The sequence below is a fragment of the Coptis chinensis genome, chromosome 2 (genome assembly GCF_015680905.1).
Source record: "Coptis chinensis isolate HL-2020 chromosome 2, ASM1568090v1, whole genome shotgun sequence".
Lineage (NCBI taxonomy): Eukaryota > Viridiplantae > Streptophyta > Magnoliopsida > Ranunculales > Ranunculaceae > Coptis > Coptis chinensis.
In genome coordinates, this window is record NC_141457.1 from 47160339 (window position 1) to 47232427 (window position 72089).

Consider the following 72089-nt stretch of genomic DNA (forward strand, 5'->3'; position numbering starts at 1 on the left):
ACAAGTGAAATAACATTAGCGAAGTTTGCCTCTTTTTGCAACTTAGTTTTGACTCAAGTTATTACTACTATATTTAGGTTTATCATTGTGGATATATCTTTGTTTATTCCTTCATTTTGTGTCGTGCTTGCTATATTTAAGTTCATCGTGGAGTAAACTTAAATAAATAATGAATAATATTTTTACGGAAGCAACTATCTTATATGTTTGTGAGTTTCGGATGAATCTAAACATAGTGGCAAAGAACTGGTTGTTAGAGTTAGACACAAGAATATGTCTTGTTAGTATATTTTACTAATTTCAGATGTCACTGATAGGACACTTGGTTCCTCTTTCATTAATTAAGGATAAATTATAGGGAAGGGGCTGTTGGATACGTTTAGTCCCTTTATATAAAAAGCTTTTAGTACTTATATCTAATACCTGTTGCTCTTTTCCTTTTACCATCAGATCTTACCACACTTCTCGTTGCCCTTACTATTGTTAGTTTCAAGTTTCCTTGAGTAGCTGACTTGGTTATATGAGTATTTTGTATTGGCTTAGTAATTCGGTTCTTGACCTGGTGCTATTTGTGTATACAAGTTTCATTGTTTAATTCTATAATGATGAACCTAACTTATCTTTTTTTGGATAACCATACCAATGTGATTTATGTCCTTACTCAAAAAGTTTTGGAGTAGTAATTTGTGTAGTTGCACTTTATTTCTTAAGCGCAGATATAATTAGTGTAATAGTTGCACTCTTTCAAGTAATGTTGGTCTTTCAACTTCGGTGTACATTCTACTTACTTAAAACCATAGTAACACAACCCTCTCTTTTATCTCTGCAGCTTTTAAAACCTAGTTTACAAGGTCTCATTTTTGTTTCAGAGGTTGAGGTAGGAGGAGCAACACCAAAGAGGAGAACAGTTAGGAAGTTTGATCCAGGAGTGAATATGGACCAGCTTTTGGATATGGGTACTAATGAATTGGTTAAGCTTTTTCACTGCCGCGTGCTCATCATTATGTTTATTTGAGGTTTGAAGAGGAAACCCATGGCTCTTATTAAGAAGGTTAGCATGGCTGTAAGTTTTCTTATTCTTATTCTTATTAGTATACTTATTACTTGGATAATAAGTATGGTTTTATGTTTTTATCATGGTTAGATAGCATGGTTTTATGTTTTTATCGTTGGATTATATGAGGCGAGTAACTGCTTCTAAGTTTCATTGCTTGTTTGCCTTGACATTTTGTACTAATCAAGTGTCATTTTGTTTCATTTTTTCCCTTTATTTTTTAGGCTCACAACGATTATCCCTGTTCCATTTTTTAAAACCATTTTGTTTCTTATTCTGTTTTTGATCCTTGCAATTGTAATATGCAATGCAAAACTAAGGTAGGTTCCAAAATCTGTCTTTTAACTATGCTACTTGTGAAGTGGATATAATTTTATGTTATTGAGTACTTAAGTTTGTTAACAAATGCTTGCAACCATTCTATGGTTTTAAATCCATATTTACATACAAATGACTTTGAATTGTTTTCCATTTATTAAGTAGTGGCAGTAGTGTATCTTATTTATTTGTCATTGTGTCTTAGACCAACATTACAACAATGTGGACAATACACTAGGCTTATGTTTGTTTTAATTGCATCACTTGCACTTCAGTAAGAATAATCAGCTCATGCATGTATTAAACATGTACCCCTTGGCCAGCAAGCTTGACGGTCGATATCGTCAATGGCATCATCTCAAGCATTTGGTCATTGTTGTAGGCTCTATCTTAAAAAGGTAGTTTATTCCTCGTGTTCTATGTTATTCAGGTTTGCCCACCATTTAAATCTTGAACCCCAACATACTTGACCAAGGTAGCAATATTATTTTTGAAGGATATGCACTGTTTTTGGTCGGTTTACAAGTACTATTTTTTGATTGTTTTTTCTTCAATTTCAAAGTCAAGATTATAGGATCAAGTCAATGGCTCTATTTGGCAAAAGCTCTAACTAAAGGAAGAAAAAAATATTCTTACAGAAACTTAGGCCACTTGACTGAATGATTCCATATGCTTATGTGGTAACTCAAAGTTAAAGATTATACTTGTAAAATACACTAATACTACTTATATCTATTCTTAGGTTTATAGCTCTTTTGCTATTAGTTATTAATATGACAACACAGCTTATGGTTTTTGTTTCCTTCATTTAATCAGGAGGCGTTAGATACTGTTCGACTTTGTAAAGATGATCAAGAGAGTACATTTGCTATGCTTGCTTCTGTACTATGGCTAGGAAACATTTCTGTTCAAGTAATTGACAATGAGAACCATGTGCTTGTTAGGTTTGTCAATATATTATCTGTGTATGGTAGAAATGAATCAAGGAAGGAAGTAGGAAAACTCATTGTGAGACTTTGTTTTTGTTTCAATGTAAATTGTGATTTGGATTGGAGGCTTTGTTTCTTTCTATGTAAATTGAGATTTGGATTGGTGGTTTTATTTTTTTATTTCAATTAAGTTTAATTGGTTATTGGTTTGTCTTGTTATTCATTTGTTGCTTGAGTTGTTGTGTAGATATTTATGTGAGATGGAATAATCAGATGTGGAAGAATTAGATTTGCAGGGTGGAGAAAATTTGACCCAGGATTTTTTTTATTTTTTTTTTTTTTTAGTGGCTACAGTTTACTAACGGATATTTCCGTTGCAAACAATAGTTAGTAAATAGCACATCCATTACTAACGGATATATCCGTTAGAAATGACAAATTTAATTGGGTCATCCACAGTTGGCTATCTGTTACAAAGAATTTCAGTAACGGATATAACTATTACTAAAATTATTATCAGTAACGGTTATATCCGTTACTAAATTTGGCCTAAGTGAGAGTGACGCTCCATAGCTAACGGATATAACTGTTAGTAAAAATATAAGTAACGGATATAACCGTTAGTAAACGCATTTTCTGGTGTAGTGGATGTGAATTTAATATTTTTTTTGTGACAATTTTTATAGAAACACCACAGAATGATCAACATAAATGGCTATTAGACTAATTTTAATAATTAACGGAAAATCGGAAAATAGAAGCAAACAAAATTAATTAAACCTCAAAGCACACAAGAGGGTGAGAATAATAGATATAGAATAAGTAATAAGAATATCTTAACAAATATAGTTCAGCATTTAAAATAATGTTAGTCTCTTTAGGTGCTGGAAATGAACTGGAAAAATGGAGCTCGATACGTTTTATAAGTCTAGGGTTAAAATTGTCTAAAGTGAAGTTTGGGGAGTAAGTAGTAAAACGTGACAAGTTCGAGGGTGAAAACTACCTTTTTGCCAAAAAAAAACAAATAAACATTTTTATTCAATGACACCCGTTTGTAGGACGGGTTCAAAAACTAGTTTAATAAACGATGGAATAACTTTTGCAATCTAAAGTTTTTTTTTAATCCTTTTTAAACTGATTTTTCATGTATGTATTATAACTTTTGCAATCTAAAGTTTTTTTTTTTTTTTTTTTATCCTTTTTAAACTGATTTTTCACGTATTATATATCGAGCCCGTTATATGAACTCCATCACTAAAAGTTGATTTATAAAATGAATTGAGGGCTAATTTTTGGTAAAGATAGTATTTGATCTCACAATGGAGATCTTCCTATGTTATATGAACTCCATCACTAAAAATGGATTTATAAGATGAATTGAGAGTTGATTTTTGGTAAAGATAGTATTTGATCTCACAATGGAGAATCTTCGTAAAAAAAACAGGCAAACGAAAATTTCTAACTTTGTAAAAAATTATAACATTGTAAGCAAATTTTGATACGTCTAGACATTTTCAAATGGATTGTTTTTTACTACCAAAAATCAGCCTTCTAATTTCTTTGGAGTTGGTGTATAAGTGGAGTTGGAGGATTATATTATCTTTCTATTCTCAAAAATAATGAGACTTCCGAACTCCGAACCAATAAAATTAGAATAGAACTGAACCCCGAAAATTGAAATTCAAACCAACTCTACATGACATCAGCCCTAGGAAACTCTAACGTGTGAAATCGAATCTTTTAATTCCTCCACCCTAAAACCCTAACCCCAACCGTGTCCCCCCAACTTGTTCTACTTGAAACAAAATCCAAACCGTCCATTCCTTAGCCACGTCATCGATCCGCGTCAACTCTTTAAACCAACGGCTTAGATACTCATATCAGAAAACACAACTAAAAGTCTAAAACTAAAACCCCTCTCTCTCTCTCTCTCCAATCTTCCCTCAAATTAATTTCCCTTTCCTCAAATTTGAAAAGATGGTGAAGATTAGTGAAGAAGAATTTGACAAGGAAATAAGGGCATTGAATGGGAAAATTAGTGAGAAAACACGTGAGGTTGTTGAAATTGACGATGATGATGATGACGAGGAGGAAGAAGAGAAAGAAGTAGAAGAAGAAGGTGGTGATGACGATGACGATGATGAATCTGATGATGGGGGTAGTGAAAGTGATGAGGATGAGGTAGTTCCGGCTGTTGGGGTACCTAATAATAATGTTTTACAACCTGTTGTTGTTGGTAATGATGATGGTGATGACGTGGAAGATGAGGATGATGAGTCGGATGATGGGGGGATTGATAGTGACGAGGAGGAAGTGGTTCCGGCTGTTAGGGAGGAGGTGGAGGAGGAAGTGGTTGGAGATGAGGAGGAAGAAGAGGATAGTGATGTTGATGATGTGGATGTTGATGTTGATGATGATGATGATGATGGGGATGATGATAGTGATGATGAGAGTGATGATGATGTTGAGGAGGAGGATGTGGCTGATGAGGAAGAAGACGAGGTATACTTGTTTATTTATTTTAATTGAAGTGTTAGATAATGTTTTTAGATCTGTTTTTGTTTTTGTTGCAAATTTTTCTGCTTTGGGGCTGTTTGTTTTACCGATTGATGTAAGTACAATGTATTTTCTGTATACTAGAGAACTTGAATTTAGGTCTAATAGTGAACTATACAGCTGGATCTGTTTTGCAATTTTGACCGAAAAGCTCTAAATATTTTAAGAGCACATATGTTAATAGGGTTTAGAGGCCTTCAGTTGGCAAAGTTACTCTAGGCTTGTTCGTCTAATGCTTGGATTTAGCCCTTTGTAAGTTTTGCGTCCAGTAGACTCTTGAGCTTAATTTAATACTGGTACCCAGCCCAGTTGGTTTCTAACTCTAACTCTTGACTATAAACTCTTGTACACTTGAAATTATTTCCTGTTTTACTACTACTAAGCAACTCTTTGTATTATATGAGTCAGTTACATACCTAGCTTTAACCTTGGGTTCTGCGTTTCAACTTCTGTTTTGCTTAGTCTGAGTGGGGTAAGTTCAAGGGATGAATTCTGACGTTCCACATAGCTCTATCAATTTCATGTCTGGTCACCATATGTCCATTTTGGGTTAATGAATATACTTGACACGACATTGATTAGAAGGTTGAAGTTTGCATGCTTTTGTTCATATTTATTGGTGTTGAGGTCTATCTGGTGTGTGGCTGAGTGGCTTTGACCGTTTTGCAGCACCTTTCACTGTATTTTGTGAGGTGGTGGGACAGATGACCAACTCTTGTGCCTTGCAATCATTAATAGCTTCAGTCTCATGAAGGCATGCTTTGTGAATTATTTTAATCTTAAACAGTGTCAAAATGCATAATAAAGATATCTTGTTTGCGTGGCTAGATTTATGTATGTTTCTTTAATTTGGATTGCCATAAATCTCTTGATTTGTGAAATAAGGTCAAGCAAATAGGAAATATGATTTTGGAATTTCGCAGCAAATATAGACATCTAAATTATGTGTTTTTGTGTGTGTGTGTTGGGGGGGGGGGGATACATTTTAAGGAAACACTTTCCTGTTATTTGAAATTAATTCAAGCCAATTGGAAGGAAAGTTTTCCACAAAGAAGCTCCTTTCCTTGTGGAAAATTTTCTCAAGAATTGCTTTAGTACTTTCGACAGTTGTACAGGGGTTAAGGGAATAATATACTCCCCTAAAGGTTTTGCAATTATTGCTATATATATCCTGGTTCATTATTATTGTTTTTTTTTATTAATTAAAGCTTGGTCATCTATTTTTTGGGTTCTTATGTCTATGTCCTGTTTGGTGCACTGTACATCATTTCCAAATCTAGATATTGCGTGTTTTAAAATTATAGTGGGGCCTACCTGTTTATATTGCAGTTGGTGACTGCGGATGAAAGTATGGGAACTGGGATAGTAGAACAGTATTCTGTAAGTAGAATTGTATTTGCTCTTCAGCTCTATTTTGAGTTTGCATGGAATACCTTATTATACCATGTTTCAGCTAGATTTGTAATGTATTCGCATTCCATCATGTGGTGTCATGTTGGTCCATGTTTGCGAAATTTGCATACTTGCAAATGTATGAACTGTCTGCTCTATTTCCTATTTTCTACAATATGATCAAAAGTTCCAAACTTATAAATACATATTCTTATATAGGGTTTGAGTTGGTTCAGGCCATATTTGGCTTTGGCTTTGGCTTTGGCTTTGGCTTTGGCTTTGGCTTATTCTTATTTGGTTTATCTTGAAGTTAGGCGCTTGAGCCCATCTCCAGACTTGTACCCGACCCAGTAGATATCTGCTGGGCTACTTCTAGTGTGCATTAGGCTAAAGTTACCACCATGATGTTTGTATTGATAAGATTTGGAGATATTTTTTCGCATTATTAGGTGTGCTTGATTTTGAAGTTCATTGTATTATTGACACGCCATGTTTAAAAAATCCATGTTGGACAAGTATGCACGTATCTGTGTCGATACAGACAGTTATATACCTCAAATCTTTATTTTTTGCAATACAAGCTGTTGTGCCAAATTGTCCATGTCTCTTAGCTTTTAGCAGTAACAGACCGTTAATATTCAAGCTTGGAACTGTAGGCGTGTATTCTGGAGGAATTGGAGAATAATCCGGTACCTAAGTTTATGAATGTGCATTAAGCAGGCCACAACAATCAGTAATAAAACATTTCTGCAAATTATTTGCGCTGCTAGGTCCAAAGCAGATTTTAATGGTCCAATCATTAGATACTCTTTTCATAGATACTTGTACCTTTTCATATTATATATGGCATATTGTTATTTCTCTGAGTGTTTTTCTGGATGAGTTCTAACAGTTCTTGATAGTGGTATGAGTTTTATGTTTGGTATCCTATGGGGTCTACTTTTGGGTTTATGGATCTTATTGACACGACATCAATTTGAGTTTCAAATTTGCACGCTTCTATTCTGTTCTGTTTTGTATTGTTTTTTAATTTCTTTTTTGCATTATTCATCATTCTTGTTGCTGGTAAGGTTTAAGTGATTTGTGGCTCTGATCGTCTTGCAGCAGCCTCTTACCTTTTCTTCTGAGTACCAACTCTCTGACCATCATTAATAGTTAGGAGTCACATCAAAACATGATCTGTAGGATATTTGCATCTTAACTGGATTCAAAATGGGTTTTTGAGATATCTCAGTTGCAGGTCTAAATTTATTTCTTCTCTAATTTGGAACTGTGAATCTTGTGATATGTAAACTTATGGAGATTGTGATACGAAATCCTGATTTGGAAACTATAGCGAATATAGTCAATTGAACTCCAAATTTTGGGAGTGAATAGATCTTAATTGAAAATATTTTGCAATCAAGAATTTCCTTGATGGGTATTCTTGGTCGAACTTTTGCACAAGAATTGTTTTCCGGCCATTTGGTATTAATTAAGGGCCTGCTTGATTGCAAGGAAAGTTTTTCCATGAAGAAGTTCCTTTCCTCATTTCCCTTAAAACTTTCCCATGAAAGTCGATAGTAGTCTGCAGCATGATATAAGGCTTAAGGGCACAATATGCTCTCCCCCAAGTATTTTTAAGTTTATTGCTGCATGTCATGATAGAATATAATCGAGCATCTCATTCATTAAAACCTGATTAGCTCTTTTTTGTTTACTGCTGGATGTTGTTGAAATGATTGTTTTTACATATTTCATTCGTATACAATGCTTCTGTTGTTGGCCCTTGATTTGTTCTGTCCTTGTTCCTGTTTTGTTGACAATAGGAGGATATGGGAACTGAGTATCTAGTCCGACCAGTTGCCCGTCCAGAAGAAGAAGAAGATGCTAGTGACTTTGAACCTGGTGCAGAAAATGGTGAGGATGAAGATATTGACGAGGAAGATGAGGATGACGATAATGCTGCAAAAGGTGAGGTTTCAGCAAAGAGGAAGAGGTCAAGTAAAGATGATTCAGACGACGATGACGGTGATGATGATGATCGACGCTCAAAGCGATAGGGGTGATGTTCTTGATGACCGACCATTGAAAGATAAGGTCAAAACTGTTTCAACCCAAACCAACCATCTCTGTAGAAAGCAAGATTTCAGTAGTATGTTTTTTTTTTTGTTTTTTCTGTTTCATGGAAGTCTCTTTATGTGAATGGATTGAGAAAGTTGGAAACATCACAGGTAGTCATGTGTTAGGCATTAATCTGGATTTTGTTGATGACATTAGCGCTTTAGGATTTCTATTTTTACAGCTGTTGTTACATTAATTTGACTAGTCAGGAAAGGAAACATTGTCAATGTTGTGTACTGGCTTTAAGATTCTTATATCACCTTGACAAATTCTTGTGCTTTTGTGGTTTTAAGTTGCTAGCTAGGTGATGAAAGAAGTTGATTGGATGATGATCCCTGTAGTTTGAGTCACGCTCTTGATCATTCAAAGAGACGACACATTCCTTGAGAACATTCTCATGTCAGCAAGGAGCTAGATTAGATTTTGGAGTGAATTTTTTTGTAGGAGGGGTCGCCTACATGCGTGGGAGGTGCACTCGAGGTTTGCTTCACACAATTGGATGTGTACATGGGCCCATCTTTTTGTATTTTTGTCTAGTGGACTGTAGTTTCAAAAGGCGTAATAACAGGAAAAATAAAAAGAACAGGTGTATTACTGTTAGATGAGCAAATAAAACTAACATTTCACTCGATCTGTAATAATGAAGAAGTTTGAAACAAAATCCATACATTTGAGATTTATCAGCAATTCAAGTAGAAAACTACGATCATCTATTATAGGGACAGACCCGAAAGAAGACGAAAATCTATCATGGCAATGGACCAGAATAAGTTTTATAATGTCATCCTTGATTTTCTTTGGATTAGAATAGTTGACCAGAGAGGGAAGTTGGCTCAATTTGACTATGATTGACTGGTCAATGTCATGTTTACTGTTGACCAGAGTCGACTAGGTTTAATCAAGTGAGCAGAGTGAACGATCTTGGCCCGGATGGGGTAAGGTGGCCCAAAACGTTATTTGGTTGGTTTCTGTTCTCATCTTCTCTTATTCATCTCTCTCCCTCTCCGCTCACGCACACTACTATGCAGTTTACTAGTAACTTTTGGTTCTAAAGGCCCATGGGCCAAAAGTTCGGATTAAGGTCCAGTATCCAGGCCCAAGTTATATGGATTATTTGCATTTTGCAAGCAGGAGAGTTCACTGTCGTTCATTTTCAGTAGGTGGGCATGGAGGAAGAAACGAGTCAAGCTCTACTTCAGGTACTCATTTCGTCCGTTTATAAATGTGTTTTGTTTTGTGATTCCTCTTTTTTTTCAGATAATGTGGATTGAATGTATTGGTTTAAAACTATTGTAGTTTATGGTAAATGAAGGACTTGTTCCTAGTGAAGAAGATGAGCTTAAAAGGAAAGAAGCTATTGACATACTCAGACAGGTTTCTATCTTTCGCCCATTTAATATCTTTTTTTTATTATTAGTGTTGCTGTTGTTTTTTTTAAGCTTAAATGTTTTCTGGCATTACATTTTCTGCTAATGTTGTTAAGTAGTATAAACAAGTTTATTCCTTTAGTGATTAAAATGTATATGTCTGTGTTGGTATAATAATAAGGTAAGGTTGGTTGAGTCAGAATGCCGTAATACTATTTTGGAGTTTAGAGCTTTTGTGTGTGGGCACCCACTCCTAGGCCTTGTGGTGGTCCTTTTTTCTTTTGTTTAGGTTCCAGACAGTTTTTGTGGGTGGTATCAAGGAGGTTTTAAGTGGTTGGTCTTGTGCCAATCTGTCTCCGGTGGGTAAAGTGTGTGGGACACACCATTTGAAGACAATGTGTCTACTTTTGACCGTCTAATATGTAATGTGGGTGCAGGTGTCTCATGAAACTAGGTAAAGGGGCTTATGTTTTGAGTTTTGACGATATCCTTTTAATTGTGCCTCTGTAATTTGTGTCTGTGGTTTTGTACTGTCACTTTCTCTGCCACTCTAATGAAATATCTTGTTTTATCGATAAAAAAAAAACAAAACACTTGAGTGGCCACCGAAGCTGAATGGGATAGTCGTCGACTCTTACCGAACCTTATATAGTGATAGGCACAGAGTAGAAGGGTTCACTTTAATGGAAATTTTATATTGTTTTCATCACTGAAAATTTTGTAAGTGCTGTTGGGTTATCTCATTGTGGTGTGGCCTTACATCTGTTTCCAAGTAAATTGAGTTTTCATGTATTCATAAGTCACATTGACACGGATACACGTTTCAGTGTTCGACACGGATATGGAGAGTCCGACGCTGCGACCTATATGAAATAGGACACGGGGGACACAACTAATTACAAAAGAAAAGTATTACTAATCTTTAGTTACACAACTAATTCTTGGGCTCAAGACCTTCCAAAGCGCCTCCTTACAAATATATGACTATGAAAGTGGCATGTTAATAGATTATTTTCTTAGCCTTTTAGGGTATAGATAAAACCCTAGTTCCCTTGTTTGAAATCATATGCACACGATGTCCGTGTGTCTGACACGGATATTTTTAAGAATATGAAGTGTCCATGTTACTTAGATGTGTTCCTTCTGGTCGTCTATATGCTGCTTAATAGCATTGCACAAATTTCTGACCGTGGGAGATAAGTTTGGAATACACATTCAAGAACAGCTTCTTCTCCTCATTTTCAACCTTTTAAAACCATTTATTTTCCATTTCTTGCTAAATTACCACCTAATGGAATGGAATTGAGATATAAATGGACTCGTTCATTTGTATAGAGTTAATAAGTGAAATCAATATGTTTCTTTGTGTCTGACTTAGAAACCAATAATTGCTTTGTCTACCATTTAATTTATCGTACCATGTCAGCTCTATTGTGCTAACCATTTTTCTTTCCATTTTAAATTAATTTGCAGATTGTATTGTCATGGATAAAAAGGGTTGCTTGGCAAAGAGGACTTCCAAAGGATCAAGTTGTGAATTCTTCTGCAGCAATATTAACCTATGGTTCATATTGTCTGGGAGTAAGTATCCACATACATACATGTGCTTTGAATTCGATGTCTTACATTAGTTTTTGGTTGTCTGGGGAAGCCTAAGACTAAAATGCTATTTACTGAGTGTGTTGAGTACTTGAAGTTAGACGTAAGCCTACAAGAGAGCATTTCAAAAGTGTTGCACTAGGGTTCATGGGACTTGGGACCATTTACTGTTGGAAAATGCTAGGATCCATTATCAAAACGTCACATCCAAACCATTTTTTCCAATCAGGATATGCAGCAGTTCATTTCGTTACAGTTATTTCACTTATTTGTTCTTCTAGTTTGCTGTAATACACCTGTAGGTTTAAGTGCTGAGTACGGAGTGTATTTTGGTGATACTAGAATCCGAACACCAGGCTTTTGTGCACTTTGCGCATTCTTTATCTTATATTTGACTGTGTTCCATCATTATGTACTAAACATAGAAGGCGAAAGGGAAAAAAATGACATTAACCAAGCTAAGGTGAAGATTGACTCGCTTTATTTACAACCATTTTCATTTACAATGGAGACACATGTAAGTTTGTATATCAAAAGGACCACGGTTTAATGCTTAACAGCTTCTACACACTTCACAGCACCCTTCATTTACCGGTAGTGCTGTGTTAACAACCACTTTTCTCTGGAAGCCTGAGCTATTGGAATGATATATAACAGTGTATATCAGTGGAACTGTGAGTTTAACATGGGCATGCACATGCTTAACAACACCTTGGGCGTTGGAACATGGTTCACAACACATTGTTACAGATCTTGGATCTACATCACAAACTCTTTTTTTTTGGGCATTGGGCATTGGGCATTGGGGAAAGATAGATTTTGTTCCTCTCTCAATTTAATGTCATTTGTCATAAACTTTGGTGGAACTATCGATATCTTAAACTTTGATCATCTTTTGCATTAACCAATATATGGCATTATATTGTCTTTTTCTTTACAATTTGTGTGATTTCATGTTTGTCTTTCTATGTTCATATTTGAACCTCGCGGTCCCCTCATTTTGATCTGTAACTTCAACATGAAAGATGGTCTTTCTCATTCTCTCTCTGATTCACCAAATAAAAATTAGCAAATAGAGATATCACCATATACAACTTCTCACCTGTCGATCATTTGAGATTTTTCAGAAAAAGAAATGCTGATATTTCGCGAATGTTGTCACTAGTCATCTTGAACTTGAAAAAACTATGACAATGTCTGTCCTTTTTCTGGGGTTTTGGATTTTGTTCCTAAGTAGCTTAAAACAGACATCTAACAAGCACACGAAGATTATGATGAATGCATATGTAATTTTGAATTTCGTCACCCTTTTGCGCATAGTCCCTATTTTAGTTGTTTTTGTTATATAAGAGTTCTTTTATTAAGCAAAATATGAATTCACACTTGTTGTTTCAGTTTGCATTTTCCAGGCTTTTGAATGTTTCAAAGTTTAAACTATATTAAATTGTCACTTAATGATGTGTTTTGGTTTTAGGGTGTGGTTAAGCTCTTTTAGTTTTATTGATGAAATTTGACACTGTATTCCTAAACTTTCATAGTACTTATTCTTGTGTCCCCAATTTTTTCAAAACTATTTAAACTATATTGTTTAGTCCACCTGGAAACATTTGTTTGAACGAAAAATTTTCTATGTTTTTTTTATTTTTTATTTAATTTTTTTACCACAAATTTCACCTTTTGTTTGATATGCTTTTCATGACTCAGAGTTTGGTGTATATAATTGTTTTTCGACATTATAATTCTGTATCAATGAGCCTCTTGCTATTCAAGTATGGAAGTACCTGTGTTGTTAGCCGCCTTCAAATTCCTAATTGATGCTTTCTTCTGTAGTTGATTGATAGTGTTGTTGCATTTTTTTTTTTGGCTATTTAGATCACAATGCTAACGGTTTGAACATTTTGTAGGCCCACGGGTCGGATTCGGATATTGATGCTTTATGTCTTGGTCCCTCCTTTGCCACCATGTCGGTAAGTCTATTTGCAGTTAAGTTTAGGCGATTCATCATTATTGCATAAAAATGAAGAAAAAGAGTTTTGTTTCCTGTTACAAAAGTGTGGCTGAAAATCTCATCAGCTGCTTCTGGCACTAATGTGGATTTTGTTTTGCTTGACTATTTGGTCGTTTTCAAATTTTCATTAACCTCCTAAGTAAAAAGAGTCCAGTATTACTAGTGAAGAGTTCTAGAGTATATTTGATAAGAACCAACCATTCACATCATTCCTTCTTGTTGCTGCGAAGAACCACCCATTAGTGACACTCTTGTTTTAGTTCATGAAGCTTGCTTGTTTTTGAGGATTCTAATAAATTATGCAGGAGGACTTTTTTATTGTCTTACGCAACGTGCTTCAAAACAGATCAGAAGTATCTGAGCTACATTGTGTTAAGGATGCAAAGGCTCCCTTGATGTGCTTTAAATTAAATGGGATCTCAATCGATCTCCCATATGCCCAACTTGACATACTTACGGTTCCTGATGTAAGTTTTTCAATTTATGTTCTAAATTAAATAGGTAATACTATCTGTCAGTGGCTCATCAATAACATATTTAGTTATTGACCATTCAGAATTTTATTCAATGTGGGCATCTTTTATTTTCTTTTGTCGTATCTTGCCCCCAAATCTTGCGAGTTGTGTCATTTCATTGTTTTAGTCCTCTACTGGAATTGGTTCTAGGTAGCATTCCATTTAATAGCATTTTTATGGATGTTAAAGTTTCACAATAACCATTCTACTATGCATTGATGCTGAAAATCTGACATGGATATGGTGTCGGCATATCATGCAATTCATCATAAAGATGGCACAGCCCATAGTATCTTATTGTTAAGATTAGGAAGTTCTTTTTTCGTGAGTAGGATTACGGTTTTGTGTATATCAATGGATATCTTAGAATTCTAACTGGAACCAAGACTTTTGTGTGTGTGTGTGTGTGGTTGGGGGATGCCTTAGGAGCAAGTACTTTTTTTTTTGAAGAAGTTATGGGTTAAGGCAGACCCAAACCTGTATTAAGTTAAAACCTTTTGTAGATACATCCTGTGGCATCTTCGTGCACTATTACAGACAGTTTTTCCTCAAGAGGACCTATATGACAGCTTAGATTTTCATCTTCAGGGGAACAAGATTTAGCAACAAAATCAGCTGCCCTATTGGCTTCTCTGTAAATGTGTGCGACCTCCAGTCTATTGAATTTTTGTTTATGCATCTTGATAGCCTGCAACACATTCAAACAATACCATGGTGCTGCCTCAGTCTCATTTACCATATTCACTGCTCTTTCAGAATCTGAGTTTATGTGCAAACACTGAAAGCCCATCCTTACTGTTGTCCTCATTCCTACTTCAATGCCTAGGAGTTCTAAGAATACAATAGACCTCTTCTTGCAGCCACCCTTATACAAAAGTATAAATCTTCCTTCTTCGTCCCTGAACACTCCACCATAACCTGCACGAAGATTTTGGAGTGTACCATCACAGTTTAACATAACAGTATGAGGAGGAGGTTTATGCCATTGCACTTGCTTTATTCCTATACTTTTGTAGTTCATGTCGATGCCCAAACTATCCATCATAAGCCTTGTTGCCCCTGTGTTATCAGCATTCTTGAGTTCCTGCTGTAAATAGAGCTTCATTTTTTTCATTATATCCTTTAGAACTTGAGAAGGCGAGTGGAATCTCTTCTTGAATATTCTGCTGTTTCTCTCGTTCCACAATGCCTAAATCACTGCACTAGCTACGGCCCTTATGATCTCAGAATCAGATGTATTCTTCCTTGTTCTTCTAAATATCCTGTACCACTCTTGATTTGAATCAAGTACATCTGCTTCCAATCCCATACTTCTCTTAGCTCCTGACCACACCTCCTTGGCATAAGGACAATTAAAAAAGAGATGATGCGAATTCTCTCTCAAATTTCTACAGAAACTACATTCAGATTGTTGGAGTATGTTCTTCTTAGGAGCAAGTACTTAATGTGCTTAATATTGGATCTCTTTTTTTCAGACATTCTCAATTGTGAAAGTAGACTGCTCTTCAGTTAGTGCTGGTTAATTCTTATAATTGGTGCAAAACTTTTTCTATTTATTTATTATGATCAATAGAATTCAATTTCATTCATTCGAGTTTGAAACTTTGAACCAATAAACATATTACATATCACATGATATGATCTTAGGTTGCAAGAAGCTACTAGATCATACCCATACAACTCAAAGTACAAGAGAGTCCCAATTGCACATAAAGTTATAGTAACCCACTCCCTGAAAGCTTGGACACGTGCTAGCCCAATCAAACAATGCTTCTTTGACCTCTCCCACTATCTTGTGAAGTTCCTTCTCCTTATGGTCGGACGAAGAAAGGAAAAGTGGAGCTGTCTCATCAATCATCTTTATACAATTATACGTGGACTGTTTATACTAATATATTCAACTCAAGTTCACTTGCTGTACGATTTTTTAGGTGTGTTTTATTGTAGTTGGGTTTCTTGTTATTCTTTCCCGAAGTAGTAAGCCTTGGTTTTCCATGATCATGCTAATAATAAGCTAGCATTGGATCTGTTGTTTTCATGTGAGCTCTCCATCCTCTGTCATCATCTCTTTTATTGTCTTGATTGTGTTTTCCATCAGATTCATTTGTTCCAGTATTTTCAGTAGTTAACACTGAATTTGCTATAGAGCAAGTGCCTTATTAGCACTGCTTATTTTCGTAGGAGCTACTGAAGTCTTATCTTTGGTATGGTCAGCTTTTACATTGATTGCCTTAGATGCATACACCATTAGCTTTACTATTAAATTCAAAGGCTTTAAATGCCTTTATCATTATTACCTGCTTCTTTGGCCCTCAGTTGCTGTTGCTTCTGTGGTCCTGTTATGCATTTCCCTACGTTAGTTTTGTCATCTGACCATCTGTCAATCTATTCTCCTGTACTTCTGTGACTTCCATACGCAGTTGCTAGGTTACAATTCTTAGGATTGGCTTCCACATTGATAACTTGCTGTACTTCTTTAAAGAGTTTCTGGGACAATCATGTTCTCACATTTGGTGCTGTCATAGTAGGCGTTGGTTTAACCTTGACTAGCAGCTAGTCAAGGCATTGATTATGGCATAACATCGTTTTAATGAGATGTTTAACTTTCCAAGAACAAAGGCATCAACTTAAAACTATTTTGCGGCTCAAGATTGTAGACATAAGATACCAGAACCCAATTTTCATTTTCTTGGTATTGCAGTAAATATGTAGGCTGTTGCTTGTGTTTGCATATGATATGATATATATATATATATATATATATATATATATATATATATATATATATATATATATATATATATATATATATCAATGACTGTTGTGGTTATTGTCATGTTGTTTATGAGTACTGACATGCTGAGAATATGTTACTGCAGAATATAGACATTCTTAACCCAATATCAAGGGGCATTGAAGAAACCAGTTGGAAAAATTTGTCTGGAGTGCGTGCTAATCTGCGTATCCTTCAACTTGTCCCAAATGTGGAGGTATTACATGTCTCTTTCTTTCTCAAATGCTTGTGCTAGCATCTTACGTCTGCCTTACATCTTTCCAGTGAGATAAAACTTGTATGTATTTGTTGTTTGGTTGTAGGCTGCATAACTTGACAGATTCGTTGATGTTCTAGACACGAATTGTTAAAGGAAATTGTTACAGACTGAGCTCATGCCATTTGCTGCTGGCATTTGTTAAAAATTGCCACTTAACCTTGTAAGCGTCCCTGGGGCAGCAAAGATTTACTAGTTTCCACAAGCTAACTTTTATTGATTAGTTAATGAGCATTGAGCAAGTAATGGGAAACTAGGTGCTGCATACATTGGCATGGTAATATAATCTCGTTTTAGTAATCTCAAGGTAATGGATGGACACTTCATTCACACAAAGCCACTGGGAATTGTTGACTTAGAGTTTTTCTTTTGATAAGTTCTTCTGAGTGCTTGGACAGTTGCATGTTCCTACAGAGAAATCAATGATAGTTTTGTTTATTTATTGTTAGATGTCTTATGTACAACCAAAGAAGGAAATAGACAGATTTGTTGAATAAACGTGTCATCATCACAATGTAAAAGCTATGTGATTATAATGACATCTCTCATTCTCAAAATGGAAAAAAAAAAACGTTTCTTGCCTATCATTAGTTCTCCCATTTAGCCCAGAAGGTCAATGGGGGTTCGTTGATCAGATGAGGCTTGCTGCTGATATGGGCGGTTACATGGTGTTATGTTTGAATATGGTCAATCCCATCTAAGGGAAAAATGAATTTTGGGAGTTGGATGATGTATATGCTACTTTCAGGGCCAAGACTGCTCTAGGCAGTAAGCTACTAAGCATACACCAAAGCAGAAACAGTTCTGGCGAGCCATTTTTAAATTTACATGGAAAGCCATTTTTAGTATATTAGTGGCGTTATTTCTACTATTCTACGTTTGGAGACTGTTATATTTGTCCAGGGATTCATCTCCCATTGGTCAAAGATCTGGGAGAAAAGGAGAGAGATTCTTTTTCGTTGTTACACATTCAGATGCGACTCTCTTATGGCAGGGGCATCGTTTTTGTCTTAGATTGCTGTTGTATATTTGTTGCTGTTTGTTTTGGCCCTTTTGGGTCGCTTGTTGCTCCTTTTTAATGTAGGATATCTCACCCTACTAGTTTTGCCCTTTCTTTCTGATTATATAATGTAATCAACCTTTTACAGATAAAAAAAAGGGACGCCACCACCGTAGGAGAAAATCCAGGATTTGCATTGGTGCACTCTAGAGTTTGAAACCTAAGACGATTTGGGGGCGATATGTAGAGAAAATGCAAATGAAACTTCATAGTGCAGAAGGATTTGATCCATCTTGTCCTGAAAGATATGAGATGAATTTGATACCAATTATCATTTGTCATAAACGATCCCAATTCCCATCCCGCACCTTTAACTGTTGTAAATTATAATGGGAGGTTATCTTGAAGTAGACTGCAAGCTTGCAGGAATCGTAATATAGAATGCTCAACTGAACGTCTGCATATTTACCAATGTTTTCTAATAGGTTGAATTTCTAGACAAGATTTGATGTCTGTCGGGGATTTTGTGTCTGTCTAATGTGTGTGGGCATGATTTCTTACTGAAAATTGGCTGGGAATTCTCTTACAATCTCTTATAAATATTCCAACGGAGAGCCTGAGAACTCCCTTATTTATTTTCGTTTATTATTTTCCTATGTTTTGCATTTGTAGTTTATTTTGTATTATTCTTGACTTCCTGGTGTTATTTTGTCAATTGTTTGCAGAAATTCCAGTCATTGTTACGATGCCTCAGATTTTGGGCACAAAGGCGAGGAATATATTGCAGTGTAGGGTGAAGTTCTTCCTGTTAAAGACGATCCTTTTATTTTCATGTTAGTTTCCCTAAACAATTCTTCATATTGGTGTGATAGCTTCTGAAGACATTCTTGTGATCTTTCGCAGGTTGTTGGGTTTTTTGGAGGAATCCACATTGCAGTTCTCACAGCATATGTTTGTCAGAGACACCCTAATGCCAGCGTTAGTTCTCTTATGTCAATATTTTTCGAGACATTTGCACTCTGGCCGTGGCCCACACCAGTGTTGCTGGTGGAAGAGATGCTGCCAGTCAGTGGAGAAGTTGCTGAAATAGGTTCCTTAATGCCCATAGAGTTGCCCTGTAGTCCACATGAGTTCTGCCACTCTAATATTACAAAGAGCACATTCCAGAGGATCAGGGCAGAGTTTCTTCGTGGACATGCTCATACTGAGGTAATTTCTTTTTTCTTTTCGGCTGCTGTTCCTTGTGATCTTTAAGTAGTTTCGGTGTGTTTGAGTCCAGAACATGGTACCACCTTCTCTCCCAATGTTTGCACATGCATAAATAAGAATAATTTCAGTATCAGGTTCACATTCTTGCCTATGGATGAATAGTATCCAGATAACTTAGGTTTCTTCAGTTTGCTTGCTTAGGATTCTTTATTATCTGGGGCTCTCTTTAGTAGTTGAAAGTTTAAATCCCAGGTTGCAATTGAAGCATAATGGGTTATGAGGTGAGGCATAAGCTTTTATTTTTATTTTATTTAAAGAGTAATTTTCTAAACAAAAAGTAAAAAGTTTAATACCGTGCAATAATACAAAAGACGAAAAAGGAGTGAAAAGAAAATTTTGAGAAATATAATAAACCCATCTCAACAATAGTTTTCACCACACCTTGAGTTGTTCTACATATTAAAGTAAGCTGTGTTCCTGTGGGCCCTATTTGTGGCGTCAGTGTCAATTCTTAGGAGTATAAGGACAATTGAAGCAATTATAAAATCTATGTGCGCTAGACAGTTGACATTTAATGAAGTTCGTCATTTAAATTTGCAGCTTGTGGTACTATTTTAGTGTCTTGTTCAACATGTTTCGTTATTGTTATGTTGTGTTCCCTTTGTTGAGATGTATAAACCCACATTAGGAACTTAAAGCTTTCCATCATATATGAACATATTCCTGGGTCCGTTTCCACTCATCGCTATTGTTTTGGTGAAAAAGCTCATTTACTCCACGTCACCTGATAAAACTAATTCATGTGTTTGGCTTAAGGTACGCAACACATGAGGGGGAGTGTATATAATCCCACATTGGGAATTGAAGCCTTGCGTGATATAATATATGTTCCTGGGCCGCTCCGCTCATATCACCATTTGGTTTTGAGTTGGGTGCTCCAATGTTAGGATGCTCTTCATTGGGCAGTCTATACGACATTTTGTGACCTCGTATCTGTATTTTTAGATATTTATTTTTGTGTTGGTTTCCTGCAGATCGCTGGATAGTGTTGGACTGTTGGTAGAGATTATTTGGCATTTTTATAATGAAGAATAATATCCTAGATCTGATTATTTGTTTAAGAACTGTTATGGGAGTTGGCTTATACATATGGTTACGATTGACCACTATAAAAAACAGTAAGAAAGTAAACAGAATAAAAGTTGGAGTTCTCCAAACATGTATAAGACAGCAATCTAGCCATCTATATTGAAACTAAGACACAGCAACTAGTTTGGTAGCCTGACCCCACTAGCCGTCCATATGGAAACTAATACATTCCAACTAGTTTGGTGCCCCTGAGCCCAGTAGGTCAGTTATGATTCTGATTCTGATTCACTCCTAGTGACAAATTAAGGATACAAGCGAAAGATTTAAATCTAACATCACTTCGTCCAATTAGTAACCAAGTTTCTCAAAATATTTCTCAAAAGCATGCCTAAGCCCATCGCCTTGCGTCTAAGTCCGTGGAGTGCCTAGTGTTGCCTGGGTTCTTGCCTAGCTCATAGACTCAACTCAAACGCGTAGCCAGCGCCAGCCCCGCACCTTTAACTGCATAGGCAAGATTTCTTTGAGCCTGGGAAGTAGAAAGCCACAGCCCACATACTATTTTTCAACCTGATGAAGAATAGATATTTTGGGTTTGATTTAATACTCTTAGAATATTTTCTTAAGGACCTAATTTATCGCTGCTAGTTATAGTAATGTAATAAACCTGTAAAAACTTGTGATTGGAAAACTCCCACATTATTTAATGCTGCCAGGTAGCTTAGTTGGTAAAGTTTGTAGCAGTTGATTCCATAGACCTGTGTTGAAAATGCACCAGCACCTAATAAATCTTAGAGAGAAGCCGGAGTCACGTGTTCGAAAAAACCATAGGTTTCAGGAGGGGATTTTGAGTTTATGTCTCAGACTGATGCTTGTTGATGACTAAAAGTAGAACTTCTTAACTCAAGAAAAATTAAATGATTATAGTTTTTAGGATTTTAATTAGGAAAAAAGAAACAATGGAAACCTGAGATTCAGGAGAGAAAACCTTTCTCTCACAAACATAAATTTTATAAAAAATCCACCAAATATGGTCAAATGCCTACAACTCAATTTATAGCCAAAGGAACAATGAATTCAGAAACTGGCCTTCGAATTCGAATTTAGAAACTAAATTACCTAATTTTTGGAATTAAAAATAAACCTAAAAAGAATCCAATGGTAAAAACATCAAAAGAGCAATCAAACAATATTCTAAAAATCCCTATTAATACATAAACCAATATGGACTAGAACCAAGGGTTTAGATCCCTAGAATGCATCAGTTAGGGACTTAGGGGCTATAGAGAATAAACATTATGTGAGCTAGGAGTACTAGATCAGATCCTCATATTGAGGAATATCTCATGGTATATGGGATCTCATAGTATAAGAAATTCATTGTAAATTTTGTCCTTTGTGTTTGTCTGATGAAGAGTCGGTCAGTCATACCCTAATTCACTGTCCTTTCTCTTTGGAGGTGTGGTGTCATTTTCTTCAACAATCACAAATGGTTTGGGTTGTTCCCCTATCCGTGAAGGAGTTATTAGAGGCATAGGTCTTGATGGTTCATTCTTCCCAAGGTTGTAAGTTATGGAATATTACTCCCTTCACAATCATGTGGGGCTTTTAGTTGGAGTGGAGTCGGAGGCATTTCGAGGATACATTAACACTCAGTGGAGGAGGTGATTATTTTGATAAAGTCTCATCTTCCTTTGGTCAAAGAGATGGGAGGAATGGCATGACACTCCTTTCGGAGATTTTTGTTTAGATGGGAATCTTTGTTAGGCAGTGATTAGCGAGATCTAATTGTTTCATGTTTGTTCTTTGTTTCAGTTTGTTGTTGTTGTAATCTTATGTTCGGATATATCATCATATCGCTCTGTATTCCCTGTTTGTGTAATATAATATATCTCTATCTTTACCGATCAAAGGAAAAAGAAAAAGTATTCCAGTTCTATGGTAACAGTACCTATTAATATATGAGATCTACAAGGTTGGAAATTATCTCAACTATTTTTCTTACACATTCTCTCTCAATATTTTTCCTTCTTTTCATTTTCATTTCCTGCTTATTACTTTTATTCCATTCATCATCTAAAACTGAAATCAAACGGGGGCCTTATATTGGATTGTCTCATGGGGAGTGGGGAGATGGATGGTGCTATCTATCCTTGATTTTATGTCTATCACACTAGTGCACCACTATTTGGTGAAGTTCCTGTTTTGGTGAGACTTTTTTTTTTTAAAAAAAAAAAAAAAAAAAAAAAAGTTTTAATTATGCATTGCGAGATGAAACTATTTGGAAGATGAATTGTAGTAACAATATTTGAGTGTATCACAGGATATCCTACGACCAGATTTTGAATGGAGTAGTCTATTTGACACTTTCCCTTACTCAAAGAAGTATAGGCGTTTTGTTCGAATTTTGCTCGCTGCTTCAAACCAGGGTGAGTTGGGAAACTGGGTGGGTTGGGTGAAATCACGTTTTCGCTGTCTGCTTCTCAAGGTAATCATTTTCTTTGTACATGCTTTTGTTTCGAGTTTTGATGTTAGAATATTATAGCTTGTCGTCGAAAGAAATAGGTATTTAGCTGTACGTTGATTTTAATGGAAAATTAAATGGCTTTCCACCTTTAGGAGTTTAAGAGTCGATGTAACTTTGTGGGAGGTCCTAACAGTCCTATCACATACATGAATGGCATGGAGGGGGCATGGCTGAACTCAAAGATAGTTCATGTTTTATCTTATTTCTCTTTCACAGGATGAGCAACCACTTACTGTTTACTAATATGAACTTCTCCTTGGTTCTTAAAGACATGGCTGTGTTTGGTTCACTGAATTCCTGAAAGTTTTACTTAATTTGGTCGGTTTGGTGTTGATTGAAAATTGAACGTAGGAATCTCCTTTCTATGTTTGTTAGTCATTTTGAAAGCAACTTCCATACCAATTTAAAGAAGTGACTATCCTAAATGCTTACTTTTAGAGTAGTTATCCCAATAGGGAGTCCGAGTACAAGTGCTCCAGAAAGATTGATGTAGGAATGCCATTTTTTTTAAACCAGTAAATAGATGTTTTATTGATATAATATTGTAGAAACATAGAAAAGGTAGGATGAGGTATCCTTATGGTAGAAACAGTGAAAAAGAAACTTAGCAACAAATGTCCAAAAGTTCTGAAACACAAAGGCCTCAAGTCAAAATGTCTTACCATCTACACACGAAATGCTCAAGAGGAATTCTACTAGTTCTCTCAGGAACTTTGGCCCAGAAGAATAAGAGGCCTTTAATGGATATGATCACTTCCTCCAAAGAATCCACAACCCCCTCAAAAATCCTTCAGTGAGAACACCATTTTGAGATTGAGAAAGAAGAAAGAAAGAAAGAGATGAGGATAAGTAGAGGAAAGAGGAAGAAAATCTGGACTTTCTTTGGAATCCAGATTTCATAAACTAAATAGTTCTGTAAAACTAATGCTAATTTTTTCACTCATTCCTCCAATCAGAAACTGCGCTTTTGGAAGAAATATACAGACAACCTGAAAACGGGCGCTCCGAAAATATTTTTCTGTATGTTTCGTTATTTTGTTATTGTGCATAATACTTGCTGAGGCCTGAAGTGTAGTTTTCACGTCATTGCAGCTTGAAGAAGTACAAGGACTTTGTGACCCCAATCCAACAGTATATGTTGATCCAGACTTGGGAATACCCAACACAGTGTTCTACTGGGGCTTACAGCCCGGCCGCACTAATTTTAGAGATGCCGGACTTGTGGAAGAGTACTTCATGAAGCACATAACTAATGGTTATCAAGGCTCCATTGCTACACTTGAACTCTCTATTGTGGACTCTGCTCAACTGCCTAAGGATACTCACTTTGACTCTGTAAATGGGAATGCATCAAAAGGGTACTGGAGGATGTTTGACTGCAATCAGCATAGGATTCCCATTTACTCCGATTACCTACCAGATTATGTTGTTGGATATATGGCCATAAATGGAGATTCTGAACACCCGACTGTTACGTGATGATCGTGTATCTTTTTTTCTTAGGTAGTTTTCATAGAAGTTAGTTTTGGATGGTGTCGTGGTTGTGGGGAGTCCAAGGAGGCTGGTGAGTTCAGCAAGAATTGTTATAGGAAATTTTGTGGGTAGAAGTCTGCAACTCTTCCTCTCACGCCCTCTCTCAACAGAGGAAAAAGAGAAAAAGAAAACAATAGAAAGAAAATACAAATGGAAAAGCATACAAACAAAAGGGAAAAGTGGACAAAGGGTCGTTCACAGAAAATTGAAGGGAACTATAAATTTTGCATCAATGACTTTTGTTTAGAAGCTTTTGGTCAGTTAGTTCAGGTGTCATACAATAAATGTAATATTCTATTTTCTTTTTGTGCTGAAACTAATGTTGTATTAGAATGTAAACGTCTACATGTCATATCGCCCAACATGTTATGGTCATATGGAGAATTCAACATACAATACAGCTTTACACAACATTAATTTTCAGTTCTTTTTGGATGGTATCGTCTTCTGCGAATGCTGGCGGAAATTTGGTAGTTTTGATTGCTAAAAGGAAAGATAGAGTTTACATTCTTAAAGGAGAATTATACACTGAGCCATTTCTGCCAGGGGTGATATGTTTCTGTATAGTCTTGCTGCAAGCATCCGATTAAGAAACATACGAGCTACATGTCTCCATTTTATTAGAACTTCACTTCCAGCAATGCACCAATTTCCATTATTTCTTTTAAGGCCTGTTTGATTCATTATTTTCTTATTGAAGACTTAAATGTTTCGGGATTGAATGATTGATCGACTAGAACTCTTGGAGTAAGCAGAAAGTTGGTAAAACGAGTGTTTCTTATCCCTCAGTAGCTCGTTAGTCACGTGTTTTGCTGCATGATCATGCAAAAGTAACATTTCAATTATGTTTCCACTATACAACTTGTACCCAATACCGTTTTCTATTCGAATAATTTGATCACTTGTATTGGGGAATATATACTTGAGAAAATTTTCCCACAGGACAAACTATTTGAAAAGTTCCCACCAAACCAGGAGTTTAGGCAGTTCCCTACCTTAACTAGTTTTCAAAACCTCTTCCCCTTTTTATCCTCTAGAATATTGGATAGCTATTCATGCATGAGAGGGACAAAGGAGATATCAAGTCACATGATCCAGGTTATCATTTGAATTTTCAAACACAAAATAGGCCGGCACCATTGAATTCATCGAAATTCTATAATGAATGCCAAAATACTAGGCGGCACTTCACACTAACGCTCACGCACTCTCTAGATGATAATGGGTTCCATGGAAAAGCACTCTGAACAACAACTTGTTCAGGAAGAATTCTCTCACCACGACCAAACAATTGCTCGAATCAACAATGGAAGTTTTGGTAGTTGCCCAGCTTCAATCATATCTGCTCAACACCAGTGGCAGCTTCGTTTTCTTCAGCAACCCGATGATTTCTACTTCAACCATCCCCAACCAGGACTACTTCAATCCAGAACTGCTATAAAAAATCTCATAAATGCCGCCTTCCTTGAAGAAGTCGCTATAATTGATAACGTTACAACTGCAGCTGCTATTGTTCTTCAACATATTTCATGGGGTTTTGTCCAGGGCAAGTATCATAGAGGAGACACCGTCTTCATGCTTCGATACACTTATGGCGCTGTCAAGAAATTGATTCATGCTTACATTTCTCGCATGGGGGGAAATGTCATCGAAGCTGCGGTACCATTTCCTGAGCAGTCAAATGAGCAAATTGTCATGGCATTTCGACAAGCTTTAGGTAAAGCGAAAGAGATTGGAAATAAAGTTATATTAGCTGTGATAGATCATATTTCGTCCATGCCAAGTGTCTTGTTACCTCTGAAGGAACTAGTTCGGATTTGTAGAGAGGAAATGGTTGAACAAGTGTTTGTAGATGGAGCTCATGCCATTGGTAGTGTACATGTTGATATGCAAGACATAGGAGCAGATTTTTATACTAGTAATCTCCACAAGTGGTTTTCTGTCCTCCTTCTGTGGCCTTTCTTTACTGCAAAAAAACGCCAACACTGTTAGAGTTGCACCATCTTGTTGTTTCTCATGAGTATGGTCATGGGCTGGGTGTAGAATCTTCTTGGGTTGGAACAAGAGACTACAGTGCCCAGCTTGTGATTCCTGAAGTTTTGGATTTCGTTAATAGGTTCGAAGGTGGTCTTGAAGGAGTTCAACGAAGAAATCACGATAAGGTTGTTGAGATTGGGGAGATGTTAAGCCAAGCTTGGGGAACAAAACTGGGGTCACCACCGGAAATGTGTGCCAGCATGATCATGGTTGGATTGCCCAGTAGTTTGGAGATTTCCACCGAGACAGACGCGTTTAACTTGAGGACACATTTGTGGGTTATGTTTGGAATTGAAGTTCATATATATTGGCAGGCAATTAAATGTGGAGTTCAGACTTCTGATGATTGCTCAACTGCATATGCTCGGATTTCTCATCACGTTTACAACACCAACCATGACTACTACAGGTTCAGGGATGCAATAATTCAGCTTTGCCAACAAGGGCGCACTTGCAGGATGCTTCCTCATATCAAGTGAAAGGGTGCACATCTGCATTTTAAAGCAATATAAGTATATCAAGTGAAAGGGTGCGTCCTATAAGTATATTGTTTATGGTAATATAGTAGAACGTACCTTGCTCGGTTATGAAGGACATCTTTTCCTGATCTTCTTCTGCAAGTGGTATTTGGTTGTACCCACTGTATGCGTCCATAAATGACAAAAGCTCATGTCCGCAAGTTTGATCTACCAGTATGTCGATCCTTGGTAGGGGGAAGCTGTCCTTTGGGCAGTGCTTATTGACGTTGGTGAAGTCTATGCAAAGTCGTACTTGACCGTTCTTCTTTGGAACGACTACTATGTTAGCTAGCCAGGTCGGGTATTCGACTTCTCTGATGAATCCAACATTTTTGAGCTTTTCTATCTCTTCATTGATAGCCTTTTGAAACTTGAGTGCTAATTTCCTAGGTCGTTGTTTAATATGCTTGGCAGTTGGATTTACATTTAACTTGTGGCAAGCGACCTGAGGGTCGATTCCTGGCATATCGATATACGACCAAGCAAAAACATCTTTATTGAGAGATAGAAACTTGACAAGTTGCTCCTTGAGCTTGGGGTCTAAATCAGCCCCTACATAGACAAATTTTGGGTCGTCAGTTGTGCCCAAATTGACTTTTTCTCATGGTTCTATTTGAGCTTGTTTTCCTTTGAGCTTGTCTGATGCAGTTGCTGGAGGGCTGGATGTTTGAGGATTTTGCCTCTTTGGGACGTCTTTGGCTTCAACGACCTGAGGCTTGGGTGAGGTCATTATGCTGACCTGATTGCATCGGTGAGCTTCCAGTTGGTTGCTTTTGAGCTCCATGATGCCTCTGGGACTGGGAAATCGCAGGACCTGGTGTAGGGTTGATGGAATAGCTTGGATCTTGTGAATCCAACGACGTCCTAGAATGGCGGTGTAGGACGACCTGACATCGATCACACTGAAGCGTGTTGAAGTTTTGACCATGTCTTCCTTCTCTCCAATGGAGACTGGTAGGATGACATCTCCAATGGCGTCTGTGCGATCTCCATTGAACCCGTAGAGCGGTGTGTTTGATTCTATCATCACCGAGTCTGGTAGGTGCATGTCCTTGTAAGTTTGGTAGAAAAGTATATCGCATGAGCTTCCTGGATCGATGAGGACTCTTTTGACTGTCCACCCATTGATTTTTACGTGCACTACCAAGGCATCATTGTGGGGTAGGCACACCTTGTCTAGGTCTTCTTCAGTAAATGAAATTGTTGTTGTTGTTTGTGGATTAGTGGGGTTGTTCATCTCAGCTTTGTGTGAGAGATGGTAGATCTCTTGAAGCGCCCCTACTCTTCTGCCCTTCTCCCGACCTGAGGTTTCGTCGTTTGAGGTGTCTGTAATCATGTTGATTACTTTGTCCTCATCGTGGGCGGAGGAGTGCTGTCTCCTGTTGTGCCTCGACCGACCTGGAGATTTAGATTATCGGGTTGATCTGTTCCTTCTTCTGTTTCTGTTGCTCGCAGGTCGTTCATTGTTGCGGCTCCTACTTCTGTGGCGTTTGGCATCCAGCTTGTGCCTCAGGTCGCTTTCTGGCAGGAACTCTTTTAATTTGCCTTCCTCCACTAAATCTTGGAGGTAGTGATTCAGGCTCCAACAATCATTGGTGTCGTGGTGGTGGAGTTTGTGGAAATGGTAGTATGGACGCTCTGGTATGGCGATTACCTTGTTGATGTTGCGTTTGAAGTATGTTGTTGTATATATCTTCTTCAGGATCTGACTCGACGTCCTGGAGAAGTTAGAGAATTCCCTCTTCGTGTAAGAAGGCTTGCTGGAGCTAGATCTCTTGTTGTTGTTGTTGTTGTTGTTGTTGTTGTTGTTGTTGTTGTTGTTGTTGTTGGTTGAATATTGCTTGCTTCCCTTAGGGTCTTGCTCGTTGCTAACTGCGAGGACCTCTTTGCCTTTGCGCTGGGCCATCCATTCTTCGTACTTGATATACTTGTCGACTCTGTGATACAGGTTGGCTGAGGTTTCTGGTTTGTTGCGCATGAGGGACCCTGCTAGGTCGGAGTCGTCTAATAGGGTGTTTGTGAACGCAGAAATTGCAAAGCCATCACTGAGTCCTGATTCCAGCGAGAGGAGGTCCTTCTTGAAACGTCCTAGGAAGACGTGAATCGTTTCGCCATGAGCTTGCTTGAGCTGGAACAAAGAGTCTAGGTCGGCTCGCTTCTTTCTGTTGTGGACGAATTATGTCGCGAACGTCTCAGCCAGCTTGTCAAAGTTGCTGATCTAATCGGGAGGGAGTGTGTAAAACCAGTCTATTGCTCCTTCCTTCAAACTAGCTGGAAAAAGTTTGCACTTCAGATAGTCGTAGTCCGGATGGCTGTAGAGTGTAAGGATTTGATTGAAGCGAGCTACGTGCTCGCCTGGGCAGGAGGTACCGTCGTACAACGGGAACTTTGGCTAGATGAACTCTGAAGGAGGCTGCTTGTCTCTGATTTCTGTGGTGAATGGTGATGCCTTGTACGTTTCTAGCATCTTCTGAGCGATCTGGATCGCTCTGGCTCTTTCGTTTGACTTCTCTAATTTTTGGGCGAAGTCTTCTAAGCGTTGATTGGTGGTGTTGGTGAGGGCTGCAACGGCGTTGTGCTCCACTACTTTTGTCGTGCCGTTGTTAGCGTTGGAGGTGGCCTGGTCGCGCATCATCTGATTCTCTTGTTGTAAAGTGACGAAAGTGTCTTGTAGCGTCTTCATTTGTTCTGCCAACATCTAAAGAGAAGTATCCATGGTGGTTTTTACCAGCTTTGTGGGCTTGAGAAAAGAGTAAGTGTGTTTTTCTTAAGGAAACGAACCGGCAGATAGCGCTAATGTAGATGTTGTATTTACTGGACAATGACTTGATGATCTGGAGAATTGGGAATGGATGCACTCTTCTTAGGATAATAGTTGCCTACGTATCAAGTTTCTCGGGCTAAACTTGAATAAAGCCTTACGTAATTCATCTCTCTCTATTTATAGGCGTGTGAGTTGACTTTCCATATTTGCTTTGGACCGTTATGAAGTGTAGATCCACCTTATGTGCTATCTTGATGATTCGCCATTAATGTGTTGTTACAAAGTTAATGTTTCCTTGATTGTGGCATTGATTGAGCTCCGAGACTGCGCTAGTTGATATCCTTCCATAAATGGTTGTAACTGATGCTTTGGACAACCTGGGTGTTGGGTCGTTGGGTACGCTCTGATGGGTGTTGGACGACCTTGCTCGGTTATGAAAGAGGATGACCTGTTATGTGGACACGTGTACTGTAGTGTGGAACGGAGGGTACTTACAGTCATAAATTAATATTCACTGATGTGCCATAAAGATTCTAGTTTTTTTTTTTTTTTTTTTTTTTTTTTTTTTTATTATAGATAAAAGTAAGGCACTTCCGAAATTTAGGAAGAGCTTCCTACAAAGTTTACATCATCCACACATATCTGAATCAGAGATCTTGCCGTAGCAGGATTTAAACTAAAATAAGGAAGAGCTCGCCTACCCCTTCTAGCCAGAGCATGAGCAAAAAAATTAGAATCCTTGCGGATAAAGTGAAAAGTACATACATTCAACAGTGAAGTACAAGCATAAATATCATGTGCAACTGAGGTAGCTCCCCAAGATAAACTTGTTCCCCTGTGTTTGTAAATTTTCGGCTAAGTTTTTGCAGTTCGTCAAAATAGTGAGACATCGGATCTCCAATCGTCTAGTCATGTCTAGTCTTCCTCGAATAGCTTGTGCCTCTGCCTCTTCTGGGTCAAAGGCCGTGTCTTTACTGTGTCCTACACCAATACAGTAACCAAAGTTATTCCATAAGGAAAAACTTATTCCTACTTGGTTTGTGTTACAATCCCAAGAGGTATCTGTGGTGAGGTAGTGTCAATTGTTGTTTATTTGTGGCCACATGTATAAATGATTATTTTTGGAGAAAAGTTTTTCAGTGTTTGTAATGAAAGTTTTAGCTCTACGTATAATGCTGAAAACATTTGTATGTTTTTGGTTGAAAACAATGTCATTTCTACTAATCCAAATGGAAAACATAGTAGTGGCTAAATTACTTATAGTGTTTCTTAAAATGGTTTTATCGTGTAGGTTAGAACAAATAGTACTAATAATAGTACTAATTGAATCAGTTTGGTTCCAGTGGTCCGTTCTAATGGAAAGTTTAGAAGCATACCAAATATGTGGTAGCATATTGCAATGGAAAAGTGCATGAGAAGTAGATTCCACCTGGTTATTTTCAGGCAAGTTGCAGAGTTAATAGTCATATTCCTCAAGTTCTCCCTTGTGGGAAGACTGTTTGTGATAGCTTTCCAGAAGAACAACTTGACTCTTTCTGCTGTATCTGTATTCCATAACTGTTTCCAGAGGTGTGGATTTTGCTCGTTTTCATCTGTCTTTATGCTGAGGTATTTGTAGACAGATTTACGCTCAGTTCCCCATTTTGCTCCTTCATCCATCTGATGGTGTCTACATGTTCATTCTGACTGAGTGGTATTTTCAAAATTTCCCTCACAATGTTAGGAAGAAAGAAGCTATTCAAAATATTTGTTTTCCATGTGCGGTTTTCCGAATCTATTAGATCAGCTACTTTCTTGTAAGGGTTATTTGATGGCGGCGGACCAAAAGGTTTTTTGTTTGGCAAGGTAGGTGTCCAAGGATCCATCCATATGTCTATTTCATTTCCTGATCCAATGTGCCAGCATAACTGAGGGAGGATTTCATCTCTTGCCTTGATAATGCCTCTCCAAATCTTTGAGGCGCCCCTTGGACATTTAACTGAAAGGACTGGTTTTCCTCCTGCATATTTCTTTAGGAGACTTGAGGCCTATGGTTTGTCCAGTTCTTTTACTATTCGTCATAATAACTTTGCTTGTAAAGTGATATTGTGGTGCGAAGTAAGTCTGATTCGAAGTCCACCACAAGATTTAGGTTTACAAATCTTGTTCCAACATGTATAATGAATCTTATTTGTATTGTCTTTTGTTTTTCCCCAAAAGAAATTTGCATTCAAAGAGTAGTTTATCACAAGTCGAAATGGGTAATGAGAAGATAGACATGATGTACAAGGGCATAGCTGAAGTGACGGCTTTGATGAAGATAGACAAGATTCAAGTAGTTAGCCAGTTCATTTAGCAAGAGTTCGAGTTCTCAACCTCAATAAGGATCCGATTCTTGGGACTAGATTGCCATCAATTTGTTAGTTGATGCCATATTCACAGACAACAATGAAGACCTCAAGTTTTAAGACAATTACAGAGCAATTTCCATGCAATTTGAGGGCACGAGTTTTGCCCAAGATCAGTATCATCACCCTTGTTCAAATATATTAAACAAATGGTTATTCAACTCCCAGAAATGCAATCAAAACTCACCTTCTCAAAACTTACCTTGTTCATAGGTTTTTCTCGAGTTTATGACAATTTAGTACCACGTACTTTCACTTTTTTTCCTAAATGGTACCTGAACTTTATTTCTCGCATATTCGTACCACGAACTTTCAATTTGTTTAAATTTAGTACCTTAATCTCTTTTCCGTCCAATTTCACTAACGGTTTCGCTAACGGCATTATACTATTCACGTAAACAGTGTTTTTTTTTGTAATAATCTTTAGTCAATCTTTTAAAAAATACTATTCACATGAACAGTGTTTTTTTGGGAGATAATCTTTAACCAATCTTTTTTTTAAAAAAACACTAATCACGTGAACAGTGTTTTTACAACACTATTCACGTGAATCGTGTGTGTGTGTGTGTGTGTGTGTTTTTTTTTTTTTTTTTTTGAGATAATCTTTAACCAATCTTTTTTAAAAAATACTATTCGCGTGAACAGTGTTTTTTTTTATAAATAATCTCTAATCAATTTTTAAAAAAAAACACACACACACACACTATTCACGTGAACAGTGTTTTTTTTTTTGAAAAATTAATTTTTAAGATTGATTAAAGATTATTTAAAAAAAAAAAACACACACACACACTTTTCACGTGAATAGTGTTTTTAAAAAAAAGATTGGTTAAATATTATCTCAAAAAAAACATTGTCAACGTGAATAGTGCTGTAAAAACATTGTTCACATGAATAGTGTTTTTTAAAAAAGATTGATTAAAGATTATTACAAAAAAAAAATGTTCACGTGAATAGTGTAACGCCGTTAGTGAAATTGGACGGAATTGGACAGAAAAGAGACTGAGGTACTAAATTGAAAGTTTGTGGTACGAATAGGCGAGAAATAAAGTTCAGGTACCATTTAGGAAAAAAAAAAAGAAAGTACATGGTACTAAATTGTCATAAACTCTTTTTTCCCTGTTCCTATGTTGATACATCATAATTTGGTGTTCCCTTTGTGTCTCTTTGGTTTTGAACTCGAGTGAAACATCCCTAGAATGGAGTTACTAATTTGAGCTTCTATGCATCTCTTTAATTATGAAATGCATATTAATAATGTCAACCAATACCATAAACAATATAGTTATAGGGGGGATTTCCCGTCACTGAACAGATGACACGTGTGTGGGAAATAATCTAAGACTATAGATGTCCAGAATGAGATGAGGACCATCGGATCAGTTCTGTGAATAAGTGGTCTCGTGCTTAGCACAAGTGTTTAGTGGACATGTGTCAGGCACATAACTGATCGCCTTCAAACATAACAGTTACCCCAGTCGTTAGAAACTGATATAGACAGTTCCTGAACAGAAGGAAACTGAAGATTGTGATCTTTGATGATAAGTTAGGAATCGTGATAACATATCTTAGGAGTTACCTTTTAGATATAATTTTCCCATACACGATGGGACATTATGATCAACAAAGAAACTTACATCTCATAAGATATGGTCTAGATTCATACTTCCATAAGAAGAGGAATCCTAATAAAAAGGCAGAGTCCAAAGATGGAAGGGAACTCACAAGCGGTGAGGACAACCCTAACCCTAAGACTCTCGTCGCCCTTCCTATAAAAACCATAGAGATTCTCTCTTAGGAACTACGCAAAATAGGGTTTGATTCTCTAATAGAACAAAGGAGATACGTAGGCAGCCATCAGACGGTTCAACCCTGAACTCACCATCATCTCATCCCTTCTCTATTCAGCAAAGGATTCCAGATCACAAGGCACAGAGGAAGATCAGGAGATACTCGGAATTTCCCCTACAATAGTTATAGGACGCACAAATTTAAACCATCTACAACGTCCTACCATTCAGCTTGAAGAACGCAGGTGCGACCTACCAAAGACTGGTCACCAAAATATTCAAAGACTTGCTATGAGACACTATGGAAGTCTACATAGACGACATGGTGGTCAAAAGTGAAAAGGCGGGCAATCATATTTCCCACCTACAAGAAGCCTTTGAACAACTTCGCTAAAACAAGATGAAGCTCAACCCAACCAAATGCGTATTCGGAGTAGCATCAAAGAAATTCTTAGGTTACCTCGTTTCACAAAGACGCATTGAAGCAAACCCAGAATAGATACGAGCACTCCTTGAAATTTCAGAACCAACTACAAAGCAACAAATCCACAAGTTATCTGGCATGGTTTCAGCCCTCAACATGTTCATCTCAAGAGCATCTGACAAGTGCAGACCACTCCTGCAAATACTAAAAAAAGGAACAACTTTTACTTGGACAAACGAGTGCCATAAAGCCTTCAACGACCTGAAAGCTTATTTATCAACTCTACCCATCCTGTCCAAGCCAGAAGAAGGAGAAACACTGGAGCTGTACCTTGCAACTACCGACTTTGCAATCAGCTCAGTTCTCTTCCGCGAACATGATGGAGTCGAAAAGCCGGTCTACTTCACCAGCAAGACGTTGGCAGATTCAGAAAATCACTACTCTCCGATGGAGAAAACAATGCTTTCTTTACTCTACTCAGCTCGGAAGTTTCGACCTTACTTCCAATCTCATAGCATCAAGGTAATCACAGATATACCCATCAAACAGATATTGAGTTCCAATAATAAAACAGCACGCATGGCTAAATGGGCAGAAGAACTCGGAGAACATCACATCGAGTTCGTTCCTAGAACGTCTAGAAAAGGTCAGGTCGTTGCTGATTTCTTGGCAGATTTCCCCGTTGAAGATATCAACTGGGAGCCCGAGCCAGTCACTTCCCTCCATCAACAAGTCACCCCAGACACATGGCACCTCTACGTAGATGGAGCATGCAACAACAATGGCAGTGGAATGTGGGTTATGTTAACTTCACCAGAAGGAAGCCAACTATAAAAATCAATCAAGATCGATTTCGCAACGTCCAACAACGAAACGGAATACGAAGCATTGATCACAGGACTCCGCATGACACAACAGCTACAAGTCCCAAAGCTTAAGGCTTACAGCGATTCCTAGCTAATCGTCAAGCAGATCACCAAAGAATATGTCATAAATGGAGCAAACCTGGCAAAGTACGCTCAGGTCGTGAGTGACCTCATCAGATCGTTCAAAACGTTCTCATTGGAGCACATTCCCAGGGAAAATAACAGACATGCAGACAGTTTAGCTTTCTTAGCTTAAAAAACACAAGAGGTCTGCCCCACCACAATCTACATTGACATCCTGGAAAGACCCGCTTACCAGAAAGAAGGTGTTAACAGCCTCATTGATTTCCAACCCTCATCCGCAGAAGAGATCAGTCAATCATGGATAGGCCCATTTCTTAAGTTCATCTTACATGGCGAACTCCCATCAGAAACAAAGAATGCTCGTGCATTACAATTCTGAGCCCCAAGATACACAGTAATCAACGGACGATTGTTCTGCAAATCCGCAAGAGGTGTAGGAATCGTTATTCAGAATGCAAAATTTCTACAAACCACGAGAACCCACGCGCAGCGGAATCAATGGGGTTCTCACGATTTTGGATTAAGAAAAACATACCTTTGAAAATCAGTGTAGATAACTCTGAGAATCCAAGCTTTATGAAATCCTAAATCAACAATCAACTTCTTGATCTTCTGTTGTATTCCTTTAGAATAGATTGGACGTTGTGTGGACAATGATCTACCAATCCCCTTCTTTCTCTCAAGATCAGAAACGAATTCGGATCTACTTTTCTTGCCTCTTTTTTTGAACCGGTGAATAGTGAATTTTGGCGAGAGAAAGAGTATTCTATTTATAGGCTACAACAGGGACCATGAGGAGAAATTAGGGTTGGGCCTCCTGACGGGCTTGGGCTTCCCATGTTTGCCCCGAACACACGGCCCAAGTCCGTAAACAAATGGCTTATTCCACTAAAGGCCATTGTTGCACTACCGCCCTAATCCCAAATTACGTGTCAGCGTTTATGGGCTCCATATTATATGCTCGTTGATCTCCCCGCGTTTAAGATATCGAATGTTCGTTGATTAAGTCAAGTTACTGACAACTACATTAATCAACTTCTTATGTCCTTGAGTAGTACCACTCAACCTCATTGTCATATCGGAATAAATCCACCTGCAGGGTTTACATGACAATCTTTTTGAGCTCCTCAAGAGGACATCATCAACTGACTTCTTATGCGGGATTACGGGTTCCTTCTATAATCAACGAAGACACCTTACATACAATGTCATTACCCAATCCATCGAGTTTGTTGATTCACAAATGAATCTCACTCATTGATGATTTAAAGCAATGTACAATGCATGTAAGTGCCCGTTATTATATCCGGATTAGGAGGACAAGCATCCATAATAATGAGAGGTGTTTGTTCTCTTATATAGTCGAGATAAGGAAAAACAACCTCACTGGTGGTCTGCTCAATACACACAAAGTGTACTAGTGTAATCCTATAGTCAAGATAGACTAATACCAGATTATACTACAACCGTACCAATGGTTTGTCTAAATCCATCTAGGTTGTGAGCGATTACTTATACTTTATAAAGTGCCGATGATATGATCTTACGCGGTGTTCACACCATATCATCTACAACATAAAGTATTAGACACATGCATATAACTAATAACATATATAATATGCATAATATTTGCCCATATGATTCTCATTCAAAATATAAAGAATTAGAGTTAATACAAAAGTAATGCTTTTAGTATATAACCCTATCAAGAGGGACCCACCTAAAGTGCATAACTCCACGCGAAGGCCAGCTCATTTTCAACGAAATCCACAAAGGTGAATGCGGCAACTATGCAAGCGCACAATCTCTGGCACATAAAGCAATAGCCCAAAGATATTATTGGTCAGGCATGCATATAGAGGCAAAAAGGTACGTTCTTAAATGCCTCCAATGTCAAACATTTGGTCACAACCACCTAAGTCCAGCTAGGGAATTGATCAACGTAGCCAGCCCATGGCCTTTCAGTATGTGGGGGGCTAGACATCATGGGACCCTTCATCCCACAAAAGAAAACAGGTCTCAAATATGTCCTAGCAGCCATTGATTACTTCACCAAATGGGTTGAAGCAATCCCACTAGCCCAAGTCAAGGAAATCAATGTCATTAACTTCATATGGACCAATATCATCACAAGATTTGGTCTACTCCACACCCTTGTCATGGACAACGGAACCCAATTTGCGGGCACACAAGTCAAGACTTTTCTACAAAAATGGCGCATCACTCAAGTATTTTCTACACCTAGATATGCACAAAACAATGGCCAAGCAGAGGCCACAAACAAGGCAATCAAAGAAAACCTCAAGAAGAAGTTGGAAAGCAAGAAAAGCCAATGGCCAGAGCAGCTCGAGTATTCTATGGGCATACAGAACAATAGCCAGAGCCAGCACTAATAAGTCTCCATTCACACTTTGCTTCGGAGCAGAAGCAGTAATACCATCAGAACTCACACTCATAACCACACGTTCCGACATCGTCAAGTCAGGAGACAATGACACTATCTTGGCAAAAGAAGTTGATCTCCTAGAGGAACACAGAGAAACAACTGCAATATCCCTAGCTCGGTACCACCAAACAATCCAACAATCTTACAACAAGAAGGTCGTCCCAAGATCTGGAGACCTAGTCCTCAAAAAGACACTAGCTCCAGCCAAACTCAACCCAACATGGGAAGGCCCCTACATTGTTGAAAAAGTCGTTGGAAATGGCGTATACTGGATCAAAACTCAGCTCGGTGATATGCTTCCCCGACCTTGGAATACAACTCTTCTAAAGTGATTTTATCAATAAGTTTTTCTTTTGCGCTCTCCAAATACATTAGTCGATATAAGTAAAGTTTCATCAACATTTCAAGTACTGATGTCATTTTTGCATTACATAAGTACAATGCATCTCACTGTGCAACCCGACCTACGTCATCACAATGTCAAGTCGTACATCAAAGGCGGAGTCTACAAAGACTCAACAACAACCACGCAATGGTTATATTTCAATCAATTCAAACAAGGTCCCCCAAAAGGACCCTAAATCAACTTAACACTAACACCAGGGTTAAGTATGATTTAACTGTAATTGTCACTCAAAGGCCAATTATCGGACAAATACAATGTAGGGGACCCCCAAAAGGACCCTAAGTCAACTTACGATCTCACAAAAGGGTTAAGTTAGACTCAAATATAATGGCAACTCAAAGGCTAATTATATCAATCAGAAGTTCCCCCAAAAGGAACGAATCAGGGTGTACACCTAGGGACAAGACGAAGCCTAGGTACCAACTACGCAAATATATCAGGTCGTACACAAACACTTTACGACCTATAACAAATCAGACGACCTAGCAAAGTCAAGCACTTCATCAGTATGACTACGATGCAACACAGGTCGTCCAGCAACAAATCAAAAGCAACAGAGCAATCACATGCATGCTTCAAGCAAAATTCCAACAAGTAAGTAATTTAAGTATTGCTAATTACATACAATTTTGGTTAGATACACGAGGCCCCCAGGTTATCCCAAGAAAACGACCTCAGTATCCCCATCATAAAAATATAAAGTGTATCAGTATCAGTATCGACTCGAGCAAAAAGAGAATATTGTTCAAACACTTCAACCACATCACAAACATCAATCAAACAAGAAGAGGCTCAAATAACATATGTTACTTGATCAACATTCAAAGGCTCCAAGGGCCCACCCTCTTCACCCACCGAGCCACTAGCTAGATCAGCAACAACTTCAGAAACATCAGAGACAGCAACAACAGGAGGCACAACTGGAGGAACTGTTGGAGTAGAACCTAGGTCGATTGGCAGGTCAGATCGTCCAACAATATCTATGCCAGTATCTTCAACAAATACTGTTGCAGCCCCACTTTCAACTGCCATCTTCAAGAGCTCATACCTACGATCTAGCTCAAGATAATCATCTACTAGAACATAGGTATCTCCGCTCTCCACCAAATCAACTAGTTTATTATATTTGGGCCAAAATTTTGTTCAATAACGATTTCGCAACTTTTTGCACTTTCGGCAGCCCGTTCTTTGAACCTTCAACTTTGCAGAGTCAATAGAGGGTTGCAAGAGAGCTACTTTTCCACCCAACTCTTGCACCTGAGCCCTCAGCCCTGCAACCTCAACCCTCTCCACTTGCTACTCGGCCACCAGTCTGCTGCAGGTTTGCCTGCTGGCATCCAGCTCCTTCTTGTAATGATTAGAAATAAAAGCCATCTCCTTCAGCTTCCTGTACATTGCCAGAATCTAACAAACAAGAGAACAAATATAGATATCATATTGGATCAAAATCGACAGATCCTAAAAGAAGCAAGCTCAGAACGGAAGAACACTCACATAGCACAAAGACCGGTCCATCTCCAGCAAGTTCACTTCCAGACCCTTATTATCCAGCTTACGCCTATCCCCATCAAGCACAATACTATCCAGCAATGCCCCACCAACCAACTTGGACTTAAAGCTACAGTCACCATTCTCCACAAACTTCTTCAACCCACTAACAGGGTCTTTATACATAACCAGCCTATCCAGATCGAACAACACTTTTACTCTTCTTACTTGGGTCCATACTTCCTGACCCCTTGCACTGTTCAGCAACAGGCTCAGCCTCATCAACTTTCTTCTTTCCACGGGCCTCAGCTACCCCATCATCAGCAGCCAAATCAATCAGGTTCATCTTCTTCAGATGAACCCGACCTGAAAATGTACGACCCTCACCAGTATTAGGTCGTTCCTCAGACTCAGTTCGGGGCCTCTTAGCCCCCTTCGACTCAACCACTTCGGAACGCCTCTTTAGATTAGGCTTTCGGAATGAAGTGGGAGCATCACCCTCCCCACCAGCACTTCCAGTACCCGCATCTCCAGAAGAGAAGCAAGTGGATGCAAAATGATCTGCATCACCAGAGGAGAAGCGGTTGGATGCAGAGCGTGCCACATCCCCCAACTCAGAACGTTGGAACGCCAAGCGATTTGCGTCACCCAACTCAGAACGTTGTGATGACAAACGATTTGCGTCATCCAACTCAGAGCGTCTGGATTGCGTCACTCCTCCAGCCATCCTCACCGCCCCAGAACGGTGTTCAGCAGATCCTCCAGCCGACCTAGCCACACCAGAACGGCTATCACCAGCACCTCCAGCCCTTTTCCCTCCAGAAACAGGTGCTTTTTTTTGGCTCTCCCTTTCCATGGCAGATTCCGAGCTAGAATCAGAGATAACAACCGCAGCTTTGCGAGCCCTCGCCTTTTGCTCCAGCCTCTTACGGTTGATCTTTTCTCATCTGCGCCTCTTAAAATAATGCGCAACCTCCCCCAACAACTCTTGTTTCTGCTCCAAGTTCAAACAAGCAAACATTTCAATAACACCGGCCTTAGTACGAAAACGAATATTGATCTCTGCAAAAACAAACGAAATAAATCAGAACGTCCAAATTATGATATACCATACACACATTACGACCTAAAACCAACTACCTACCAGGCGACTTTATAGCCTGATTTTCAATCTCCAAACCAGGAGGACAATATCTACTCGCAGCCAACAACGACCTACGACTCCAGTCATCCTTACTCACCCCCACAATAACAGGAGACTTCCCCTTAAAAACATGAAAACCGAAATTTATAGCACCCGACCTCCTCATAACAAAGTGCTCCATCACATCCGATAAACAAATGTTATAGCCTATGTCATTCAACAAGTCCAACACATGGAGAATCCTCCAGCTGTTCCCCACGAACTGACAAGGGCCTTTCCACAGTAAGACGGGAAAAAGGCAACCTCATCTTAGCCTTCAACTGTCCATAGCAAACAACTACTCCTCCACCCCAAGGAACGTATTCACTATGAAACAAATTCCTTTCTCCCCGCAGGTCGTACATGACCAGGTCGGACTCCACCCAGCCAAACTTCTCCCTCAAAGCTGCATAGCAATCCTCCGACTTAGGCTTTCTCACATCCACCGTCTCCAATGATGAAGCCTTATCACCACTACACACCCTCTCCTCAACTTCTTCATCACTTACCGTTCTCTCTCTCCATTCATCAACTTCCACCTCACCACTCAAACTATCACTGGTAGCAGACATTACGAGGTCTAAAATTAACGAAAGAGAAAGATTTGCAAGATCAAAAGACGCACCTGATACCGAAAAAGGAAAAAGTTTTCTTTGTTGTTTCTCTCTTTTCTTCTTCCTTTCACTCTGGGGTTTTCTCTTTGTCTAGAATGAGAACTGAGCAAGCGAAATCCCAAAGTCAAAAACCCCTCAACTGCCCCAAACCTCAAGAACACAAAAATGTTTCGTGTTCCCAAAACCTAAATCATTACTCGCCCACAAATCGCCGTATTTTCGGGCCTACGAATCTAGCCCAAACAGTTCCCGCACATTACCCAAAACCTAAATTCAAAACAAAACAGCTGTCAGACACGTGTTTTCAAATCTTTACTTTTTAACCGTTCTTTCTCCACGCAATAGCTGTCCAAAGAACGAATAAAAAATAAAAAGGGTTGTGTAAGTACCCTCCATTCTACACTATAGTACACGTGTCGACATAACAGGTCGTCATCTTTCATAACCGAGCAAGGTCGTCCAACACCCATCAGAGCGTACCCAACGACCCAACACCCAGGTCGTCCAAAGCATTAGTTACAACCATTTATGGAAGGATATCAATTAGCGCAATCTCGGAGCTCAATCAACGCCACAATCAAGAAAACATTAATTTTGTAACAATACATTAATGACGAATCATCAAGATAGCACACAAGGTGGATCTACACTTCATAACGGTCCAAAGCAAATATAAAAAGTCAACTCACACGCCTATAAATAGAGAGAGATGAACTACGTAAGGCTTGATTCAAGTTTAGCCCCAGAAACTTGATACGTAGGCAACTCTTATGCAAAGAAGAGTGCAGCCATGCATTCCCAATTCTCCAGATCATCAGGTCGTTGTCTAGTAAATACAATATTTACACTGACATTTCAAAGACACAACTTGGACAGATGCCAAATCACTACAAAAAGTTCCTTACAAATTCAAAATAATACATATTCACAACAATAGAGAGGGACATTGACATGAGGTATATATGCTAAAGTTCTTCACATTTTCTTTCTAACATTCTGTCACTTGTACTTGGGCCTTCTGCTAATAAGAGAGCAAGCATGAACCTTAATACAATACTAGTATTCTCAAATTATGCATGCTATTTATTTGCACTGAAGCATGCAGGGCCTAAGATGAACTTGTATGAAGTGCTACCAAGAAGCCATAAACCCCCCATCCTTGATGTTAATTAGATCCTCATGCCTTCCTTTCTCTATAAACATTCTTTATGACTGCGATTGAATCAGCGCAGTTTATTGTTGATAACCTATGGGCTACGACAATGGTTGTCCTGTTTATCATTACTTGGTCCAAGGCATCTTGAACCACTTGCTCTGATTCAGCATCCAGTGCACTTGTTGCCTCATCCAGTGGTAAGATTTTTGGGGATTTTAGTATAGCACGCGCGATTGCCACTCGTTGCTTTTGACCACCCGAGAGTTGGACCCCTCGCTCGAGTTGGACCCCTCGCTCTCCTACTACCGTGTCATATCCCTACAAATATTTGTAATTATAACACAGTACATACTTGAAATCACTCGTAATACAATAGGGTTAACGACTTAAAAATACTGGTTTTGGTTTCAAACAATAAATCGTATTTTTTTTTAATTCAAAAATATGTAACATACTTTGATTTGGTTTCAATTGATACATGCAATCCAATTTCTCTAACGGTTTGCTTACACAGACTGTTAACTAAATCCCCAAATCTAAAATGCCTGTGACAACCTACAAAACCATGATGTGGCCAATATCAACCAAAAAATCGTGACATGGACTATAAAATAAAATAAAATCAAAATACCGAAAAATAAAAAAGAGTTCGTCTACCACGAGGATATCCCTATAGGGACGCCAGCCGAGACCGTTGGATCTGAGATCTAACGGTCCGAAAATCAAAAACAAACCCATATTCTCTCTCTCTTCCTTTTTGTTTTTGATTTTCGGACCGTTAGATCTCGGATCCAACGGTCTCGAAACACTCATCCCTATAAGGATATCCTTGTGGTAGCCCATATCAATAAAAAAACCAAAACAATGGACATGAATGTGATGACATGTCAAGGTTTTCAAATTTGGGGATGAAACTAACTGTACACGTCAGCAGTCCGTTAAAGAAATTAGACAGCTAGTATGAATTGAAACCATATCGAAGTACGTTGCATTTTTTAAATAAAAAAAAGTTTCGTTGTAATTCTTGGTTGTTAACCCAATACAATATCATAAAACAGAGGAAGTGTGTCTATTAACCTACTGCATCCCACTTATGAACTTGTGAGCATTTGCTGCCCGAGCTGCAGCTAAGATCTCTGCCTCGGTCCCCTCTCCTTCCTTTCCATACGCAATGTTGGCTCGGATTGTGTCATTGAATAGTAAAGGCTCTTGGCTAACCAGACCCATCTGTTTCCTCAACCACTTCAACTGGAAATTTTGTATCTCTATGCCATCTACCATGATACGTCCAGAGTCCAGGCCATAAAATCTTTGCAACAATGAAATCACAGTAGATTTTCCACTGCCACTTTCTCCGATGAGAGCGAGCATCTAGAAAGAGCATAGATTGTAAATAATAACAAAGAAGAAATGCAACTTTCTCAGCTTCATTTAAAAGGATATAGGCTTTGGCGTGTCTGCTTGAAGTCTAAAGTTCAGTGTCTCAGTCGAATGAAAAGATTGTCATTAACTGAAAGCATAGTTATTTCAAGTGTCAAAAACACTTTTACTTGTGTAGTCTTATTTTCAAAGTGTCAAAAACACTTTTACTTGTGTAGTCTTATCTTAGCTGCTTCCTTCTTTAGTGACACCTAAAACTGCAACTCGTTGTCAATATAGAGAAACTGTATATTGAGACCAGCATCAGTCAAATATTTCTAAGTTGCACAGAGGCTTTTCTTAGTCAAAAACTAAATCTCCATACTACTATGAGGCCAAGTTATGAAATAGGGCGCCAGTGGTTGTTCAGTGGACGTACTATGGAACAGAAAAAATTGGTATAGCAGTCGAAGGTCAAGATTTGAAGAGCACTTTAAAGTGGAGCACATGTGCGTTGCAATCCAAGGAGTTCAAGTTGGTTTGTAAGTTATATTGAATTCCAGGACATTACCTTGCCGGATTCAACAGTGAAACAAAGGTCTTGAAAAATTTGAACATCTGGCCTTGTTGGATACGTGAAGTTGGCATGCTGAAATTCAATCTCGCCCTTCAAATTTTCCAAAGTATTCCCAGAGTTGTCACTGGGATCTATCTTTGACTTCCTGTCAAGAATTGCAAAAATGGAAGCTGTACCAGCTTGGTAGCATCAGGTACCAGTGAACTTGCCTGAGAAACTCCCATGGCTGTCATATTGAGAGCAAAGAAAACCTGCAAAATGTGCCGAAGGTCATGTTTAAGTATTTTCTTGTCTCCTATGTGCAATGTCATATTTCATTGCAACCAACAGAAGAAATGGTTAGTGTCACTTCAGTATTTAAGACTCAAGTCAAATTGACAAGGCTGCATACTATTGGAATGGTTTCTCTTTGCAACGTTTGAAGTGATCATTAACAATTGATAGACGAGCAAAGAGTACTTACACGAAAAACCTTTTCAAATGTTGTTCTACCATCTTGAACAAGTAGAGATCCAACATAGAAACTGATTGCATAGCAAGAGAATAAAAGGAAAATGGAAATTCCAAAACCAATCCCGCTAATAACTGCTAGCTTTATCCCCGCAGTCCTTGGACGATCACATTTGCTTTTGTATAGTGTTATCACCTTCTCTTTGGCACAAAAAGAAGCAATTGTTCTTATAGTCCTAATGGCATCACTTGCTACTTGACTTGCATCCTCATACATTATCTGCACAAATGAATTTTCCTCATGAAAACTATAATGAACTTATCTTTGCAGGGAAAAAAGAGAGAAAAGGATGGTGAGCATTCAAATGTAGGTAATTTTACAAAGTTCATCTTTAGTAAGGCCGTTCAAGCTATTTAGAAGGGCACACTTTTGGGGGAAAAAGAGTTCTAGTCAGTACCTTCGCATCTCCACTATATCCTTTTGTGAATTTTATATAGGCCCATCCACTGGCACCTAAAAGAGGTAGCAAAGCAAAAACTAACAGAGATAACTGCCAGTTTGCTCCAACAGCAATTCCCAGAGCAAGGATAATGGATGTAGAGTTCTGAGCAATAAGAGATAATGTGTCTCCCACTACACCACGAATACTTGCCGCATCCATGGACAGCCTAGCACCTATGGTGCTGGTCGAGTTCCGGGTATCATCAAACCATCCGATTTCCATGTGCAACACCTTCTCAAATGACTTTGATCTAATCCTTCTTATTAATCGGCTGCCTGCAATGCCAAAGAGGTATGATCCTCCTACTGAAGCCAGCAAAGCTACAAAACCAAGGGCAACAAATATTGACAGCCAAATTGTTGAATCCTTTCGTAATTTCTCTGGTGGCTTGTAAAATGATTTTATTAAACTAGAAAAGAGTATTCCAAATACAGGAAGTATGGAGCCATTGATAACTGAAGCAGCACAACCAATAATCAGCACTGGAAGCTCCGGTTTGTTAAGATAGGCTAGGCGGCGAAAAGGGACTTCATTTGGTTGTTGTGATGATGATGTAGGTGTAACTTCTATTGGTTCAGATTCTTCGTTTTTCGTTGCTACAGGTAAATGCAGTGAGTCAGAAGATAATCGATGGCTTGTGGGTCCTCCAGCCGGCAAGCAGGCCTCTGATTTTCGTTTAGAATCCAATGAACCTTCTGGATCTTCCTGATCAGCTGTAGTTTCATTTTGCAACTCTTGGCTCAATTCTTGCAAGCTTATAAGTTGATTATAGGATCCATTTAAACTGACGAGTTTGGAGTGTGATCCTGATCAATAGACAAAAAACAGTATTCAAGTACTATAACTTGGTATGAATTATCATTCTGTACAATAATATATCAATATGTATATCTCATACACAATTTCTAAAATGCCTTCGAATTGTGGTGCCCAGACACTGTCTTCAGTTTTCTAGGATTTCTAATAATGTTTGCTATGTTTTAACAAATGCACAATGCCGTTACCTTGTTCCACAATCTTGCCTTGTTGAAGCACAGCAATCACATCAGAATTCTTCACTGTGCTCAAGCGATGTGCGACAATAATGGTGGTTCGTTTAGTCATAATCTTGTCCAGTGCCTCTTGCTCTGTTCAGACTCCGCATCCAGTGCACTTGTTGCTTCATCTAGAAGTAAAATTCTTGGGTCTCTAAGGATAGCTCTAGCTATCGCAATTCTTTGTTTCTGCCCCCCTGATAACAGAGACCCACAATCGCCAACCATTGTTCAAGTCCCTGAGTACGTACAGAGTAGTTATTTGGAAAGATATAACTTTTGGTTTCAAAGACAGCATTCATCGAGATACATTTTCATGTGAGTCTATAAGGAAACCGAACACATGCTTCACTTAAAATCTGTTGCACCCACAGATGAAACTTTATATTTAAAAATGTTTTGACTATATTTCAAGAACAAACTCAATTGTTTTGCGAGGAAGTCAAAGTAATAGTTGTATAAAAGTAGAACCTGAGGCAATGTGTCTATGAATGTGGAAGCATTTGCAAGTTCAGCAGCAGCTCTAATTTCTTCCGCAGTCGGATTATCTTTGCCATAAGCTATGTTATCCTTGATACTAGAAGCAAACAACACAGGTTCCTGGCTGACAAGTCCAATTTTCTCCCTGATCCATTTTAGCTGGAATTTCTTGAGGTTTATGCCATCTATTAGAACTTCACCAGCTTGGGGGTCATAGAATCTTTCTATCAGGCTGATCACTGTTGACTTACCGCTTCCACTCTCTCCAACCAAAGCTGTAATTCTGCCGCTGGGTATAGATAAAGAAAATCCAGAAAATATCTTCTCATGTGGTCTACTTGGATAACTGAAATGGATGTCTTTTAGCTCAACATCTCTACAAATATCATCCAACATGAGTCCACCAGTGTCAAAAGAATCAATATCTGGTTTCCTCTCAATTGTTTCAAACATAGTGAATGCTGCAGCTTGTCGACCTGAAATTCCAGGGTTAGACATTCATGATTCATTAGTGATTCTTGTTTGTTAGAGATAAAACACAATACGTTACTTCATCATCCACCTCATGTATGATAAGGTCCAACTGAAGACCTGTGGGAACAACCTCCCAAAGATCATCACATTCAAATCAACCTCCCAAAATTCCTTCATAGGATTGTTGACAAACCTTAGAGAACACAAAGTCTCATTTAATTGAATCTCATCTTATACCTTTTCATCCACCATGCCTTGAGATAATTACAATGCCCCATAGTTATCTACTGTCACTAACATTAAACTATACTTTCAGAAAGAGTTATCAATCTTTCTGAACTCTTCACCTGCTCGTTTTAATCTAACTTCAATTAATCTAACTGCCAAAGAAAATTCCCAAGTTTCGCTAATACATATACTTTTAAGATCTCACTATATGTGCTACTATACACTAGATCAATACGCTTGTTGTGAATAACTCCATAAAGAGTAGCTGGTCGTACTAAAATCAGACTAACTATATATTAATCTGATTTGGATGGTGGATCACATAACAATGTGAAAGTTGAACTCCACCATTCCTGCCCGCGGCCCCTACAAATTAAAAAATTAACATTATATATCATTCTGTCCATCTGGATGCTTATATTGATCAGTGGAAGGGATTTCTTGGCAATGTGCCTGTGCTTTTGTAGCATTTTCAGGTTCATTGCATTGCTGCAAATATTACTTTCAATGTTGGCCCAAAGAAAGGTATCTCCATAAGTTTTACCCAGAAATAAAAGGTCTCATACGTTTCAGTTTGCATATACTTCTTCTTTAGTCTCATGATTCGTCTATCATTGGCAAATAATGTACACCAGTGCAGTGTTCGGATATTGGTAAATTAACTGAGCATCAACCGGAGGTATAAACCTATCGTTATTTGCAACTCTTCATAGACAATTCTTTTTATTCCAGCATATTTTATGGCTGCAATCGCCAGCAAAAAGAAATCAACTTGTTGGAGTTATCCCTCACATGAGGAGAGGAGAGGAGAGAAATCAGTTCAGCTTGTGTGGAAAAGCAAGACCACTCCCCGCGCCCTCTACAAGCTATTCTGAAGTGCGCTCCGCGCTCAAGCGCCTGGATATCGACTCAGGCAAGAGCGCGCCCTGCGCCCTCCACAGGCAAATCTGAAGCACGCCCTGCGACCGTTGTAGAACAATTTTGAGCGCGCCACGCGCCCATGCCTAATTTGGCAGGATTCTATTTTTGCGGAACCGCGAGTTTTGTATTATATGTTGGGGTTTTTGGCAAAACCTAACACACGAGAGACAACACAGAAGTCAGAGAAAATCCAATCTTGAAAGCTATCAAGATTGAGAGATAATCTTTACAGAGATACAACCTTGTAAAGAGAGAGGAGTGATCTAGTAAGGTGAGAGACTGCAAGGAGTGATTGTAATCTTCTTTCCCACTTTATAAAAGGATTAGCTCTTGTGGAAGTAGGCACCATTGACCGAACCACGGTATATCTTTGTGTTGTGGTTTGCTTTTACTGCTTTACATTATTATCTGTTGTTAATAGTTGTTTAGCGAGTTGGGCATGTTAGTTTGGTTGTAGGGAATATTGAGATTGTTGTCTGGAGTTGAATTGTGTTCAAATATAAGTTATATGTATAGTGGGGGAATCGATTGGTATTAGTATAAACCCCAACAAATAGTATCAGAGCCCTGGTTAAATTAGCCTAAGGTGTTATCAAAATCTTGGTCGGAAGGTGTTTGACAAAACTCTTGAGAGAAGATTTGAATTTAAATAACTTGTAGAGATGGACAATTCCGTGAACACTCGCATGACGAGTCTGAATAGGAAGAACTACATCATTTAGAAAGCCAAGATGGAAGATTTGCTTTATTACAAGGACTTGACACAACCCATTGAGAATGGAGGAGAAAGACCGGAAACGATTTTGCTGCGGCTGAGTGGAACAAGCTTGACAGAAAAGCAATTGGGTACATTCGACAGTGGATTGACGATAGTGTCTTTCACCATGTATTTCAAGAGACTACAACTTTTGGCTTATGGAAGAAACTCGAAGACCTTTATGAAAGAAAGTCGGGCGGAAACAAAGTGCTGGTCGTTAAGAAGTTTGACAACACGAAGTACCAAGAAGGTTCTTCAATGTTTGAGCATCTTAACGAAGTACAAAATACCATCAATCAAATGCATTTGATGAAGATTAATTTGGGAGACAAAGTTGAGGCTTTGTTTCTATTAGGCTCTCTACCCGAAAGTTGGGAGACGTTAGCAGTCTCTCTACACGGAGCAGCCAAGGATAGAATCGTTACCATGGAGATGGCTACTGCGTCTTTGTTGAATGAGGAGACTAAAAGGAGTTCAAAAGGCAACTCCTCTCACTCAGAGATCCTTGTCATAGAGAAACGGGAGAGAGGTAGAAGCAGAAAACCATCTCGTTTTAGAGGTGATGACAGAAGTAAATCTAGGGGTAAAGCTAGAACTCCTAAGGCAGAGAGGCAATGTTACTATTGTGCCACCAAATGTCACTTCAGATATGAGTGCAGAACAGTGAAGAGGGATGAGAAGAATAACTGTGTACATGAAGACATAATGCAGAGGAACGGAAATACAGGCAGAGATACTACCGCGATACTACTAGTCGACGACCTAGTGGAAATTGTGTCAGATTGTAGTGTGTGCTGTCTTAGTACCTCATGCTAGGATACAGAGTAGGTGATAAATATAAGAGCATCCTATCACGTCACACCACACAGGGAATTCTTCATTATCTACAGCTGTGGTAAATATGGTGAAGTGAAGATAGATAACAATGGTGTCTCGAAGATTATAGGCATTGGAAATGTTCATGTAGAAACCAATGTCGGCTACACCTTGACACTCAAGGATGTAAGATATATCCCTGACATTCGGCTAAACCTAATTTCGGCTGGGAAGTTAGATGACGATGGCTTTGTAAACTCGTTTGGTAATGGGGAATGAAAATTGAGCAGAGGTTCCATTGTAGCAGCCAGAGGGAAGAAAACTTGCTCTCTTTACAAAACACAGGTTAGTTTGAGTAAAGCAGAAGTGAATGCGGCAGAAGAATAAGCTTCCTCCGAACTATGGCACAAGAGACTGTGTCATATGGGCGTAAAAGGGATAGAAGTTCTTGCTAAGCAAAAGGCCTTGCAAGACATCAAAGATACACATTTAAATATGTGTACTCACTGTTTGGTAAGAAAGCAACACAGGGTGTCTTTCCAAAGATTCCCGTCTCACAGAAAGGACAATGTCCTTGAACTAGTGCACACAGACTTATGTGGTCCTATAAAAGTGAAGTCCTATGGGGGAGCTTTATACTTCGTGACCTTCATTGATAATGTATCAAGAAAGGTATGGGCAATAGTCTGAAGACCAAGGATGAAGTACTTGGTGTGTTTGAGAAATTTCATAGCATGGTGGAAAGAGAGGCAGGGAAGTTGTTGAAGTGTATTCGCTCATATAATGAGGGTGAGTACGTTGAGCTGTTTGAAGAGTATTGGCAGAGTCATGGGATTCGTCATGAGCAGACCGTTCCCAAGACACCGCAACAGAATGGAATAGCCGAGAGGATGAATCATACCATTGTAGAGAGAATGAGATGCATGCTGACTCACTTTAAGCTATATAGAAGCAATGCGTACAATCGTGCATGTGATCAACCTATCGTCGTCAAAGCCTCTGAATAGTGATTATCCAGAGAGAGTATGGTCAGGCATAGATGTTGATTATAGATACTTGAAGGTATTTGGGTGCAGGACATTTGTGCATATTTCGAAGGATGAGAGATCCAAGCTTGATGACAAAGCCAAGCAGTGGATTTTTCTGGGTTATGGGGATGAGAAGTTTGGCTACAAACTTTATGATCCGATTAACAAGAAAGTAATCCGAAGTCGAGATGTTGTGTTCTTGGAAGACCAAACCATAGTAGACTTTGAGGAGAGTGAGAAGCTATAGGCTTTCACCAATGATCTTGTTGGTTCAGAACCAGAAGTTCCGACTGTGGAACATACAGAAGGCATTGAGAATGCAGAGAACCATGAGTTTGAAGCTCATGATGAGAATCCTATTGCTCATAATGGGATAGAACCTATTGGTATAGAAGATGCAGATGAAGTGCATGAACCACCACCAGAGCAAACAGAAGTGCATCCTCCTGAGACACCAGCAGATGGGGCAAGGAGGTCAGACAGAGAGAGACTAACTTCAATCAGGAATCCACCACATACGTATGTTTTATTATCGGATGGTAGAGAACCTATGTACTATCAAGAGGAACTTGAAGGTACAGATAAAGAGAAGTGGTTGAAGGCCATGCATGACGAGATGAATTCTTTGCATAAGAATCACACTTATGAGTTAGTTGAAAAACCGCAAGGAAGAAAAATTCTCAAAAATAAGTGGATCTACAAGGTCAAGCATGAGGAGAACAATCCACACCCAAGGCATAAAACTCGCCTTGTTGTGAAGGGATTCGGTCAAACGAAAGAGATTGACTTTGATGAGATTTTCTCTCCTATAGTGAAGATGACTTCTATTCAGGTGGTATTGGGTATGACCGCAAGTATGAACCTAGAGATTGAGCAGCTAGATGTTAAGACAACTTTTCTTCATAGAGACCTTGAAGAAAATGTCTACATGGACCAGCCAGAAGGGTTTGAGGTCAAAAGCAAGGAGCACATAATATGCAAGCTGATAAAGAGCTTGTATGGGTTGAAGTAAGCACCGAGATAGTGGTACATAAAGTTTGATTCCTTTATGGCGAAGCAAGGATACAAGAAGTCTGCTTCCGATCATTGTGTGTTTGTTTAGAGATTTTCAGATGAGGATTTCATAGTGCTCTTGATGTATGTAGATGATATGTTGATAGTTGGCCCAAACATCAATAAAATATCCAAGCTGAAGAAAGACCTGAGTAAGTCCTTTGAGATGAAGGATTTGGGTCAAACAAAGCAAATACTTGGGATACGGATCACTCGTGATAGAAAGAGTAGGAAATTATGGCTTTCTCAAGAAAGCTACATTGAGAAGGTGTTGAAGAGATTCAACATGGATCAAGCGAAGCCAGTCAGTTGTCCGCTTGGTGGCCAGTTCCGCACGACCAAAGAGATGTGTCCAAATGGTGAGCATGAGCAGAGTCAGATGGAAAAGATTCCTTATGCATCCGCAGTGGGCAGCTTGATGTACGCAATGGTGTGTACAAGACCGGATATTGCTTTCGCCGTTAGTGTTGTAAGCCGATTTCTGTCAAATCCGGGAAAGGAGCATTGGGAAGGTGTTAAGTGGATATTGAGATATCTCAAGAGCACTTCCAAATCTTGTTTGTGCTTTGGTTGAAGTAAGCCCTTATTTCAAGGCTATATTGATGCAGACATGGCAGGTTATGTTGACTAGATAAAGTTCACCTCAGGTTATCTGGTTACTTTTGTAGGAAGAGCAGTTTCTTGGCAATATAAGTTTCAAAAGTGTGTTGCCCTCTCCATTACAGAAGTCGAGTATATTGCAACCACTGAGTGTTGCAAAGAGATGCTATGGATGAAGAGGTTCTTCGACGAACTAGGGATAAAGCAGAAACCGTTTGTAGTTCTATGTGACAGTCAGAACGCCATCCATTTGAGCAAGAATCCGAGTTTTTATTCTAGATCCAAGCACATACACGTGTGTTATCATTGGATTAGATAAGTACTTGAAGACAAGCATTTATGTATCGAGAAGATCTATATCGACAAGAACGGGTCGGATATGATGACCAAAGTCTTACCGAAAGGTAAGTTTGATGTTTGTTGTGCTACTGCCGAAATGGTAGCAGACTCCTCCTATTGATTTAGAAATTGCATGGAGGTATCCCCCTCACTGTTCGGGAGGGGGAGATTGTTGGAGTTATCCCTCACACGAGGAGAGGAGAGAAATCATTTCAGCTTGTGTGGAAAAGCAAAAGCGCGCCCCGCGCTCAAGTGCCTAGACATCGACTCAGGCAAGAGCGCGCCTTGCGCCCTTCACAGGCAAATCTGAAGCGCACCCCGCGCTCAAGCGCCTGGACATCGTCCAAGGCAAGAGTATGCCCCGCGCCCGTTGTAAAACAATTCCGAGCGCGCCACGCGCCCATGCCTAATTTGGCAGGATTCTATTTTTGCGGAACCATGAGTTTTGCATTATATGTTGGGGGTTTTGGCAAAACCTAACACACGAGAGACAACACAGAAGTCAGAGAAAACCCAATCTTGAAAGCTATCAAGATTGAGAGATAACCTTTACAGAAATACAACCTTGTAAAGAGAGAGGAGTGATTTAGTAAGGTGAGAGACTACAAGGAGTGATTGTAATCTTCCTTCTCACTTTATAAAAGGATTAACTCTTGTGGAAGTAGGCACTATTGGCTGAACCACAATATATCTTTGTGTTGTGGTTTGTTTTTACTGCTTTACATTATTATCTATTGTTAATAGTTGTTGAGCGAGTTGGGCATGTTAGTTTGGTTGTAGGGAATATTGAGATTGTTGTCTGGAGTTGAATTGTGTTCAACTACAAATTATCTGTGTAGTGGGGGAATCGATTGGTATTAGTATAAACTTCAACACAACTACATATAACATCGTTTGTTTTCTTGAAGAAGTAAAAATTGAGAAACTATATTTGCAAAAGAATTGCCTTGTTACTTATGACAGACGCATTAACTTATGGATACTTACTATACAAATCATAACAAACAGTGTCATATGTGCGTGTATGACATGGTGACACACATAATGGCTCAGAAAAAGGAGCGTCTTGTTAAATGTAGTATTATTTAAATACAGTTAAAGGTGCACCCACTTTTGAATTTGGGCAGGAAACTGATACTTACATGGAGCTCACAACAGCAAAGATGACAGACATCACATCCCCGCCAGTATAGCCGTTCTTAATTATCATCAGGGAACCAAACCATGCTGCTAAACCATCGGTACAAAATATAATAAACATAACCATGCCAAGACCTATTCCTGCAACCAATCCCTCTTGAACGCTAGACTTATAAGAAGCATCAAGAGACCTATTGTACCGATTTATAGCTTGTCTTTCCCCGGTAAATGATGCAACCTGTGTGTTGACTGTGTTACAAAATATTGATCATAACTTATTGAATAAAAATCTGAACCAGTTATGTTAGTACCGTTCTGACTGAGCCGATTGTCTGGTCTACGATTTCCCCTGCTTCAGAGTAAGCAGCTTGTCCACGAGTGGCTACCTTGTTTATAATTATAGACATGGATGCACCACAAATCACAAGAAGCGGAACGGTGGACATTAAAACAAGCACAAGAAGCCAACCCTTCATGAATGCTACCGTGAAACCTCCTATAAATGTTGATATTAGCTGTAAGCACTTGCCAACCTGTATATGAGAATTAATTAATTATAGCTTATTAAGCAAATGGTACGAACTTATAACATATATTGAACAAGACTAATCACATTATAAACCAGAAACTAGAATGTAAACTGAACTATGATTCATAGATTGGAAATGACACCTTCTCACCGATGGCATCTTGAATAAGAACAACATCACCTGACATCCTCCCTACCACCTCTCCCGTATTTGTTTCTTTATCAAAAAACGTGATATCTTGCCGCAGTATGGTTTTTAGGTACATGTTTCTTATCCTTTCAGATTGTCTTTCCCCTGTAGTCATCCAACAGGCCATCTCTGGAGATAAAAACAAGCAAAGGTTCGTTCTCAGTTTACAAATGTTCAAAATTTTGTCTTTCATTCTTGTAGCATGGTATGAATTTGTTACTTCAGAAAGATGAAAGGCACAGTTACTAACGGAAGAATGATGCTGCTGCAGATCCAACACCCAAATAAACGAATTTCAGAGCTACCTGAAGACATGAGCACAAGATTTGCTAGGTAAATCTCATCCGAGCTTGAGGAAATGTATAAGTTCGATTTCATAAAACTGTTACACATAATCAAATGATCTGGTTACCTTTGAAACTTCATGGACAAGATCGCTGCTTTGTGCATTTTTCCCAAAAGAGTCTATTAGCTGCCCAAAGACAAATGCCATAAGAGGAAGCAAAAGCCCATTTAAGACAGCTGCAATTGCACCAGTGATCATCAGAATGATATCTTTGGAATCAGGAAAGGAGAATAGTCTGTATAGGGGAACACTTCTCTTACTCCCCTCTTTTATTTTAGTCTTCTCTGAATCCTCATCGTGTGGCTTTACGGGTGAAGTGCTCATTGGTGTGGCCTTCTGGTTAACCCCTTATCCCTCAAGTGAAACTTTAGTAGAAAGCAATTGATTTTTCTGTGCTGCTCTGGTCTCCTTCCCTATAAGATAAATTAAACTTTAATTTGTTAGTTGGTCGGTATTGTTTGCAGTAGATAGAGAAAAACTGAGAACTATCATAAGACAATGCAGATTTGTACACTCTGGGAAATAATATTTACTTGGTGTTTCATATGAAGAGTATTTAAAAATATACCAAAACAAACATTCTGCGAATAACAATCAACCAAAGAGAGAGAAAATATCCTCCAAGCAGAATCCATACTACTGAAGTACATATCGAAAACTGAAAAACGTCCAATTAAGGGTAGAACGAAAAGAAACTTGCACACACACACACTATGTTCTTTATATATATCTTAGAAGTAAAATTTTGCGGCAATGAAAGATGAAGAAGAAAAGTAGCTGCTTACTGCTATCACCCTGACAAATTTGTTTAGGCACAATGTATGAAACTTGATACTTCTACAAGTACCTAGCTAGAACTCATAAGGACTATAACAAATGAATGGAAAAATATATATGTGTATATTCGAAATAAAGGAGAAGAAGAAGAAAATCATACTAAAAGCCATGAGCCATGGTTCCATATCAACCGAAAAAGATGACCAGAAGAAACAGAATTACGAAACTTCCACTAGCTAAAGTTAAGTAAGACAGAAACAATATTTCTGATTTCTTATTACTAATAAGTGACCACTTCGTGATCAAGATCTAAAAGTTACTTGAACTTAATTATGAAAAAAAACGCTACTTGAACTCAGGTTTCAGACAAATGGCACAGTCTGTAACAGCATGTGCCACTAGCTAGTAATTCTTAATCTCCATTAAGGGGTCGTTTGTTTTTCTGAGCCTATGAATCTTTGAATCTTTGAATCTTTGAATCTTTGAATGGCTCATCCTCTGAATGCTAAATGTTGATTCTTTGAATTCTAAAAAAAACATATTTGTTTTCTGTTAGGAATAACTGGGCTCTGAAGGTGAATATAAATCATTCGGACAATTTTACTCATGCTATCTATTTTAAACACTAACTTGATTTCTTGTTAAACAAAATATATATTATATTTGAGGAGAAGAGATGGATTATCAAAAAAAATAAATGATAAATAAATTTATTTAAAATATACTTTCACAAATATATTTTAACGGTTTATTTTCATATTTTGTTTATTTTCAGAATATATATATATGTAATTCTATTTTTAACAAAGTGGATATTATTCACAAAAAAAAAAAGAAAAAACCCGTGACGCCAACATCAAATTTTGAAGAACCTATTTTGAAACCATAAAAGTTAAGGTAGGAAAATAGATGGGTTCTTAAGATTGGGTTCTTAAGAAAGGGCAAGAAGAGACTTTTTTGTTTCAAGTATTAGAATTCAAAGATTGAGGAAGAAATTTTGGTCTTCAAATCTTTGAATGCTAAAAGTACCACTTAATGCTTAAACTACTTAAAAAAAACAAACAAGTTTTGAGCCTCTGAATACTTAAAACTTAAGTTTAAGAGGCTCTGAATGCTGAATTCAAAAAAAACAAACAACCCCTAAATGTTTTCCGCTTACGTCTTTTGAATCTTCTATATATTCCTTCTTAATTTATTGAAACTATAGGTTTGCCATTTACTTACCTAGAACCTGTTAGAAAAATTGATTTGATTTGTACAAATGCATTGAGATATGAAAGAGTAATTTGTTCCACATTGAGATGAAATAGGTTTCTCTTGAAACAGTAAAAATGAGAAAAACCTTTTCCAAAGGGTGTACTGGTTCAAAACAGTGCATCATTCCCAAAAGGTGTGACCTTTCGAAATAGGCACTGATTCGAAACAGTATTTTATGCCGAAATAGTGTGTCCTTTTGAAACATGTGACTTTTCAAAGAATTGCTTACTTTTTTTCCAAGAGTTACTGTGTTGTTTCGAAGAAGCACCACTCACCTATAAATAATGGATAAATTTGGAGAGAAAGACACATCATATCACACAGAGTTCTGATCTTTCTTTTCTCCCTCTGTTCTTAGTCAAATATTATGTTGTGTTCGCTGAGTCTATAGAATTGAAGTGCTAGCTTTCTATAGAAGGAAATCCATTCTACCTAGGGAGACAATTTCCCATCAACCTTCAAGCACCGTGAGGGAAAAAATCTGTCTTAAGGACATAGTGAATCTTCAGTAGGCTCAGATTTAATCATTGGAAAATTAAGTTCGTTAGTTGAACTAAAAAGTTTGTTTGTTTTTTGAACTAAAGGTTTGTTAATGATATATTTGTTATATCAATTTGATTTTCTTGTTTATTTAACAATAAGTATATTTTTGGAATAAATTTTCTATAAACTTAAGACAGATTATTTTTTGGATGGAATTTTGGTTATCATACTTATTGTTAATGCACTAACAATCTTTATTGGTGTGAGACAATATGAAAGTGTATATAGGTAAATACTAGTACAGTTCAGTAACACGCAGAAAATTAGTTATGTTTTTGGGACCTTGTTCATATATTTAATGTGAACAGTACACATACACTACATGAAACATCATTGTCTATTAGATTACTGGTGTATTTCCTTCAAAGGGTTTTATTCCCTTAAGGGTACGTATGTGATCATTGGCCACTTTAATTTGCAACACAGTTCTTCTTGGATGTTATACGAAGGGTTCATAATGAACCGTTGCAACCTTTTAAAGGTTGGATAGTATCTGGTCACGCACCCATTAACAGTTACTTTTAAAAGTGGCAGTTAGGATTGCTTGAACACATAAAGCCAATAGATGACGTGTTTAATATATATGCGTTTGACACTTTGACTCACATGGAGAATGTTAATAACTAACAGGAGATAATCACTTTGAAACAACCAAAGTGTGCTGCACCCTTTCTCATATATTAGGACTTAGTATCCGTTTGTTTCTTCCTTCTCAGCATGTGCAAATGTGAGTAGAAGGAGTTGAAAGAAAAAGGTGGGAGTAAAGTGTTAAATTTCGTTTGGAGGCACCATAAAATATATTATGGTTTCTCCACACTAAGCCAATAACGGTTTGGTAATAACCTTGTTATGTGCAGTTGGTTATGCAATGTGGTCTTCACAGAAAGATTACATGTGTTGGTCGAGTTATTGTTTGGTAAAAGTGGTTAAATTTTGCGTTAATCATATCCCAACCAAGTGACAAGTGGCATTAGTTGGGGTGCTCTTTCCAAACAGTGATACGATGAAAATATTCTCTAGTGTTAGTTACTGAAAGTTTGAAAGTGACGTTTTAACCAAAGAGTTTCTAGACACTTGGTGAGAAACATATTCAAGGTTTAAGATCAGCAAGTGAAATGAAAGTATATATCTTGGCGCCATCTCATGGTTGGATTAACTAGTATACGACATAAGATATCAGGCTATCCATTGGTTATACTGTTGCAAGTTAACCGAACCATTTGAAAGAGAGTCATAGGCTCACAACAACGCTATAAGGTGATTAAATACTTGAATCAGATTTGATCAAAGACGAGACGCTGATTACTTTGGAAGAATTCAAGTCATTCATTGGTGAATCTATCGGTGTTTAGTGAACATGCATGGTTTTGGTTCCAAATTGAACAAAAACAAAGGAAACTTAACAACAAGGTATTTTTGATGCCCACTCATTTTACCGGATAAATAACAAAGTGTATTTCTATTTCAGAATAGAAATGACAACACCACCAGGTTCTCTTATTTATGTTGTTTCTATTTCATTTGCTAGACCTACTAATTCGTTGAATGGTATGAACATTTTGGTCCCCGATGATGACTTTATGTTCGTATAGGTGGAACACAACAACTACGGGTGTCTACTAGCAATAGTGGATACTAGTTCAACTCATACGTTAATCTCTGAGTATATATCCGAGGTTATTGGATTGAAACTCACAGAATGTAAAAGCTCTATGAGAAGTTTGCTTAGACCATTTTCAAGTCATTCTTGGAATGGACTTCTTGAAAGCAAACAAGGTGGTGGTAATGCCACACTTGGGGGGGATTATAATCCAAGATTTCGAGAATCCTTGTGTTCATTCCAGATGTTAGGAATGACGGGTGCTAAAAGGGTTCTAAATATATATTTTATTATTTGTAAGATGTATGTGTTTTACTATTGCGCCAAAGAGTGCCAATAAAGAAAATTGCTTAAGATATTGTTTTGTAAGCATACTTGTAAGCAAAATTGAGGTCTTAGAAGTGTTTCAACACTATATGAATGATATGTGACATTCTTTAACAAGACGACTCACTTGAAAAACATATATCTAAATAGTTTTCCAATTTATTGACTTTGTCAAGAGAAATTGAAAAATGTGGGGGGTTATGTATCTCCTTGAATTAATCAATTCAAAATTGAAAATTTGTTGAAGCATTACTCAAAAGACATCAAATGTGGTGTTTTACTCTAGGAGAGATGCATAAATTTCAAGGAAATTCTTATAGCAAACGTGCATAGCAAGGTCCACTATGGAATCAAAATTCATAGCGTTGGACGAGGCTATAGACGAAGCTGAGTGACTTCGAAATTTCTTAGAGGATATTCCAAACTGGGCTAAGCCTGTGCCAGCAGTGTGTATACACTGTGACAGCTAATCTGCTATTGGTAGAGCACAGAGTGGCATGTATAACGGGAAGTCTCGCCACATACGTCGTAGACATAACACCGTTAGATAATTGCTCTCAAATGGAGTTATCTCAATCGACTGTGTAAGGTCAAAAAATAACATTGCGGATCCGCTTACAAAAGGTTTAACAAGAGAGCAAGTGGAAAGATTATCAAGGAAAATGGGCTTAAAGCCTTTGAGATAATCAACCAAGAGTCCTCATAATGGAAAAACCAACCTATTTGACTGGAGATCTAGGTTCAAAGGGCCAACTGAATTATGTCTGTGACTCAGTTAGCACTAGAAAGTAATAATATACTCTAACCCATTCCTATATAAGACAGTGCATATCTGTCGTGAGACCCAGGATAAGTCAAGCTTTTAATGATTTATTATATCTTGGAAAGTTATGTTATCCAAGTGGAGTATTGCAGAATACTTTTTATAGAAATCACCTATGTTAGTGCGAAGTGGAGCCGCTTCTATGAGAATTTTAAAGGCAAATAAATGTCTCAAAAGCACTATCTGAAACCAAGAAGTGTTCAAGGCCAAAATGAACACAAACGTGAGAACCAACAGTATTCGAGAAGGTACTGCGTGAAGATGATTGTCTAAGTATATACAAACGACTGACAGTTCAAGGACATTAATTGAAGTCTAGGAATTATAACTTGCATATGCCTCTTCCTCAGATTGAAAAACCAATCCCTCATATAACAACTTTTCCATTGTTAGTTAGAGAGATTTTCTTTTCTTTAGAGTATGAATAAAATTTATTTTTTTTCTTTTTTCAGATAGAGAGTTGAAGAAGAGGGCGAGACTGTGGAGATTTTCCTCCCCATTTTCCACGCACCCAATCTTTTCTCACACACGGAATCTTTCCTTCTAAGGAGAAGATGTAGTAATTTGTTTTTATATTAAACAAATTTCCTAGGTTCAATTTATCATCATCATCATTCTTACCTTAGTTTCATGGGTGACAAAGCGAAAGCGATTAAAAAAGTAAAAGATACTAGAAAATTTAATAAATTTGTAGCCTTTTACACCTTACAAAATTATATCGACACCTGTCCACTCATTTAACCCCAAAAGTTTATGCAACTAACAGTGTTAGATAAAATCCAAAAAAAAAAAGAATAAAAAAAATCGGCTACAAATTAGGAAGATTTCGTGCGTGGTTTATCTGGAGAAGAAGCCAAATTTTTATTCATGTGGGGGATTATTAGAAAAATTGATTTGCTTTGGACAAATGTATTGAGATATGAATGCGTAATTTGTCTCCCAAGTTATCCCACATTGAGATGAAATGGGTTTCTCTTGAAACAGTACGTAAAGTAAGAAAAAACTTTTCGAAAGGGTGCACTGGTTCGAAATAATGCATTATGCCGAAAAGGTGTGATCTTTCAAAATGTGCACTGGTTCGAAACATTGCATCATGTCGAAATGGCGTGTCCTTTCGAAATATGTGACTTTTCAAAGAGTTGCTTACTGTTTCCCAAGAGTCATTGTGTTGTTTCGAAGAGGCACCACTCACCTATAAATAGTAGATGAATTTGGAGAGAAAGACACACCAGATCACACAGAGTTTTGATATTTCTCTTCTCCCTCTGTTCTTAGTCAAATACTATGTTGTGTTCGCTGAGTCTATAGAATTAAAGTGCTAGCTTTATATAGAAGATAATCAGTTCTATCTTGGGAGACAATTTCCCATCAACCTTCAAGCACCGTGAGGGGGAAAATATGTCTTAAGGACATAGTGAATTTTCACTAGGCTCGGATTTAATCATTGGAAAATTAAGTTAATTAGTTGAATTAAAAAATTTGTTTGTTTTTTGAACTAAAAGTTTGTTCATGATATATTTGTTATATCAATTTGATTTTCTTATTTACTTAGCAATAAATATATTTTTGGAATAAGTTTCCGGAAGAACCAAACTGGCTTAAGATTACCGAGGACTTTGAAACATAGCAGCCCCACACCATTGCAATACACTTAGTTGTTTATTTAATCTAAGTATCTAAACACCTATCCAATGATCAGATATTGACTTAAATACTGATGATAAATTAAACTGAGATATCAGTACCATTTGGATGACCTTTTCCGCTTAGATTATATGGACATATGGAGGTATAATAAAGCAATGAAGAAGACTGCAATTAATATAACAAGCAAAAGTGACAAATTGTTTGTCATTTCCTTTCGTCAAGTATTGATGCTATTTCATTAGCTTTAGTTTTATGGACAATATATGAGCAACGCATTTAATTAATAAGTCCCCTCTGATGACTTTTTCCAAACAAACTTAGTCTCATGCTAGCTACTAGGGAGCAATATCACCTTCCATTACAAAAATGGCTTAAAAGTGAGTATATTCTTCATAACCCAGAGCAGATTTAGGTTTATTATTATTGATCTCGTATTCTACAATCTCTGTTAGACTCCAAAATCTTTACTATTTTATTTGGTACTGTCCCTGCCTTAGTATTCCAGAGGCGCTACCATAGGTGATCACCGTGATTGTCCGTAGGCTCGGCTTACGCTATTGCAAGTATTACTGTGTAGCAGTGCTCTTTCCGTTTTATTCTAAGAGATGCTTAATTAAGCAATTTACTTTGATAGTTAACAAAGAACATCATGAACTTAGGAACCATCAGTTAAGATGCGGGCATGCAGCAAATGTAGGAAATGGTGCACCATAAGATTCGTCATATTTTCAATGGGTTATTTTTTCTGTTTGCATATGAAGGAATGTATAATAGCTTATTGGGTTAAAACTAAACTATAATTTAGTTAAACAGGACATTTTAATTTATTATTAAAGTTCGCCTGGAAATTCTTACTAGATAAACAATAATGCCATTCTCGGTACTTTAGGTTCTATAAAAAAATATGGAATTAAAGCTATCAGAGACTAAGATAGCTTGTTGCAGTTCAGCCAACTTTGTCGCTCCTGCAAACTAGATGGCCCCAGTCAGCCAACTTTGAAAGCCTAAGAAGACATGTAATTGACTGAGGGTGATAAATGTCCAAGAGAATGCTCCGGCTAAAGTATGTCTTTGGTTTTGGAAGAGCATATATATATGGATTTGAAAGTTAAACTCTCTAGAAGACTAGTATGTCATTTGGAGTTTTGAATCCGGAAACAACATCAGTTGCCTTCATATGTAACTGGTCCTACGGTAATAGTTTTAACTTGGTAATAACTCTGCAGCTTACCCAAATGGAGAATCTTCATATTATTAGTTTCAGCTAGCAGTCCTACAGTCCCATACATCCTACAGCCAATTTAGTGGCAGGTTCATTCCTAGGTTTCTTGCACTCAATCTGGGATTTATGTACGTAGTATATTGGTACAAGTAAGAATATTACATGTATCCACTCATAGAACATTCCAAAATTAAATGATAACTTAAACTAGGGGCAAGCCCTTATACTGTTCATGATTCCACACACCTGTAGGAATCACCAAACCGTACATATGTATCGAAAAGAGAATGATTACCGAGTCTAATAAGTAAACCATGTTGAAGACAGCTTGCCATGCATTTAAGCATTATCGTTTCCACTGCATATCCAACAAGCTAAGGTCAGACGAAATTGTTGGAGAAAAAAATCTGTCAGAGCAAGGTAATGCAAAAGGTTCTGAAGAAGACTTCAACAAGTAGACGTCCCAAAAACCTCAGTAGACCTACCTGTTGGAGTTATCCCTCACATGAGTAGAGAAAAAGGAGTTCAGTTTGCGTGAAGAAGGCTGAGCGCGCGCACGTTCAGTTTGGTCTTGCCCAAGACGTGCCCGCGCCCATGCCGTGAACAACTTCCAGTATATTGAGAGTGCGCGCGCTCGACATTGGCCTTACCAATGTTGGAAATGTGAATGAATTTGTGTCCTCATGGGTTTGAACCCATGACCTTTTGTATCTACTACACTCTAATGTGGGGGGCTTTAGTCCCACATTGGTTACTAAACTTAAGACTCTTAAGTTTATATTGGTTGTGTCCCTATGGAGGGATAGTGTAGAGAGATATAAGGAGGTGCTCGCGCGCACACAAGGCCTCCTTGGTTTGGGGGCTCTCGGGAGGTGGGAGCTCCAGAAAACCTTAGTGCGCGTGTAGGCACACGACGCGCGCAGCGGGGGGGGTGCAAGTACTGGGCTTGTTTTTGGTCTTCTTTCCAAAACTGTAACAGAATCTTTCCTTGATTCGAGTCAAACCATAAAGGCGTCGTGACTCTAGCCCTTGAGTTGCGTTTTTTCGGATCTATAAAACTAAGGTCTCTCCTGTTTTAGAAAACACGAAAAATACAACATTATTTTCCTCTGATTAAAAACTTGTCTGGAGTATGCTGAGGGTTCCTGCAGAGCTGGTCATTGGCTGGTGACACGCTCATCCACTGTTGTATCCTGGGAGACGTACGCTTGAGGCTGGCTGCAACCATACCGGCGGCGTTTTTCGTCTTAAGATTGTAATTTCTAGTTTACTTTGTCTCAATCTCATTATGTAGAGAAAATGCTTAAAAGATTTAATCAATTTGACTGTGTACCTGCCAGAACACCATATGATCCTAGTATACATTTGACAAAAAATACTGGATTAGGTGTATCTCCGTTAGAGTTTTCTAGGGTTATAGGCAGTCTCATGTATCTTATGAACTGCACTAGACCCGACATAGCTTACGCCGTAAGCAAACTTAGTAGATACACCATAAATCCCAGCAATGAGCATTGGGATGCTCTTATCAGGGTATTGAGATATTTGAAATATACTTCAAATTATGGTGTTCATTATGGCAGATATCCAAACCGGCTTGAGGGGTACAGATGATGCCAATTGGATTGTTGATTCTCGGGAATCTAAATCCACTAGTGGTTATGTGTTCACTATGGCAGTGCGTGTGTCTTGGAAATCATCTAAGCAAACTTGCATTGCCCGTTCCACTATGGAATCTCGAGTTTATAGCTTTAGACAAAGCTAGTGAGGAAGCAGAGTGGATCGAGGGAATTTTTGATGGATATCCCGCTTTGGCCTAAACCTGTTCCACTGTCTCTATTCATCGTGATAGCCAAGCCGCTATCTTGAGGGCCAAAAATACTTCCTATAATGGGAAATCTCGACATATTCGTCGAAGACATAACACCTGCGTCACGGACGGTTGTTAAGAGATGGGATCATAGCTATTGACTTTGTGAGGTCAAAAGAAAATTTAGTCGATCCTTTAACTAAAAGGCCTAGCTAGAGAGCTGGTTTTAGTACATCGAGGGGATGGGGCTAAAGTCTATTAAAGACTAATTGCCTATTTAATTAAATCACCGATAACTCGACACCCAACCTTCGTGGAATGGAGATCCGGGATCAAGGTTCAATGGGGAAACAAGTTATCTGCGTGATTTGTGGGGGTACTACACCTAGAGTGAAAACTCTGTACCCATCCCTATGATGTAGTAGTACCTTCTGTATCATTTAAAGGATGAGTGAATACTCTTAATGCTTTCTATAGCTGGTTTTTCCAGTGGGGTGTAAAGATACAGTACACTCCTGATAGAGGCACCTATATGAGTGAGGAAGTAAAAGCCGCTTCCTATGAGAACTTATAGGCTTGTTCTCTAGAGCACTCATGAAACCTGGGAAGCTCATGGCTATACGAGCACAACTGAGGGAACTCTATGATGATTTTTGAAGTTATGTGTGTTAACTGTTGACTTGGCTTACATATATGTTGAACAGTTCAAGACTAAGGTCACTGGTCAACTAGTAATCCCGACAGACAAACACCAAGCGAAGGTTCAAGTCGTATGACACCTTCAGCCCATTCATAACTTCTTCATACTCCAGACATTCTTGTTTTGTTTTTTCTTTTCTTCTGTTTCTTAATAATTCCATTCATGTGGGGGATTGTTGGAAATGTGAATGAATTTGTGTCCTCATGGGTTTGAACCCATGACCTTTTGTATCTACTACACTCTAATGTGGGGGGCTTTAGTCCCACATTGGTTACTAAACTTAAGACTCTTAAGTTTATATTGGTTGTGTCCCTATGGAGGGATAGTGTAGAGAGATATAAGGAGGTGCTCGCGCGCACACAAGGCCTCCTTGGTTTGGGGGCTCTCGGGAGGTGGGAGCTCCAGAAAACCTTAGTCCACCCAATTGGGCTTCGCGTGGGTGCGAGTACTGGGCTTGTTTTTTGGTCTTCTTTCCAAAACTGTAACAGTTACAAAATCTTTCCTTGATTCGAGTCAAACCATAAAGGCGTCGTGACTCTAGCCTTGAGTTGCGTTTTTTCAGATCTATAAAACTAAGGTCTCTCCTGTTTTAGAAAACACGAAAAATACAACATTATTTTCCTCTGATTAAAAACTTGTCCGAGTATCTTTGAGGGTTTCTGCAGAGTCGGTCATTGGTGGTGACACGCTTCATCATCCTTTGTTGTATATCGGGAGAGGCGCGAGGAGGTCGGCAAAGAACCATACCGGCGGCGTTTTTCGTCTTAAGGAAATTGTGCCGAGCACAATCCTCAGTGATAAGTCTTTACTGCATTCTTATTACTGTTTTTAATTACTAGAAATTACAACCAAGAGCCCGCACCCATGCCTATTTTCGTCAGGATTTCTATTTTTACGAAACCCCGAGTTTACAATATAAGGTTTGGGTTTTTGGCAAAACCTAACAAAAAAAAGCAACACGAACCAGACAACATAAGAGAGAGAAAACCCAATTTTAAAAGCAATCAAGATTGACAGATACAGAGAGACAAGCCTGTAAAGAGAGAGAAGTGATCTAGTAAGGTGAGAGACTGAAATGAGTGATTGTAATCGTCCTTCCCACTTTCTAAAAGAATTAGCTCTTGTGGAAGTAGACATCATTGGCCGAACCACGTTACATCTTTGTATTGTGGTATGCTTGCTCTTCTCTTTATATTATTATTTGTTGTTAATAGTTGTTTAGAGAGTTGAGCATGTTAGGTTGGTTGTAATTAATATTTAGAATTGTCTGGAGATTGTTGTTGGTTCAAGTACAAGTTATCTGTGTAGTGGGGATCGATTGGTATCGGTATTAACCCCAACAAGTGGTATCAGAGCCAGGTTGGATTAACCTAGGGTGTTATCCAAATCTTGGTCGGAAGGCGTTTGACAAAATTCCTGAGAGAAGATTTGAGTTTAAATAACTTGTAGAGATGGACCATTCCGTAAACACTCGCATGATGAGTTTGAATAGAGTTAACTACACCATTTGGAAAGCCAAGATGGAAGACTTGCTCTATTGCAAGGACTTGACACAACCCATTGAAAATGGAGGAGAAAAACCGGAAGAGATTCCTTTGGCTGAGTGGAGCAAGCTTGACAGAAAAGCAATAGGGTACATTAGACAGTGGATTGACGACAGTGTCTTTCACCATGTATCCCAAGAGACTACTTCTTTTGGCTTGTGGAAGAACCTCGAAGACCTCTATGAGAGAAAGTCGGCCGGAAACAAAGTGCTGCTCATTAAGAAGTTTGCCAACACAAAGTACAAAGAAGGTTCTTCAAGGTCTGAACATCTTAATGAACTGCAGAATACCATCAATCAGTTGTATTTGATGAAGATTAATATGGGAGACGAAGTTGAGGCTTTGTTCTTATTAACCTCTCTACTCGAAAGTTGGGAGACGTTAGCAGTTTCTCCCAACGGAGTTACTAAGGATGGAGTTATTTCCATGGAGATGGCTACCGGGGCATTATTGAATGAGGAGACAAGAAAGGGTTCAAGAAGTAGCTCCTCTCACTCAGAGATACTTGTCACAGAGAAACGGGGGAGAGGTAAGAGCAGAAAACCATCTCATTCTACAAGTGATGATAGAAGCCAATCTAGAGGTGTGAAGATAGAACTCCTAAAGCAGAGAGGCAATGTTACTATTGTGCCACCAAGGGTCACTTCAGGTATGAGTGCAGAATACTGAAGAGGGATGAGAAGAATAACTGTGTACATGAAGACATGGTACAAAGAAATGGAAATATAGGCAGAGATACTACCGCACTAGTCGACGATCTAGTGGGAATTGTGTCAGATTGTTGTATGTGCTTTCTTAGTACCTCATGCCAGGATATAGAGTGGGTGATAGATACAGGAGCATCCTATCACGTCACACCACACATGATATTTTTCACTACCTACAGCTGTGGTGAATTTGGTGAAGTAAAGATGAGTAACAATGGAGTTTCAAATATTGTAGGCATTGGTGATGTTCATGTAGAAACCAATGTCGGCTACACCTTAACACTCAAAGATGTAAGACACGTCCCTAATATTCGGCTAAACCTAATTTATGCTGGGAAGTTAGATAATAATGGCTTTCTAAACTCGTTTGGTAACGGGGTATGGAAACTAAGCAGAGGTTTCATTGTAGAAGCCAAAGGGAAGAAACCTTGCTCTCTTTACAAGACATAGGCTAGTTTGTGTAAAGCAAAAATAAATGCGGCAGAAGAAGAAGCTTCCTTCGAACTATGACACAAGAGATTGTGTCATATGGGCGAAAAATGCATGGAAGTTCTTGCCAAGCAAAAGGCATTCCTAGACATCAAAGGTACACATTTAAATAGATGTACTCACTGTTTGGTAGGAAAGCAACACAGGGTGTCTTTCCAAAGATTCTCGTCTCACAGAAAGGACAATGTGTTTGAGCTAGTTCACACTGACTTATGTGGTCCTATGAAAGTAAAGTCCCACGGGGGAGCTTTGTACTTCTTGACACTCATTGATGATGCATCAAGAAAGATATGGGCATATAGTCTGAAGACCAAGGATGAAGTACTTGGCGTGTTCACGACTTTCCATAGCATGGTGGAAAGAGAGACAAGGAAGCCTTTGAAGTGTATTCGCTCAAATAATGGGGGTGAATACATAGGGCCGTTTGAAGAGTATTGCAAGAGTCATGGGATTCGTCATGAGCAGACTATTCTCAAGACACCGCAACAGAATGGAATAGCCGAGAGGATGAATCATACCATTGTAGAGAGAATGAGATGCATGCTGACTCACTCTAAGCTATATAGAAGCAATGCGTACAATCGTGCATGTGATCAACCTATCGTCGTCAAAGCCTCTGAATAGTGATTATCCAGAGAGAGTATGGTCAGGCAGAGATGTTGATTATAGATACTTGAAGGTATTTGGGTGCAGGGCATTTGTGCATATTTCGAAGGATGAGAGATCCAAGCTTGATGACAAAGCCAAGCAGTGGATTTTTCTGGGTTATGGGGATGAGAAGTTTGGCTACAAACTTTATGATCTGATTAACAAGAGGTAATCTGAAGTCGAGATGTTGTGTTCTTGGAAGACCAAACCATATCAAACTTTAAGGAGGGTGAGAAGCTACAAGCTTTCACTAATGATCTTGTTGATTCAGAACCAGAAGTTCCTACTGTGGAATGTGCAGAAGGCATTGAGAATGCAGAGAACCACGAGTTTGAAGCTCATAATGAGAATCCTAGATATTGCTCATGATGGGATAGAACCTATTGATATAGAAGATGCAGATGAAGTGCATGAACCACCACCTGAGCAAGCAGAAATGCATTCTCCTGAGGCACCAACAGATGGGACAAGGAGGTCTGACAGAGAGAGACAAACTTCAACCAGGTATCCACCACATACGTATGTTTTACTTCAAGAGGCTTTTGAAGGTACAAACAAAGAGAAGTGGTTGAAGGCTATGCATGATGAGATGGATTCTTTGTATAAGAATCACATTTATGAGTTAGTTGAGAAACCGAAAAGAAGAAAAATTCTAAAAAATAAGTGGATCTACAAAGTCAAGCATGAAGAGAACAATCCACACCCAAGGCACAAAGCTCGCCTTGTAGTGATGGGATTCGGTCAAAGAAAAGGTATTGACTTTGATGAAAATTTCTCTCCTATAGTGAGGATGACTTCTATTCGGGTGGTATTAGGTATGACCGCAAGTATGACCTAGAGATTGAACAGCTAGATGTTAAGACAACTTTTCTTCATGGAGACCTTGAAGAAGATGTCTACATGGAATAGCCAGAGTGGTTTGAGGTCAAAGGTAAGGAGCACCTAGTATGCAAGCTGATAAAGAACTTGTATTGGTTGAAGCAAGCACCGAGATAGTGGTACATAAAGTTTGATTCCTTTATGGTGAAGCAAGGATACAAGAAGTCTGCTTCCGATCATTGTGTGTTTGTTCAAAAATTTCCAGATGGGGATTTCATAGTGCTCTTGCTGTATGTGGATGATATGTTGATAGTTGGCCCAAACATCAATAAGATATCCAAGCTGAAGAAAGACTTGAGTAAGTCCTTTGAGATTAAGGATTTGGGTCAAGAAAAGCAGATAATTGGGATGCGGATCAATCGTGACAGAAAGAGTGGGAAGTTGTGGCTTTCTCAAGAAAGCTACATTGAAAAGGTGTTGAAGAGATTCAACATGGATCAAGCGAAGAACATAAGACTAGACAGACTAATTTATTAAGACTCAGCTAGTTAAAACCGATCTTTTATTATTAATCTCTCTCTGCCTCAAGTTCTGGAGACAAGAATATAAGTGAATTGGCAAATTACATGAGGCACTTAGGTCCTCTATTTATAGGGGTTACAATGAGCTCTAGAAGCATTCCAAACCGTCATTTGTTTCCTAATACAAATAGACTTCTTCCAGAGTCCAATTTCATCTCCAAAACTGAGAAGGAATTGGCTACAGTGTCGATTCATGCGTCCCAGACTTAATCAATGCGTCTGGACGCTCGATCTATGCATCCCAGATGCGAAAGCCTATTTTGTCTCTTCTGTTCTATCCTTTTATCCTCTTTTGCGGGCTTTGGTCCAAGTAACGAATCCTTTGGTCTTGGGCTTCCAAATAGGCTTTAAAATAGGTCCAAGTCGCATCTTTAATAGCTTCAATTCCTTGGCCTTCTCCATGATTGTCCACGGGCTTCCCATGTGATCCTTAATGCTCCGAATTGCTCCATTTTACCCCTTTTTCTCTAATATTCTACAAAACTCTTTTTTTAACCTGTAGATCTTAAAACATAACTTACAAACATTATTAGTCCACTAAGATGGCTAAACAAGAGGCATAATCGAGGGTTAAATTGCACTTTTTGAGCAATTATCAGCGTGCACACTCAGTTTGGTCTTGCTCAAGGCGTGCCCGCACCCATGCTGTGAACAACTTCCAATACATTGAGGGCGCGCGCGCTCGACATTGGCCTTCCCGAGAGCGCGCCCGCGCCCATGCCTATTTTCGTCATGATTTCTATTTTTGCGAAATTGCAAGTTTGCAATATAAGGTTTTCGTTTTTAGCAAAACCTAACAAAAAAAAGCAACACGAACCAGACAACACAAGAGAGAGAAAACCCAATCTTGGAAGCAATCAAAATTGACAGATAACCTTTACAGAGAGACAAGCTTGTAAAGAGAGAGGAGTGATCTAGTAAGGTGAGAGACTGAAAGGAGTGATTGTAATCGTTCTTCCCACTTTATAAAATGATTAGCTCTTGTGGAAGTAGGCATCATTGGCCGAACCATGTTACATCTTTGTGTTGTAGTTTGCTTGTTCTTCTCTTTACATTATTATGTATTGTTAATAGTTGTTTAGAGAGTTGGGCATGTTAGGTTGGTTGTAGTTGATATTTAGAATTGTATGGAGATTGTTGTTGGTTCAAGTACAAGTTATCTGTGTAGTGGGGATCGATTGGTATCAGTATTAACCCCAACACTAACAAGACATATGTAATGGAGAAATCTTATCTTGCTTTAGTCTGATTGGTAAATTTATTGGTTGTTCGCTTATATGCAATTCAGATTGTGCATGTTCAAATACAGACCAGTGTAAGCTAGAACATTTTATTTGAGCACTAAATGCAATTAACATTCTT

The 72089-nt window shown here is 38.4% G+C and overlaps 2 protein-coding genes and 2 pseudogenes across 7 annotated transcripts; 3 read left to right on the forward strand and 1 right to left on the reverse strand.

Moving 5' to 3' along the window:
- The first annotated feature begins 3907 nt into the window (after positions 1 to 3907).
- LOC147516299 (uncharacterized) lies at positions 3908 to 9013 on the forward strand. Of its 3 annotated transcripts, XM_086588963.1 has the most exons (4): positions 4168 to 4803; positions 6187 to 6237; positions 8058 to 8328; positions 8646 to 9013. In XM_086588963.1, exons 1-3 carry the CDS (start codon positions 4279 to 4281, stop codon positions 8289 to 8291), a joined length of 810 nt encoding a protein of 269 aa, XP_086445089.1. In that variant the 5' UTR covers positions 4168 to 4278; the 3' UTR covers positions 8292 to 8328; positions 8646 to 9013. The 3 variants fall into 3 exon arrangements, with proteins under 3 accessions (XP_086445090.1, XP_086445089.1, XP_086445091.1); XM_086588965.1 differs by lacking the exon at positions 6187 to 6237 and having other exon boundaries at positions 4174 to 4803; XM_086588964.1 differs by lacking the exons at positions 6187 to 6237; positions 8646 to 9013 and having other exon boundaries at positions 3908 to 4803; positions 8058 to 8621.
- A 4-nt stretch (positions 9014 to 9017) lies between these two features.
- Positions 9018 to 24681, forward strand: PAPS3 (poly(A) polymerase 3). 3 transcript variants are annotated; one of them, XM_086588960.1, is made up of 11 exons: positions 9018 to 9551; positions 9649 to 9726; positions 11193 to 11300; positions 13223 to 13285; positions 13632 to 13793; positions 16721 to 16831; positions 18617 to 18679; positions 18795 to 19100; positions 22510 to 22674; positions 23670 to 23733; positions 23806 to 24681. In XM_086588960.1, exons 1-11 carry the CDS (start codon positions 9519 to 9521, stop codon positions 23808 to 23810), a joined length of 1158 nt encoding a protein of 385 aa, XP_086445086.1. In that variant the 5' UTR covers positions 9018 to 9518; the 3' UTR covers positions 23811 to 24681. The 3 variants fall into 3 exon arrangements, with proteins under 3 accessions (XP_086445086.1, XP_086445084.1, XP_086445085.1); XM_086588958.1 differs by lacking the exon at positions 23670 to 23733; XM_086588959.1 differs by lacking the exons at positions 22510 to 22674; positions 23670 to 23733.
- A 451-nt stretch (positions 24682 to 25132) lies between these two features.
- Positions 25133 to 28590, forward strand: LOC147516301 (L-cysteine desulfhydrase pseudogene; annotated as a pseudogene).
- A 13398-nt stretch (positions 28591 to 41988) lies between these two features.
- LOC147516302 (ABC transporter B family member 11-like) lies at positions 41989 to 56132 on the reverse strand (annotated as a pseudogene). Its single transcript, XR_015211006.1, has 14 exons — positions 56019 to 56132; positions 55300 to 55646; positions 55138 to 55192; positions 54841 to 55016; positions 54480 to 54701; positions 54140 to 54406; positions 53425 to 53434; positions 46805 to 47288; positions 46303 to 46573; positions 45254 to 46104; positions 44809 to 45075; positions 44340 to 44596; positions 43487 to 43780; positions 41989 to 42727 (listed from the first exon to the last, which is right to left on the reverse strand). The product of XR_015211006.1 is annotated as an ABC transporter B family member 11-like (transcript).
- Positions 56133 to 72089: the final 15957 nt, after the last annotated feature.

Excerpts from the sequence above, each read along its gene's own strand:
- LOC147516299 (XM_086588963.1), top strand. The coding sequence starts at position 4,279 with ATGGTGAAGATTAGTGAAGAAGAATTTGACAAGGAAATAAGGGCATTG. Across the intron at positions 4,804-6,186 it reads CTGATGAGGAAGAAGACGAG|TTGGTGACTGCGGATGAAAG; the intron begins GTATACTTGTTT and ends TTTATATTGCAG. Across the intron at positions 6,238-8,057 it reads GGATAGTAGAACAGTATTCT|GAGGATATGGGAACTGAGTA; the intron begins GTAAGTAGAATT and ends TGTTGACAATAG.
- PAPS3 (XM_086588958.1), top strand. The coding sequence starts at position 9,519 with ATGGAGGAAGAAACGAGTCAAGCTCTACTTCAG. Across the intron at positions 11,301-13,222 it reads ATGGTTCATATTGTCTGGGA|GCCCACGGGTCGGATTCGGA; the intron begins GTAAGTATCCAC and ends AACATTTTGTAG. Across the intron at positions 22,675-23,805 it reads TTCGCTGTCTGCTTCTCAAG|CTTGAAGAAGTACAAGGACT; the intron begins GTAATCATTTTC and ends ACGTCATTGCAG.